This window comes from Pyrgilauda ruficollis, unplaced genomic scaffold (assembly GCF_017590135.1).
Source record: "Pyrgilauda ruficollis isolate IOZ18807 unplaced genomic scaffold, ASM1759013v1 scaffold46, whole genome shotgun sequence".
NCBI classification, from domain to species: domain Eukaryota; kingdom Metazoa; phylum Chordata; class Aves; order Passeriformes; family Passeridae; genus Pyrgilauda; species Pyrgilauda ruficollis.
This window is the reverse complement of record NW_024526155.1, coordinates 3,256,766-3,328,854: the sequence shown is the minus strand read 5'-3', so window position 1 is coordinate 3,328,854 and position 72,089 is coordinate 3,256,766.

Sequence of the window (72,089 nt, the reverse complement as noted above, 5' to 3'; positions counted from 1 at the left end):
CAAACCTACAATAGGAAATGAGATTTGGGGAAAACCCACACCCAGCAGACAGGATTAAAAGCAGTTTCCTTGAATCCCAGCCCATCTCTTGCAGACAGATTGTCAAAGTCTCAGGTGTGCCGATTCCATGCTGAAATTTCAAATTATGAAGTGGAAACAAGCAGAAACACAATACTGTCCCTTACTCAGCTGACAAGTTAAGAAAGGAATTAGAGAGATACTAACAGCCTGTAGGCTGGCACTCAGGCCTGCCCTATCTGAGTCTGTCCAGCTGAAGGACTAGTAATGCTTTCGTGCTGCTCCAGGTGACTGAGAAACTCTCTGTAAAGGCAGTTGCTGCCAGTCTCTTTTTCCACAGATAGGTTTTCAGGATGAGGGGGTTTTTTTTGGTTAGTACACAAAACTCTTTCCATAAAGCTCCCGTGGGGAAGCAGAGAGTGGATAATCCAGATCACAGAACAGGCCTGGCTCAGCTCAGTACTTTTTCCCGTGTCATAACAAACATTTGATAACAGTGCAAACCTGCATAAGCAAGTCAGCCCATGGCAAAAAGAGCAATCCACTGCAGCTGGGTGGTTTCTGTGGTGCAATCCTGTGTAACCCTGCTTCCCCTCTGGCAGTCCTTGCTCCAATCTAAGACACCTTATAAGTAAAACAAGTTTGTGAGGCCCAGACAAGAGACCACTTTGTGAAGTAACTTGTGTGTGCATGACTTGAAAGAGCAAGAAAGTGCTCTTAGGACACGTTATTACAGGAGCTGGCAGCAGGTAAAGGCTCCTTTCCTGTTTTAGCTGGTCTATTAGTAATGTGATTGCAGCACCTTAGATGTCAGCTGTGAATTAGGACACCCCTAGACCTAGAGGTGTTCCTGATCCTAAAAAGACCATGTGTGTGGGGAGTCTTCTGAGCTGTGCAGATAAAGCAGCTTGGCTCTCCGAACGCCTGGCAGCCAGTCAGAGCTCACTGGGGAGCCCAGTGTCTGTTCCTGCAGTCAGGGAGGTATCTGTGTGAGCAGCCACGCTGCTGAACAGGGCTGGGAGGCACCTGCACGTGGCTGCAGCTGAATGCAGCAGGAGCACAGCCTCTAAAACCTTGCAAGGTCCAAGTCTATTCTCTGCAAACTTCTCTGTTACACATCAATCCTAGAAGAAAAATATTTGCTGGCAGTTTTGGATTTTACAAGTGAGTCCAGGGTAGGTACCAGGCCCGAGGCATCTGCTGCAGCAACATCTCAGCCCTTTGCAGCTCTCAGCCTGGGCTGGCAGAGCTCTCACTCTGGAGCTGTGGCCATGGGCTGAGCCACTAGGAGCTGCTCTGCCCCACACCTCAGCTGCCCTCAGCAGCTCGGGCAGCTCCTCACCCTGCAGGGGCATCTGCCACCATGGGAGTGAGTGGTGCCACTGTCTTTGGAGGAGCTTGACCTACTTTGGAGCAGGGATGCCAGAGTTTGCATTCCTCCTTCCCACTCTTACCAGCCACAGTTTATGTAGGGCCTCCAACAGCACTCATTAGAGGGGTGGCAGCAGCTTGGCTGGAATATGCTTCCCTGAGATCAAAGCACCATGCAAAAATCCCATATTCAGGGTATTTAGTAGAGATCAAATAACATCTATAAAGCACATGATTTTTTTAAACTCCACTGCTCCTACATTGAGCAGCTGCTTATCTCCTATATTGCAAAGACCTGCCTTGCAACTACAGGGAGAAGAAAGAAAAGGCATATTCCACAGTTTTTGCCTTTTCCTGACTTTCTCTCCCATCCTTCTTTTAGCCCCAGCAAGCAGGAAACTAAAGGAGCACGAAGACTCTCTGCACCTGCTACTACTTCTATCCCCTCATAGCAACCAGCCAGCTTGTGCTTGTGGAAAACCTGCACATGAAATACAACAATCACCTGCTCAGGAAAAATGAACCCCAAAACTAGAGCACAGTATCTGCAAAAGAAGAGTTTTCTGGCCAGAAGATCTTTACTAAAGAAACCCACCCAAATTTCCCAAGCATCCCACTGTGAGAAGACACTTGTGTTTATATTGTTTATATTGTTACAGCAGCCACAATTTCTTGCCCTTTACTCCAGCCCTGCTCCATGGACATTGGCTGCTCTCCCTCATCAGAATGATTAAGATAAGAGACTTTATTTCCTTCCACTTCCCTGAATGTTTGCTGTAGTGTCTGCAGGCAGTAATTTGGGGTCCAGACAGGCTGGGAGGGCTCTCTGAAGGGCTTTGCAAGGCTGTGCTCAGCATATTAAGCAGTCACTGGTGGAGGTTTATGGCAGGATTTTCCAGGTAGGAAAGGATAATATCATATGCTATGGGAAATTAAAGAAGGGGAAGGATAATTTGGTAAATATTTTATACAGGCACCCACTGGGGAGAAAGAATAGTTATACAGTTAAAATACTGGCTTTGTACACAGCTCTTGGCCTTTGGCTTTTCCAGAGGCTTCCTCTATAACCTCTGACAAAAATCACTTGGAGAAAATTATTTTTGAAGCTCTTTAGGCAAGGCAAAATAATGAAGAAATTGCTTTGGAGACCTGTCTTGCATTAGTACCTAGTTTCCCATATGTAAAAACAAAAGCAATAATGTCACTTCTCCTCCATCCTTGTTGGTGTCTCCCAGATCCAAGGGGCAGGGTGGGAAGTGCTGCTGAGGACAGGCTGCACTCAGGAGGGGCCATGCCAGCCTTGGAAAGCACCAACCAGTGGATGCCTGGGAAAGGACCAAGCTGGTGGCATTTCCAACCAGTGGATGCCTGGGAAAGGACCAGCCTGGTGGCATTTCCAACCAATGGATGCCTGGGAAAGGACCAGCCTGGTGGCATTTCCAACCAATGGATGCCTGGGAAAGGACCAGCCTGGTGGCATTTCCAACCAATGGATGCCTGGGAAAGAACCAGCCTGGTGGCATTTGGCCTCTGCCAGGCACAGGTCTGAGGTGGGAGAGCACAACCTGCAGCTCTGGAAGGGCTCTACGCTGCCCAGGCCCCTGCAGCTCCAAATGCAGGGAAAGGAGCAACTCAACAGGTTTGGGAGGAGTTTGTGCATTTGTTTTCTCTTGATTCCACCTGGTCTGAAATCACTCAACAGTATTCTTTGGTGGCTGGGAGGGAATAGCTGAAGCCTTGTGAAAAATCTTTACTAAAATACTCCAGGTTGCTCATTTTAGCATATCAATTAATTGAGACATTTGGCATAAATTCTGTAGCAATTCTCCCCAAAGACTTCAGCAATTCGATCTCTTTTTTTTTTTTTTCTAAAGCACTGTATACTTTAATTAATAGTTTTTACATTTTAGAATAGCCAAAGGCAAGCTTCTTTAACCAGAAAAATGTATATATTGACACACCTTTGAGGCAGTAAACTTTTCTGCATATTAATATTGAAAAGAAACTCATTAATTAGGCAGTATCACACACACACAAATCTTCTGATAGAATAAGTGCATTGAAAGTTTTAGATCACTTGGGACAAGTTCTGCCTGGAGCAAAGCTGCAAAGTTAATGCTCTGTATTAACTGCAGCAATCAACCCCCAAAATGGCTGCATCCCTCAAGGCCAGTCATTCCATTTGATCAGGTTGCAAAGCAAATTAGCATTCTCTTTGCCCTGGCTATGATGTTTCCTATTCTTTTCATGAATGATTTATTGCTGCCCCCTGTCCAGGATATGCTTGTTCTACCATCCACCTTTCCAGGGATGTTTGTCCCAGCAAAAGGTGTTCCCTGGGGTTTTGGTGCTGCCTGGAACCTGCACTGGGTGCTCCTCCCTGTCTTGCCCTGAAAAGCAACATTTGCTGTATGGTGACAGGAGTTCGCTTCTTGACTTCTTTGCCATTCATTTCTCATTCTTGACTCCTTTCCCATTCTTCCTTCAAATTCTGAATCTTCAATTCTTCTTCATCTTCAATCCTTTCTTCACATTCTGGCTCCCTTATTTGGATGAAACCCCCATTTGCAGAAAAGCTCACAAATTCAGGGGAAGCTGTGCCTTTGCAAGGAGGTGACACCAAGGGCTGCAGAGGAGACTCAGTAGCTGATCATCTTGGATTGTGTCTTGCAAAAGCGCTTGGGAGGGAAGCAAGAGGTCCCAGCTGGGGTGTTTGTCACATCCTTTGAGCTGTCTCACAGGAGCTGCAGGGCAGAGTGGCTCCAGGAATGCCCTGTGGGGCTGCCCCATCTCCTCGTTGGCAAAGCTGAATGGGATGCAGCAGGACTCCCTCAGCCCCTCTTGGCTGTGGAAAATACAGCCAGGGGTGCTTGTGGGGGGAGTGTCCAGCCCTGGAGCCACTGGAAATTGCCCTCTGTTCTGCACTTTAGATAGAGCCAAAGAACGTCCAGCTGAGAGCTGGAACAATCCTTGTCTTGGGGCTTCTTCATCAGCTTCCATTTTTTAATTTGTTTTGAAGGTAGCTGCGAAAAAACAGTGTTGGAAGGATGCTTTCATCCTCTTCTCTCCCAAACCTCTGCACTGGCTTGAAAATGTTCTAGAAAGACAAAGTCCTCCTCACTTCTCTGTCCTCACTTTCTACTTCATGAAAATCAGTTATCAGTAAAACCCTGCCTGATTTCCAGGAAAACTCTCCTACAAGGAGTGGAGGAGACAGTCACTGGCTAAAATCTGGGTCATCTTTCCCACACATTTCTGAGCTGAATCACTCTGGTAATCTCAGCAGAGTTTATTTATTTTTCTTATTTTTTCTTCTCCCAATTATTGACAAATACATGGAGAACTGATTCCAATGAGCTCTACTAACCTACTGCACAGACCAGATGCATCATGTGTCTTAAGAGAAGTGAACTTTAGGAGGGTTCTCAGCACAAACATGAACTTCATCAGGTGAATTTTGACTGCCGTGTAAACCTACACTGATTTTCATGAGCTATTGCTTATTTTCATCTGTGCAATCAAGCTTAAAATCAAATCTGTGTCTTCTGATGTCCAGAGATTGGTGACATGAGAACTGGTCTCATTAGCACTCATGGGAGATGCTGGTACAGCCTGGGAAGAGAACGTGCAGCTTCTGACTTCTTAAAATTTAATGACACAGTTTATAGGGCTTTGATCCTCTAAGTTATCTTTACTTACAAGCAGACTCATGAAAGTCAATGGGACCTATTTAGAATATAGAAAGTTAAACAGAGGAGTCAGCCTGTGCAAGATCTATAGCAGCCAAACCAATACTGCCTTGTACAAATGCCATAAAATTTTCTAAAAATTAATGAACAGATTGTTTCTTTACCAACAAACATTGAAGGCAATTGGATTCTCTGTGGCTATTATGAGGGTCCCTCATGGGTAGGGGGGAGCTTTCAGCAATGGAGTTGAATACATTTATTTTGTATTTTGAGCTGCTCTATACATCTCTCCTGGTGGCTTAGTTTCTCTTTAAGATTCTTGAGGATGGGTCAATAATCCTATAGAATTACTATAGCTGTCAATGAAGTGCCTTTGGCCATTTTCATGGGTTTTAGGCATAGCTTAACAACACTTTATTTGAGTGAAAATGGTGCAGGAACGGAAAAAAATATTCCTTGCCAGCCGGTGTTATGCCATCTCTCCTCTCCTCTCCCCTTCTATTCCTGTGCTCATCACCAGAGTATTTGGGACTCTTTGCTCAGACTAGCAGTTAATTTATTGAATTGTCTATCCTGGATAAGCCCTGGAACCACATCCTCTGAAACCAACGGGTGGTGCAGCTCCTGTGTCCCAAAGCCCAGGGATTTCTCTCCTTCAGCTGAAGACCAGACCCTGCCCTTTCCACAAATGACAGCACCAAACCCACCATTTAAAAGGGGCGGCGTGGCAAGGTTCTCATGGCAGTTTTATTTTGTTCATTACTGAGGAGAAACACTTTCCTTGTGTCTGACAGGATAAAAAAAGATTAAAAAAATGAATCATTGTCTGACAGCTGGGTGGTTCCTCAGATTTTGTACTCAGCTGCTACAAACCCCAAGTCAATGATAAATACACCAGCTCTGCTTTTTTGGGTACCTGCCTGTCTGTGCCCCTGCTTGTTCCAAGCCTGTCCTGGTGTTGCTGAGAGGTGCAGGGCCAGCCCTTCCACACACATGAGGGTGCAAAGCCACTCTGCCTTTCCCCAGTGCACCTGCAGAAAAATAAAGAGGATTTTCCTGATCTCGGCAAGGCAGGTGGCTGACCACACTTAGATGAAAAGAAAAAAAATTAAAATTATTCCACTTCTTTGCTCGAAACTTGGCATGGAATTGCAGAGTTAGTTTTAAGCACAGGACACTGCACTGACTTGGTCTGGAGTTTCCAGAGTTGCTAAAGAGCAGTGGAGACCTGGACACAGCCAGAAAGGAGTTTCCAGTCTCTGACAATTCGATTCCAAAGTATGGTGAGCAGTGAATCACAGGGATTTCCTCACAAAATATTTTGCAAGCAAACAAACAAGCAAAAAAAAGTATTTTTTACTTTTTCTATTCTTTTTGAAGGAGCTTTCCAGTTACATAAAAACAAACAAACCCAAAGCAGAAAACATCCAGCTTCTGGCTATTTCTAGTGTTTTCCAATTTTTCTTTCAGTTTGGGGAATAATTTTTGATGTTACTGAAAACCAAACTGTTTAGCTGTTTGCTTTTTAAAAATAGTTTCAGCAAAACACATTGAAAAGATTTGGCTTCATCTGGCATGCAGGTTGATAACATTTAAAAATTTTCAAATGTTTTGAGGGAAGAGAAATCCCTTCCTACCCAGCACAGCCATCTGCCTGCTATAGTAATGCTCATTTTCTTGCTTATTTTACCCCTGTCTTCCGTCTGATATTTGCACTGATTCTAAGTATCTCTGGACAGGGACTTTACTGTCCTTTACAATCATTCAGCACTCTCTGTTTAGGGTATTGCTCTCATGTAGATGAGAAGTAATTATTATGGATCTGAAAATGTATATTTATGTCTAACGGCTATTTAAGATTCTCCATTCAATTTCATAGAATAATTAGCAAATCTATAGAGAGCTCTAATTTTCAGTCTTTTTGGAGGTTAATTTCTTCAGGGTTCAATCACAGTGCTAAGTGTATTTTCTAGAAGCTTCTAGAAACATTTTTCTTGGTCATCCCTCAGGACATAAGATTTTACTGGCCTTGATGATTTGACTTGTTGAAGCTGAATGTAAAAGCCCTTGGAAAAAATGCCTAAAATGTTCAGCAATTCCTTTTAGACACACAGGTTTTGCTTAAAGGACTCAAGCCTAGAAATATGAATTTTTCTCCCAAGGGAAAATGGAATTTTTAGCAGGACTTCCTGACTGCTGCTGGTGGGGATGTTACAGGGACAGTCACCACTGTGGCAGTTCTTTGATGCCTCTCATGGCCTTTGCTGAAAAGCAGGAAGTAGCAAAATGCCTGAAAACATCATTAATATCAGTAAAGTTTTGATCATTACTTTAAAACATTTGCAATTTTTCAACTATTCCAGGTAATAAAATCTTCCAGAGTCTTTTAATTGCCTTTGTCATGGAGTTGGAGCTGGTTGTACCATCACCAATTCCAGCAGGCTGAATATTCACGTGGCAGGTGGTGAGGATAACCCAGATCCCCAAGACCACGAGGCTGTGGAACTGGGAGCAAGCTCCATCAGCTTCAACTTGCTCATAGTAATTTACTAGATAAATGCAATTAAAAAAATCTATGGTTTAAAAAAAATAAAGTTATAGAATGTTATCTACTTGTCCCTAATATCTCTTGGACTTGTTACCCAATTTCAACTCATTTGTCAGTGCATTCAAAGATATTAAGTGCTTATAAGTCTAAGGAAAAGAGGTGCTTGGGTTCAGGAAAATGATTAAGGGAAATGATTTTGTCAGTGCTCCCACTGAACCTGCTGTATGAGCTCATCCCCTGTGAGACATCAATAAATGGAGTCAGTCAGAGCTGAGCTTTGTGTCCAAGGGCTACGCTGGTGCTGCTGCTCACGGGACTCCACTTCTGAAAATGATTCATGCCATTCCTGCACTCCTACACACACAGGCACTTTCCCTGCTCTCACCACAAACACTGCTCTGCAGAATGACTTTCTGCAGCTGCCTGGATACCCTCATGATCTCTTCTTTTTCATGATGTCTTTCTGTGGCCCCTTTATCTCTGGGTAACAGGATAAAACCCTCTTGGTTCCATCCTCCCCTGCTGTGATTTTATGCCATCCAGATCTTCCTAATTCCCAATCTCCTTCATTAAGTAGTGGTATTAAGGTGATTGACTGTGCATATACTTCCTTTTTTTGTAGTCATATTTAGGTTTTGCCAACAAATGTCCCCAAAATACTGTCACTGTTGCTTCAATGCTTTTTCAACATTATATACTATTGCTTGATCCATTTTAAATTCCATTTAGGACCATTTCTGCAACTTTGCCTCTGTGCATGTAAATTTTTTCCGAAGGCCTTTAGAGTATCTCTCTTTAGGGTCTATTGATTTGAAAATCACCTTCTTATCAACAGCAGATACAAGTGAAAAATTAAATCAGACCTCTACTTCTGCTTGGGTGACTTACAGAACATTCCTCCTACCAGTTCATATTTTTTTTTTCACACTTTTTATCCTTCAGAAGAAATGGGGCAGAGGGCAAAGATGCAAGCTGGCTCATGGTTGAACTTCCCCAAAGTGCAGAGGTGTGGGTATGCCTGTTAGGGACACAGGGATTAAATCTCTTATGGGGATCACTGGTTTATTTTTCCCTAGAGCTTCTGTAATGTTTCCTTTTATATTTCCTCTCATGTTTTCATCCTGCAGTTTGAGGTAAAATCATCCTGAAGTCTCCCACACCCTCTTGTCATCTTTTCTTGCTGTCATCTCAGCTCTTCTGAACCTTTCATTACTTGGAAATCCACTTCCAGCTTCTTTACTGTCTCTCACCTCTTTTGCACAAGCCTGTGACCTTCTGCCCCCCTGGCTTTCATTACTCACCAGGCTTTGGCTATGGCAGATGTTGAAATCTCCTCTGTGTGCAGAAGCTGTGAGTTCCCCTTTCCAGGTTGCCATGGTTCTTGTAAGAAAACAACTGATCCTGTTCCTACTGCAAATTGCTGTGGGACCATTTGGGGCAAGCCAGCCTCCTCATCTGAGATCAGATTAAGGCTAGAGCTAAAAAAACTGGGCCTCAGGCTCTGGAGATAATGAATCCATATTTGTGTATTATGGCAAGATGAGAAATCATCAGGCAGATGCAGCTTTATTTCACCTCTATCTCCAGTCTCAGTCATACCCAGCAACTTCTCAATACCCTGTACTGAGATCTTCAGCAAGAGCCATCAACATGCCACTGGAAGGGACCAGGAAAAAGTGAGAGTCCACACAGACATCTCTTGAATGGCCAACAATTTTAGGTTAGATTACTAAAACAGGCCTTCCTAGGAAGGTGGGAGCTGCCTATGCAGCAGAAGAAGGCAAAGGACTGCACATGGTACCCACATGGACCTCAAAGAAAACCTCACTCAACTCCAAAAAAGGAAACAGATTAACCTTACAAATAAAAAAGTTTGTGTGTCTGAAGTGCAACACACAGAGAGGGAAGCTGGCTTTTTTTTTTTTTTGTATTATTCTTTATTGGATAGGAAGTGCTCTCTAGGATTTTCAGAAAGGGACTCTCGAGAGGAGCTGGGGTTGTAACATCCTCAGCAACTGCGTGCAAATTCATGTTTCTCCTTGTAGCCTTCTCCAAGGACAGCCTCTGTGCTTTTTCATGAAGCTGACATTTTTTGCCTGCTCCCTCTGCTCTGGGCTCCTCAGGGCTGCCTCCCTTCCCATGCAGCCAGTTCTGCTGTCCACATTCCCAGCACACAGCTCCCCACGACCTCCTGCCAAACCAGTGATTTGCTTGCAGTGGTGTTCCCATTGCAACACCACATTGCAATCCCCTGGAGTGGTGTCTCCAGAGAGCTGTACAATTTTAATACAAATGTTTTAAGAGTGGCTGTGCATCTGAAGGAGCAGTGCTGGGCTGGGTTTGGCAGATTTGCAGGTAGCAAGCTTGGGTGGGTGCAGATTTCTGCCTGAATAATTAATCCATCCCAGAAGCACTATTTGAGGCTTGGGTGTCAGAGCAGATTTTGTTGAATTTTAATATTTCCTGTAGCTTACACATCTCATCCATGCCCAGTTATGGTTTCCTCCACTCTCTGGAACGATACCACCTTCCTCTCACTGGCAAGTCGTGGCTCTGTGAACATGTTAAATCTCTCATCCCATTCCAGAGTATTTTCAGCCCTGCAGCAAAGTGTTTGCAATCTTGTCACCCCATGTGGTTTGATCTTCCAGCACCTGGCAAGGGTGAATAAACTTGCCTTGTAACAGCTCTTCGTTAAGGGAAAATGGCACATGACACACCCAGTGAAACAAAGCCCTGAGTTACAGGCACATTTGAAGTGTAGGTCTCAAACTCCAGTGATTGTGGGTTCTGCAAAATCATTTCCATCCCAACAACCCATCCCAGAGCTTCAAGTCATTGAAGCAAGGTGGGAATTGAGAGGGAAGGGGAGACACCCTGGATAAATGAGGCAGCCCCAGAGGCTGCCCTACACTTTCAGCATTGTGTGAAGAGCTGAGAAAGAAGGAAAGAAAGAAAATAAAGCAAGCAAAGTGTGTGGGAAGCACATTTCTTGTGGCTCATGCACGTGTGGCTTCATGTGCAATTATGAGGGAACGTGGTCCTTGACTGCAACTGTGAATGCAGTTGCAATTAGCAGGGTGAAAGTGTGGGCCTGAAGTTTCCAAGTACAAAAATGCCATTTATACCTCTGTTTAGGAAAAGAAAAAAGGACATTAAACTGCAGTGGTTCCTGTTTCTTGGCAGGAATGGTAGAATTTTGTCACAGCACAAATTTGTGAATCCCCTTAAGGCGTTATTGCTCATGCACCAACAGCCGTGAGGTGATTCCGGCTGCTTTGGCAAAGTGACCACTTTCTGTAGACTCTGCTCTGTAAAAATAAACTGAATGGAGTAGTTCTTTCCCTTCAGATTTTTCTCACTCAGGAAACACCTATGCCCAAATCCTCAGCTGGTGTAAATCTGCAAAGCTCCTCCAATTTCAGTAATGCAATGCCAAGTTCTTCCATCAGAGAATGTGACCTGTTATTTTGGCTGAGCCTGTAAATCACCAATTCTTGTTTTTGGACCAATTGTTAGGTAGCTAATCCTCCAGTTTGCACATGTGGATTGTCTGAACATTCCCATGTGAGTTTTTGCCTGAGCAAAACTGTAGCCAACACAAAGTGAGTGGGCAAGACCTAGGTGTGTAATCCAAAGCGTGCAAACGTGGAGGCTGAGTTTAGCTTTTCCCCAGACACTGCCCTTCAAATCCCTGCAATCTCCTCACACACAAAACCCACACGCAGAGTCCCTCAAAACCACACTCGCAAAAACAGCTGGAAGAGAAGAAAAGACAATGAGGTGCATTGTGGAGGCACAGGCAGTCACTTCTCCCCCTCTGCTCCCCACCCTGAGCTGGCACATGCTGGGAGTCAGCTCTTAGGGGGGCACAGGGAAAACATACACCCACAGGAATGACTCAAATAATCCCACCCCCTTAAATCCCATAGGATTTTGGTGGCTTCAGTGTGGGACTTCCTTTCCATTCTGGCTTCTCCATTCCAAAACAATATTTCAGACTCAAGTTTTAAGGGAAAAAAGGGAATTTATTTTTCTGGGTACTTTTTTCAATCTGATTGCAGTCTCCCAGAGAGAGGAAAGTAATTTTTACAGAAAGAGAGACATATTAGGCCTAAGAACTGTCAAAAGTGGAGCCTAAATTGAAGGTGATGTGCAGACACCTTCAGCTGAGGTCAGTGGAGGCTCTGCTGTACCCAGCCATGAAGAGGAAAAAAGGTTTCCCACCCAAGGGCTTAAACCCTAAACCAGTATATTTTTCATTAGGAAAAAATAGTGCAGGGTTTTAACCTTAATTGTTTTACTCATTCCTGAGAATAGCTGTCCAAACTACTCAGAATAATTAGAATTATCAGCTGACTGGCTAGAGCCCAGTGTATCCAGCAAAGGCATCCCTGGCTGACTCCACCTACAAGCATGGAAGAGCTCACCTGTGTAGTTAGATGTAGAGTTTTATTTAATGATAAAATGCTTTTGTAAATGTAAAATGTAAAGAATCAGGAGCCATGGAACAAATACCTGTGGGATCAGGTGTGCCCACTGAGCACTTCTGAAGTGCTCAGGGGAGCAGAACCCCTTCCTGATTGATGCTGATTCCTGGTACCAGTCACCATGTCAGGAGTCAAGAGCAGCTCTTCTGTTATTTCTTTTTTTCTTCTTCCAGGCAGCCTGGGGTCATGGCATGTCCAGGACTCAAAGCCTCTTCATGAACACAGTGCTGGGACTATGAGATCATTGTCTTTTATGACTGGAAAAGCCAAAGGAGGAAAAAGGCAGGTTTTCCCACACCCAACATCCAGGGACACATCCCTCACGGTGCCAGTTCTGCCACAGGAAGGGCACAGGGGCAGTGAGTGAGCTCTGGGCCACCTGCATCCCCTCAGAGGAGCACTCGTGGATGGGCAGAGGAGTTGCTGAGACCAGGAAGGACAGGGTGTGACAAAGCCCTGGCTTGCTGCTGATCCCAGCAAACACAGCTGCACTGAGAAGGGAGCAAGGTGATGGCATCATGGCATGGTGCCTCCTGAAGCTGCCAGTGCCAGGCTCCCCAGAGCCCCACGTGTGGCAGGACCTGGGAAAGAAAGAGCCATTCCTTGGGCCCTGCAGCAAGCACAGCTCATTTGGGGTATCTGGAAAACACAGACCTGCAAACCATTGCTCTGCACACAAGTACATCACACAGGCATTTAATTAGTTTTGTAGTTCCTGAGGATTTATGAGCCTCCATCTTCGCTAATTTGCCTCAATGCAACATCAGATAGTGTTTGAGCACGTCCAGGAAGTATTAACATGGGCATAAGTGCTTCTAAAAATATGATGCCTGTCAGAGAGGGTTAAAGTAAAGTTTGGTTTTGATTTTTTTTTCTTTGGTTTATTTTGTTTTTGCCAGAAGCAGTACTCTTGAAGAGTGCAGTAACCTGTCTGTGTCTTCAGAAAATTACAGGTGTTTAAGCGGGCTGTGCTAAAGGCATCCTGGGAGATAATGGGCATTTTCTACACCTCCAGGTTCTGCTGCTTTCACTGGGACTGCTCCTTTCCCCATCCCTGGGGTGTGCTGGCTGATGCTCTGCAGGTGAGGGTCCCCCCACCCTACCAGGCAGGTCCAGGTGTGCTGGGATGGTTATTTGGGGCTGCCTGTGCAGCTGCAGATCAGGACCCTTCCTGAGCACTCACCATCACCACAAACCCCATCCTGTGCTGTCCTAGAGTGCTGTGGGTTCTTATCTCCCTTGCCTTGGTGGCTTCTGATTTACTCTGATTTAACTCCCAGCTGGTCTGCCACTTCTGAGCAAACCCACTGCAAATGCAATCAAGGAAACAGAAATGCTGCCTGCAATTTGTAGCCTGGTCTGTCAAAATAAAAAGAGTGAGAAGATCATACCTTTCTTAGCAAGGTTACCCACAAGTCTTCTACTCTGCTTTCTGCCTGCCAGCCAGAAAATATCTTTTGCCAGTGTTGTCCCTCCTTTTTGAAAGATCTGAAAGCACAATACATTGCTTAGAAGAAATTATCTGGTTTAGTCTTCCTCTCCATTTTCTCCCCTTCTGCATTTTAAAATGTATCCTTAAATATTCAATTCAATCTTTAAAACTGTGTCTTAATGTCAAGGATGTCAGTCAGAGCCTGTCAGGTCACCAAAGACTCAAAGTGACCTCAGCAAGCCCTGCTCAGCCAGGCACCTCCTTGTCCTGCACTGCTGCAGTGAGGATTGAGTGGAGGGACACTGGAGAGGGTTACAGGGAAAGAAAAATGCTGTAGGGAGTCTTGGAGGGAAGTTTCCTTCCGGGACACCTCAAACAGCTGCTTAGCACAAGTATTAATAACCTGCAAAAAGAATAAAAGGGATGGGCAAAGAAAAACAAGAGGACCTGCCTGAATTCCCAGTCGGGTTTTGCACACCCCAGTGATGATGATTCACTGTCTGGTTTTCACTTTGTTCCCTTCCTTCAGCACTCGGCAGTTTCCTAACTCTGGTAAAGCTCTGCCTGTCCTTTCACTTTGCGTGAACTTAAAGGTTTTTTAATCTGGCTACATTATTAGTAATGACCCAAACTCCAGAGAACTTGACCCACACTTTCTCTCTGTGTATTTAATTTAATTTCATTGACTTATGATAGAAATTATTTGAGTGCTTTAAGGGAATAAATGACAAAAGTATTATTACAGTTTTGTCAGATCTTGCTTCACCACTAATAGGGCATTAACATTGGAAAGTTGATCAAAAATATCCTCTTGGAAAGAGATATGTAGCAAAATGAAATCAACCTTCCTCATTCCTTTCCTGTTTTTACAGACATCTCCCAAATTAAAACTGTCACCAAATATGTCTGTTGAACTATGGCAGCTCTTACAGGGATGCTGCTCCCTGAGCAAACCATTCTCTGTCTCCTACAGGAGTGTGGCACCAGTGTGACACGGGGCTCCCCACAGCTTTGGGGGGGTCAGGATCTGCTCCTTTTCACTGGTGATGACAAAAGCGTGGGCCTGATAACCCTGACAGGGAAAGGAAAAGGCAGGATAAGACCTGCACACATTTCTTAGGCTATTTTTTACCCTTTGTGACTCTAAATCAAGCACAAGGCAGACAGGGGAGAGGGCAGGACGGCTGCCTGCATCTGCTGCCGCCAGCACAGGAGCAGGGAGCAGGTCACTCCTGGAGAAATCACTGCTGGGCTGGCAAAACCTACAGCTCACTTCCTGATAAGCCACATTTTTCCTGTAATGGTTTAGTTTTAGTCAGAAACAAAACATTACCTTGTGTTTGGCTACAAGGAGGGAGGGGAGTTGCTCCTCTTGTCTCGCTTGCTGGGAATTTCTTTTTTCTTTTTTATTTCTTTTTTTTTTTTTAAATTTAGAACAGCAACATCTCTTTTACAAAAATCTGCATACTTTTCACAGCAGATCACTAGTTTGATCACCCAAACTTTCAAGCTGGATATTTTAATTGCCTCTGGATGTTGTGGCCTGCAGCTGGAGGTTCTCATGCACATCTGAACAGCTTCCACCATGGGAAAACTGCCCATGGCAGGCCCTGTGTTCAGGCCCAGGTAATCTCTTTGGACTGTCCCTCCTGCACATTTCAGAGGTGATGCTGTCACCTCAGGAGGGCACCCACTGTGAGGTGTTTGCTGCCCTCTCCCCTCAACACCCAGAAAACAGCCCTGACTCACAGACAGCAATGCTCAGCCTCAAAGGGATGATTTTAATAAGACTTTCAGTTTAAAGGGGGAATAAAATTGCATTTTCTTCTCATCTAAGCCTCTGTTTCCTTCAGCTCTCAGCAGGCAATGGCTTGGGATACTTATTGCTCTCAGTAATTTCTTTCAGGACCCCCTTATTTTTATTTTATGCATCGCCTAACACAAATGTCTCCCAGTTTCAAAGGAGGAAAATTAATTTGTTTCCTCTCGATAGCAAAGTGCCATCAAACTGAGCTGCAGATAGTACACACCTGGGCAGTGGCCTGGGCCTGCAGTCCTGCAGGGCTTCTTCAGGAATAAGCCTTGGTGAATAATTTATTTTTCAGTTTGGCTGCTGGGAGTCAAGGGGAAATTCAGTTTAATTCAATCCCAGTCTCCCTCCTTCCCTGCACACATGTATGTGTTTTTGCTGCACTTAACCAGGCTGCACAATGGGTAGTTTTGCTGCTCTAAGCCATATTGTATGTCATTTTTCTTGTAAGTTTTTATATTTCTGTCCTCAGTGCTGAACTTTAAGGCATCAGCTACGCAGAAGCCATTCTCTGCATCATCCTGCCAAGATGCCACATAAATGTAGGACACTGGGGACAAAAATTTGCTTGGGTTGCTGTTCCTGCCCTGGTTGCTGCTGCAGCCATGGAGGGTGGCCAGGCAGTGGCCAGGAGGTGGCTGGTCACTCTGTGGCAGAGGGAAGTGCCCATGTGAAGGGGACAGGAAAGTTCTTCCAGTTCTGTGCAAAGAGGAATCAGGAGTCCCAGAGCCCCAGAGCGTTTCACTTCCTCCAAAATGGGAACTGGGAGGCTCTTACTGGCAGTGACCTGTGCAGCCACTGGGAGCTAAACTTGGTGTTTGACCCCGTTTTGAAAGGTGAAGAGGGATCTGTTTGACCCTGTACATGTTCTTCTGTCCTGTGCTGGAGCTCTAGAGCTCATTGAGCAAATATATTGCAAAAGGAATCTTCTTGCCATTGCTAAGGTGGCCTGATGGGGCTCCTGGAGCACTCCACAGGCACCAGCTTGCTGTTGTTCTTTATGGAAAAACTGCTGAAATTTTCAGGCAAACTTCCTCCATGACCTCTTTATTCCTTTGCAGTGCTGTGCAGTGGTTATTTTTCAGCCCACATATACTACACTGTACCATTAATGGATTTTTGTGCCTCCTTGAAGCCTGAGTTTTGCTGGGCAAGCACCAAGCCCTCTAGGTCTGCCCATGTGGAGGAGGCTCCCAGATGATGCCAGGCTCTGTGCCATGCCTCTCCTCATGGCAGAAACACAGTCTGTGCTGTAGTGTCCCACCCATGCTCTGTGCAATGGCATTTATATTCCCTCAGCAACAAGCAGTGGCTCAGGACTGATATTTTGGAGGGATGGTTATTATCTGCTGATAACAGAGGAATTCCTGGTAGAGGAAGTGCTCCTTGCACCCCAGTTCATGTCACTCTTTTCTGGGCCACGTCTCAGGGTAACCCAAGGTAAGAGGATGGAAAACCACATGCATCCTGTTTCATGGTGCTCCTCAGTCTCCACAACGTGCCCCATATTTCAGCAGAGCCTGGGAAAGTTCAGCACTCTCCTGTCCTGCAGTGCAGCACAAAGTTTCAGGGGCCTTCCCAGTTCAGCTTCTCCAGGAGGAACAGGGTTTTACCAGGGGAAAAAAATGCAGGTTTAGTCATGTACTTTGGAGGTAAAAGATACTCAAAATGAGCTGTTCAGTTTTCCCTTAACAAAATTAAACTGAACTAAAGCTTCCCCAGCTGGGTTGGCCGAGCACTGAACTTCTCTCTGGTGAAATGGGGCTACATGTGTCACTGAACCAGTAGGACCCTGTTTTGAAATGCAACCTACTAAAGCAGGCTTTGTAAGACTTTTCAAAAACAGAGGGGCTGATTTCTTGTTACATTGTGAAGTTATTTACAGCTAAAGTGCCTGTTCTGGGTTACCTAGGGTCACTGGGTGTCTGAATACCAGACAGGTGAGATATGCACGTATTATCTCCATTTTTTTAACCATGCCTCCCGTAAAAGGAATATTTTGTATATAACCTGTCCTTGCATCACACTGGGGGAATTCACCACTCTGTGAATCAAAGCCCAGGTGAGCACCAGAAGAGATCACCAAGGGAGGGTGTGGTTTTTTATCACCAAATGGTTTTGAGAACAGGTTAGACAAAAAAGGATCCCCATAAGAAGACCTGATCCTGCCTTTGGGAACTGGGGTGAACTACATTGCTCTCCAAGGGCTTCCAGACCATTTTCCACAGCTCCAAGCTAGAATCACAGCAGGAAGGAGAATTTGGCTCTCTGAGTGTTTAGTTACTCCGTGAGTTCTGAATTTAACACCTCATGTACTCAGGAAAGCACCTGAGCACATGAAATAGGCTTTTCCCTGGAACACAGAAATGCCACTTTGCAGCTCCTGTGGAGTTCTCCTGCTGAGGACAGGGCAGCACCACCAAAGCTCAGAACAGCCTGAAAAGAGGTTGGGCAGCCCCCACACCAGCTACCAACAGCCTGGAGGGGCCCTGCTGTAGCCATGGGGTCACAGCCCCAGAAAGGAGCTTTTCCTTTTTTCCCCAAACCCAGGTTTGTTCCCCTCCTGTCAGCACCTGGAAGGTGGATATCAGGCACACCCTCAGGCTAACATGAAGCTCCTTGACTCATCGGGAGTGATCAGGAGGGACTGTTGCTCACCTTGCCTGCCCCCTCGGCGAGCCTGGAGAGCCTCACCCAGGCACGTCTGCATGAAGTCATTAACTCTTGTTCCACCAAAGCCCTCACCTGACCCGCAGAGAGGAAAGGTGACAGAGCAGGACCAAGGGCATGGCCGCTCCCATGTCCTATGGCCAGGGGTGTGCAGCCTGTCTGAAGGGCGCTCACACACCTTGTCCATCCCCAGTGAATGGCACCTGACTGCCCCATAACTCCTAGAGAGTGACAAAGTCACTGAGAGCGACAAAGACTAAGCCGCCAGCAGCCCTGACTCCAGCAAAGACTTTTTTGTACATTCATATCTGCTTTGTAGTTTTACTTTTTCCAATTTTAGCCAAAAAACGTATTTGAGCAGAAAGCTACCTTCATTTATATCCCTGGTAATACTGCTTAACTTTTACCCAACACTTTTTATTGTCAAAGCTGGAAGTGATTTACCAAGAGGGTCAGTATTTCCTCCCCTTTCCTGGGAAAACTGGGACACAAAATAATTTAGCATAAGTTGTATTATTATGGGTTAACATTTCTAAAAATTAAAGGACCACAAAAGTGCTTTTCTCCTGATTGCTCATGCACTGGCAATAATGGCCTATGCAAAGTTATCTTCCTAAAAAATTATGGTTTCTTGTCATCAATAACACTGTAAAAGTGAATCTTTGGAAGACAGTGCTCCATAAATCTGAACCATTCACTCCTGCTTCTGAATTTTTTTCTTTGAAAAGTTTTGTGGTAGTGGAGAAACAAACTTACAAACTCAAATTAAACTGCTCTCCAGCTAACCCTCAATAAATGTGGCTGAATCAATAGGAAGGATACAAATAAAAAGTGGAAAGAGGCAATGAAACCTCACACCAGAGACATGAGAGAGGCAAGTGCAGACCCTCTGGAGCTGTAGAGCTGGGTGGCGAATTAGTCAGGATGAGGCACAAACTGCTAAACAGAGCAGCCCCCACTTCCCTTCAGTGTACTAATTAATCAGGCATAAAAAACTCATCAAGGAGCAGTCCAGCAACGAGAACCAGACTGAAACAAGGTTATCCTGAAGGTTAAAGATACAGGATCTTCCTTAATTCCTTAAAAAAAACCCGAAACAAAATCCCTCTTGCCTTCCTTTCCCAACACACCACTTAAGCCAACCCTCTCACCTGACATCTGTCACCAAGGCCTTAAATCTTCTCTGGAGGGGAAAGTGAACCACAAGTGCTAATACTGAGGGTGGCTCATCAGCTTTGCTTTTCATTTCCCCGTCCTTTGTTTTTCAGCCTGGAGCTGTGCTTGTGTTTACATCGGTGGCCCTTGATAGTTCCCTGGCTGCTGCCTTTTCATTTACTTCCCAAAAGCTCAGCTCTCCAGGCAGAGTCCAAAATGAGTCCCTGCATCCAGGAGTGCTCATGTGAGCATAGAGGGAACATTCAATTACAGAGGTTTGATCCACTCTTGTGATTGCTGAGGTACAGCCAAAAGCTCAGTCATCACCCGAGGTGCTCAGCACTGGGGAACAGGGCTTTGCCTTCAGTTCTGTGAAAAATGTTGATGTCTGTGTGGGTAAAATAATTGCATCAAATGGCAGAGTGGTGTTGGGGCCTCAGGAGGATGATTATGGTTGATCTTGTACCTTGATTGATTTTGTTCCTTGGGAGATGAGCATTGTCAAGCAGGACCACCTTGGTTCCATGAGCATTAGGGGTGATGTGCACTGCTGCCATCTACTGCCATGGTCACCCAGGATGAACCCTGGGTCATGCCTTGGATTCCTGCCTCAGTCTTTAGCTCACATGGAATCTGCTCTTAGAACAGGGCTGTCAGTGGTAGGTCTGGAACCTGTGTGAAGCTCCCAGTGGCCACAGCAGAGAAGCAGCCATGAGATGCCAGCTAACAAGATACAACAGCTTCTGCTAAACAATCCTAATGTACCCCAAACCAGTCATTCAAATCTATTTTTTAACTGCATAGCAGTCAGCAGTCTTCTACAACTCAATTTAAAAAGTTTTATATTGAGTCTTTAGAACTTCGTCTTGCGAAGCTGAAGTAAGGTCTCTCTTGGACTGCATTAGCCAGATCTCTGAGTTATGAATTTCCTTATTCACCTAGTAGGTGACTCTACCAACAAGGTAGAGTTATGCCTTCTAATTAGTTAGTTAGAATAATGATGCCTGTTGGTTAGTAAATTATTTAGTCAGTGCTGTCACCTAAATGCTTCAAGGAAGAGCTGCTGGTTCCAATTTTTTGGCATTACCCCAGCTCATTAGAGCTCCTGCAGTGGGCAGGCCCAGAAGTGTAGCTGTGAGCTGGGTTAGACAGAGCAGTCCCCTCACTGCCTGGGGTTTTTGGAAACACAGATATCATGTAGACTCTGCTGGGTGGGCTGGAGTCAGGCACTTCCAGCCAGCACTGCAAAGGAGCAGTGTCAGGAGGGTCACCCACAATCAGCCCCAAGGGTGCTGCCACAGGAAAGGGAAGTGTGAGGGGAGCAAACACTGCCCCAGGTGCCACGCTGAGTTTGTGTTCACAGAGCAGAGTAGCTGCAGGCAGTTGATCCTTGCTGGAGTTGGAAAATCTTGAGTTTCAACAAGTGCATCTGAGAAAGAGCATCACCTCCAATGCCTAAAGATAAAATTTACTGCTTGGATATAACTTCAGGGTTGGCTGGTGTTTTCAAAATGTGAAGACCCACCACCATGTTAGGCAGCAATGTAATCGCTCACAAAGAAGTAAAAGATTCTGTACATTGAACAGAAAGATTTTATCACCAGCAACTGGCTGTGCAAATAAGATTCAAAAAGATGTTGATGCACTTGGAGCATGCCTTAAGGTACCAAACATACATCCACATACTAAGGCATCACTGGCAAGGAGGAAGAAGAGTGTCTGAGAAAAAGAACTAGGAAGGGACAAAAACTGTTTCAGCATCACAACTGCGACAAATTAAGAAGTGCAAAGGTATGGTTTTCATCCTGTGCCTTTGTCTTGATACTAAAATGATGGTGAGTGAAGGGAGTGAAGGAATGGATGCACACCTGATAAACAACTTCATGCTGACTGACATGTAGGCTCAGACCAAAAGTTGTGAGACCCAGTTAACAAAAAGTGATCAGCTAAGGTTGGTCATCAACTGTGTTTGGAATTTGTAAAGGTGTTACTGTTATTTTTCACTATTAATAATAGCACTGGCAGATAATAGAGTTTGCTATTTCTGGTCTTCAAAGGCTAAAGTTTCTTTCCTTTTAAAGCTGTTAAATATTATCTTGCTTTAAAGACATCACAGGTCACTGGCTTTTCTGGCTCTTCTGATACTCAGCTACACAAATAGTTTTATTTCCACTGAACACAGCAGACTCTTCCCTCTGGACCCAAAGCAGAACCTTGGAAAGAAGGGAAATGTGTATTCCTTCCTTGCCAAATGACCGGGTGAATTGATTTTTTTTCCCCTCCTCGTTGCCATTGTTTCTCTGTCATTAGCTCTCTGTAAATAAGCTTAGCAAGGTCTTGTTTTGAAGCTGCCTTTGCCTGTTGGACCGCAGACCTCATGGAAAAGGCGGTGAACTAAAGGTGCACTTTCCTAATGGAGATGCTGGGAATGATGGGTGGTCTTTGAGGACACAGCCTGCCAAAGCACAGGCTGTGCTTTGTGTGTAGGAGTGACTGGCAGTGTGAGTGACATGTGGAGAGGGAGGAAGAACAGGACCAGGACAGTCACAGTATTACAAAACGGCAAAGTATCACAAATTGCCACTTTTGCACAACATCCTGCACTAAAGCATTTCCAAAGACAGGTAAAGTCAGATTCTGCAACAGAAATAAATTTATTTTAAGGAATGGAATCAGCAAACAGGGAAGAAAAATCCAGTTTTAAGCACATTTTAAATACCACAGGTACAAACTGCAGTTTGCTTGATTTAAATCCATATCACAACGATATTTAAGTGGGCTGTAGTGCTGCAGTACAAGTGTCTGGGATACATTCCTCCATATGGCATGAAGCAGCAGGTCCCTTGCAGCTGCTGCTTGGGGGGATGCAAATTTAAGTGTCTGTTCTTGTGCCCTTCCTTCCTTCCACATCCATCCATCCATCCATCCATCCATCCATCCATCCATCCATCCATCCATTTCTATCTTTGCTGTGAATATTTGAATGACCACAATGTACAGAATTGTGGTACTAAAGCCTGTACAGGAGAAGAATTCCTTAGTCCAGAATCTACCCTGGCAATGGCTGTGAAGTCAGTAAGTAGTAGGGCCAGTCAACATTGCTTTTGGGGAAATGACAGATATGGGAATGAACCATTGATGATGAACAGTTGCTCTGCAAGGGGTCTGCTTCTCTTTCTCAGTCAGGGTGACCTTAGTACTCTGAAATTTAGGGGTTTTTATCATGAGAGCAGAAACTTCATTTTGAATCAGGTTTGAAACCTGAGTTAATAGCAAAATAGCTATTGCTATTGCTAAATAGCTTTTGCTGTTGTTGACAGGGACACAACTGGTTAATTTTCTTTTTATTTTCCTGTGAAAATACAGAAAAGTGGTGAGGCTTGTAAGAGACTCGAAAGGCAATGTCAAAAGTGGACAGATCAAGAAGCACTGCAGGTTAGCAGGTAAAAGACATTAGTTTGAAATGCTGAAATGATGATAACTGCTGGTCTATGTCCTTGTATTAGTGGAGTCACAAGTTAGGTCTGAGATGAACCAAATAATTTTTGGTGTCCTTTGGCTGCAGAGAAAGCCTTGAAAAAGTGAGGTTTTATTTTGGATACATAAAGCTGGGTGGGGTGAATCCATGCCAGAGGGGCTGTTCTCTTTACTTGAGGCAAATCCATTCTGAGCTTTGATTTTTAGTTTAATCCTGGAGGTGAAAAGAAAGCTTTTTTTTTTTTTTTTTCCTAGAGTGAAATTATACTTCTTGTTATGAATTCATACTCTTCTGAGTGAGTTCTTTAAAGGACTGCAAGAGATGCAAACATCAACTTCTTGCTGATCATCAGAGAGACCCAGGATGTGCTAGTTCACATCAAGAAAGAAGGGTTGGAACAAAGAAGCCACTTTACCATGTTCCTCTCTGCTGTAACCTAATGGAACTTTTTGGAAAGGCTGCATTTAAGAGCAGCTCCTGCTTGTGTATAGGAAAGCTGTGGTCCATAAAGTCACCCAGCAGATAAAGTCCTGAGCTGCCCTTTCATACAGCTCTGATGTGATCTGCTCAGTGTAGAGAGCTCCTATGACATACACAGATTAAATACAGAGCAGACGTAGGCTAAGACATTCACAGAGGCAACAGCTCTGATTAGAAAATTGGGTGTTGTTAGGGCTGTTCTCTGGCAGTGAGGCCCACTGACCTGGAATGAGCCATGTCCATAATATCAAGCTCCTCTCGTCACCACACACGACGACTGAAGTCACGGCATCTCTTGGGAATGGTCTCTGGCTGTGCTAACTCCTAAATTCCTGGGACATGTGTGGGAGAACGCTAATTGATTCAGGTCAAAAATGTGCCAGGGCAGGTTCTAGGAATTTAACAATGTAGACTATCAAATTCCAATGCCTGGGAATATTACCTGCCACTGTTTAATTTACTAGCAGCATAGGTGTAGCCCTAAGGGCTGTGCACACACACAGACACCGAGGGTGCATTAGAGGTGTTTCGAAAGGTGCCTGGCAGATAATGTAATGATCAAGAGGCTGACTTAAGAACAGCATCACTGCTGCCTTTTTGAGCCCACAGGAGAGCTGTTTTCATTGTGCTTCCTATGTCTAGAGAGCATTCTTTTGCATATGGACAGCACCAGAAGTACTGCTGAGAATACTGGAGATATATATATATATATATATATATATATATATATATATATATATGTGTGTGTGTGTGTGTGTATATACATACATATACACACACATACATACATATATATATATATATATATATAAAAAATATATCTCCTCTGCCCTGTCCTGTATTCTACTTCAGAAGTCACAGCTTAGAGGTGCATTTCATGTGATCTGTGTTGAAAATAAAACCCCAGTAATTGCATTTTCTTTCTGACTGTGTGTGCCAGAGAGACTTTGAGCCACTGGGGAATGGAAAACATAGAAGGCTTATTTGTCCAGATTTCAAGGAAATTCACTTCTCCCTGTGGATTAATTCTGATTGTACGGCAGCAGGTTTTAAATGTTTGATTCTTGTTTGTGTCTGTTTTTTAACCCGTATCTCAAGAGGATTTAATTAGATTTGATGTTCATGATATGCTATTTACCGGATTATGATGAGATCAGCTGATAAGGCTTGACACAAACTTGGCAACCCGTTTGGTGCTTTCTCAGTCTTTAGAATTTAATTATGGCAATTTCAAAACAGGAAGCTTGGAAACAACACGGGGATTAAGGGCTTGCTGTTGCCCCACTGGGATCAGCAAGACTTATGGCATTGGTTGTCACTGTTGTCACCAGCTCTCAGCATGCTCAGCCGTCTGGGATGTGAGTGCACATGTTCCCGTTCTGCCTAAAATGGACCAAATGCCAATGCCATTTCTCCTTGGAAATTATTCTCCTGAGGAATCCCACCAACTGCAGTGGTGTTTCATGGCTGAGGTGAGAAGGGAGTTAAGTGACATGCCAAGGATTTGTATAGACACACAAAAGCCTGGGACTTCTGTATTTAAGCAATTTCCCAGGGAATCTGCATGCTCCAGTACAACATAAAATAAGTTCAAATGCTCAGGGCCAGAGCAGATGGAGTTTTTCACTGTAAAGATTATTTGCATGAAAGTGCTATTTTCCCACACTTGCACTCATTTTAAGCTTTCTTCCCTTTCCACCACAAGCAGCTACTGCTGCTCTGCTCCTTCTGTGACCAGCCTGATGCCAAGAGCTAACAGGCTGCAGTGTGCACAAGCAAGCTTCTTCCCAGACCTACCTCTGGTTAAGGATCAAAAGATAGTGGTTGAAGTGCAGAATTGTTCCTTTTTATAGCTTTCCACAAGCATAGAGATCACATCTCTCTGCTTTATCTGTATTTTAAGCACCACCTAAATAGCCTTGCCATCAAACATCTGAGCACTCACAGCTCTCGCTGAAAGGGGCTGTAAGTTACTCTGAGAAGCGAATCACTGCTCTCTTTTTTGAGTACTTTGTTATGAATGGTGCCAGGGAGGTGGAGAGCCTTTCTCTGTTTTCCAGTGTAAGGATATGAAGGAGGCACTTCTGATATTTTATCCCCCAGGTGCTTTAAAACTGATTCTTGCACTATTTTAATAACGGGAAAAAATGTAGATGCCTATGTGGGGATAATCAAGTGGATTCAGGAGCAAAAAAAGTGTTTAAAAAGCAGATATGACACTTGGGGCCATGTTTTAATGGTGGGCTTGGCAGTGCTGGGTTAACAGTTTGACTCAGTAAACTTAGAGATCTTTTCCAAGCTAAATGATTCTAGGATTCTGTAATTGCATTTGGATCTGAGGGCTTCAGACTCTTAAATGTTTTTGACAATCCTGTTTCTGACCTTCTTTGGAGTAAGAATCTGCTACAGCTGCTGGATTCAGTGCAGCAGAGAAACATCCCAAACCCAAGTATGAATCTAGTCTGTCTTAAGTTCTGACAAAAAATATTTCCAAAACACCTTTTTGAATTAATTTTCCTTCCATGAAGCAGACTCTGTGTTGTCCTTCCATTTTTAGAAGTGGTGGGAAACAAAAAAAAAACAAACAAAAAAAAACCCAAAAAAAACCAAACAAAAAAAAATTGTCTGCTATAAAAAAAAAAAAAAAAAAAAAACCCAAAAAAAAAACCAAAAAAAAATTGTCTGCTATAAAAAGTAACTATAGTTGATTAGGAAGTGTTATGAGGTTTGATTCTGTTTCTTCAGGCTTGCAGATAAACTGTAGATCTGCTCTTCTGGACAAGTCCCACTGTGCCCACCATCACCTGGCACAGTACCTGAGCTGCTCTGCTCTGGGGGGCTCTACCCACAGTCTACGTCCTTTCCTTGATGCTGATAATTGCTTGTCAAACTGATTGACATTTGTAGAACTGTCTTTTCCATGAGACATTACTCCCTCCACACACACCCACCAAAAAAAGAATAGACAATTTGATTTTGCACTGTTTTTCCCCTTTTTAAGCACAGTAACTTTTTCTGCCTAAAAGTAGTAATTATTTAATGAATAGTCCTTCATGTTTCCCTGTCAGTCACTCGCTGTAATGAACAACTCGTTTTGTCTGCTTTGTTAACATTTAAAAAAGTATTAAACTAATAATAATAAAGATTTTCCAGGACTTTAACACGCAGAGTGCCCTGCAGAATGTAGGATTGGGATAACAAGGGGGGGAGGCTGAATTTTCACTCTAGACATCAAGCAACACTTTATAGTTTTTTGTGAGATATTGGACTGTTTTCCCTTTGGTACTTCTCCTGTATCTTATCTTCAACCACCCTGAATAATTGGAGCATATTTAGGGGACCAAGTCCAGCTATTATTTGTTCCCCCTCTGTGAAAGTTCTTTTTTTTTTTTTAAGCCAGATCTGTGAACCTCTGTTGAGCTCTCGGTATTGAGGTCAAGGCTTTTTACAAGCTAGAATTTTTATCATGAACTGGAGCCCAGAGTTAATTGTACACAAAGACACATTGTTGTTTCCATTAGGATTTACAGTACCACTGAATTTTAATTATTGGGTAACATTTCTTCCATTATAGCTCTCACTCCTCCTCCCCTTTTCGTGCCAACCCATGTTTCTTTCAGTTGCAGCAGCTTGCAATGCAAAGTGCAAAATACGCCCGATAAATAAACAATTTGTGGCCTCAGCTTTGATGCAACATTTTATTTGTCCCTGCCTAAAACATAAAAACAACAACAAAAAAAGCCAAGAGGACAATTTAATGTGAGCTAAACTGTAATCTGGTGTTTCCTGTTTACCAGCACTGGTTAATTTTAAAGTTCAAAGCACAGTCCTAGACAAGAGCTATACAGGAGGTCTTTATCATTGCTGGAACAAAACACTCACTTCTTATGGACAAAGGCTCTAGTGGGCAGTAAAATGTTCTTGGATCCTTTCTATGTGATGATAAAATAGACATGCTGAAATACTTCATCAATTGCCATGAAGCGAATGTTTTACAGAGTTTTCATGCAAGAAAAACTAATAATTCACTCCTAGACTGTGAGGTTTTCACAGACTTTCAGTGACGGAGCTTCAAGTCTTTTATTAAAGGCAACAAGCATTCATTTCAAAAGGCATCTAATCAACACAAGACTGGATGTATTAATTGGTTTGGCTCTTAATTTTCCTCCTGGTCTCTGTGCTTGAGTTCTGTGCAATATGTGGAGCCTCAGTCTATGCAGCAGAGCTGACATAAGTAGCCCCAACAGGATAATGGGAAAAAATGATGTATTCAGTCAATAAAAATCCCTTTTCAGAACCAATTGTAGAAATGCTTGGCCTCAGTTTATCACTCAGTCTCCAGCCACTTCAGTCCTGTGTGGTGTTTTATGAACCATAGATATACCTCCTACATATAAAAATAATGTTTCTTGTGCTGGACCAGTCAACTTGAAATGAATTCAAGCCCCTGTGGGGGATGACATCAGAGGTGTGGTGGGTTTCCAAGCTGAAATAAACCCAGAGAGGGCCCTGGAGAGGTTTGGTGGGTGGGAGGACTACAGTGTGTGTAGAGCATGGGGTAGGTCCCTGTTGTGTGTGTCCCAGAGACTGAGCCTTGCCAAGCGCCTGTGTCCAGCCTGCAGTGCCAGCAGTCAGCAAGGAGGGAGTAAGGAGGATCTTTTAAAATGATTTTATGAACCTTTCACCTTCTCTTATTCTTCCTGCTGTGTTCTTCTCCCACTCCCCTCTGACTTTTCTTCCAGCTCCCACCCACAGCGCGGCTCTGATTCTGCCTCGGGATAAGGTGGTCTCCATGCAGTTCTCCCAAATGCCCATAAATTGTCTTTTACTCACCAGGTCAGAGTGTGGTCTCTGAGTGTGTAGGAGGAATTATTCCCTTTCTTACTTCCAGCTAACCATGGCTGCTGCCTCCCTGGACGAGCCAAGCCTTAATCAGCTGCAGGGGTGGGCAAAACCTCTTGATAATGAGAAGAATCTATAAACTGGACCCTGGGGGAACCCATCAGGTCCTGAAGAATCACAGAGGGGCTGGGTTTTTCTTCTCTGCTCCCTTATCTCTGAACTGAGGGAAAAGCTTTGATGAGTTGGGCAAAAAATATCAAAATCAAGGGGAAGTGTAAAGGGGTCTGTAGACCTGTGAAGGCTTGGATTGCCTAACGAAAACACATCCACCCACAGCCTCACTGCAGAGATGGAGATCAGTCTCCTGGGCTGTTCTCTTGAGTTTGACTGTTGTGAGACATGCTTAAATAAACTGAGTTTCAGCTCTTCTTGTGGATGCTGTTTCTTGTGCATGTTTAGGGTGAATATGTAGAAATTATACATCTTTAAGGACTTAATTTAGTTACATGCTTATAAACTAAAAGTGGTTGGGAGGAAGGGACTGAGGCATCCTGGGGGCATTTTTCTTCCTGTTGGCTTACTGACAGCAGTGTGGGTGTGCTGAGGACAAGCAATACCATAATCATTACAAGCAATATTGTCCTGTCTCTCAGCCTCTGCAAGATCTGGATCCTCATTCCTGTAGGGTGTGGGACCAGTCTTGGTATCCCCATTGCTTTAACTATTGTGTTGTGAGAATAGAGGAGTTCTAGGGACTCTAATCTGAGAGGGGAAATACCAAAAATGCCCCAGAGGAAAATCTTCAGCAAGATACCAGCAGTCCCCTGTTCCCCAGGAATGTCACAGTTCACCAGTACATTGAATCTTTTCTGTCAAATCCCCACTGCTTTCATCTCAGATACAGACACCAGCCTTTTGGTGCCTTAATCTCTACCAACCATTCTTGGAAGGCACAGATTGACTCTGGAGATGAATCAATGCCTGTCAACATCTCTGGGCATGCAAACACATGAGTTCCTCTTAAAGACACAAGGAACAACTCGGGCATTTGGTTGAGATTTCAGAAACTCCTCTGAAAGAGGATAAGCCAACTCCAGAGGTAGATGTTGTGCTGGAGGCTGCCCGCCCATGCTGTTACGAACAATCCATGAGGCAATTCTCTGTCAAGGAGGCCACGGGACTTGCCAGGGGCCCTAGTGGGGCTTAGCTACTGTAACCACAGAGACAAGCAACAAAAAAAATTGGGGAAGAGGTAGCTACTGGTCACTGTGTACCCGTGGCTGGGAGAAGTGAGATTTCCTGTGCCCCGCTATGGGTCAACAGAGAGATCACAACAGATGGCTGTTGGACGGAGTCTTAGGAAAGAAATCCCAAATGGGACTGTGCCTCTGAAAGAGCCCTCTGTGCCTCAGAACAGCAAATGCGAGAGGACGGGTCAGAGCTCTGTCCTGCTGTGGCACGTTGGGAAGTGATGAGAGAAGGGTTCCTGTTGTAAAAATGGCAAAAGATCAAGTCTTTCATCGATGACGCCAGGGCAGGACTTTAAGGGAGAGGTGACTAAGAATTCCAGCTACTCTCATGCTTGCAACAGCCCAGGAAGGGATTTGGTTCTCTGAGGGGCAGAGCACGCAGCAGCACTCACTGGTAGCTGGTGAGCAGGGGGTGACTCAGACATTTGGAGAGTGACTTTCCTTAACTGCTTTGGAGCCCTGCATTGGAACTCCCAGTCGTGCAAATATCACTTTTGTTGGTGGTGTGTGACTTGCTGTGCTTGGACAGAGAGGAAACAAGTGCAGTGAAGGCTGTTCCAGCATCCAGTGACTGCTCAGAGAGAACACCACGGGCTTTGCCACCAAGATGCCTTTTATATCTGCTTGGCAGAACTGTACATTTTGTCACATAACATGACCACTGTCAGTCTGTCTCTGGGAAGCCTCATGGCCAGGCAACTCTCCTGTGTCAAAAGAGAACCTGTTTTAGCACTTCTAGAAGAAACTTGGCTGAAAAGTTAGATCCTAATAGTGTTTTGGGAGGTGCTGTTAGCTCAACTGATAGTGGCAAAGCAAGTGATTCCCTGTGTAATAAAGATATTTTCCCCATCAGTAAATTTCTTGCCAGAGCTCGATGAAATGGGATATATTTGGGAATTGACAGTAATCCCCAAATTTACAGAGTGGAACTCAGGGGAACTCAACATTCATTTTTTCTACCACAATCTGAATTTTTTTTGATAAAAAAAGGGAAAAAAGAAAGAGGAAATTTCCTCTTTGCTTTCCCTCCTTCTAATTTTAACTAGTTTTCCTGCAATCTTTGTAACTTTGGGGATTAAACTGAGCTCTGCCTGTGCATTTTCTGTACATACAATTAACAAATGCTTGTCTTTCAAGCTCTTTTAGTAAGCAAAAGAAAACAGAACAGGATTAACTTTGCTATCCTCCATTGAAAATGAGTTCCCCTACTGAGCAGTAAGCACAACCATGGAATATACGGTACTTACTTAATACACTGGAAAAATATTCTTTGTTGGACTTAGACTCTCTTTCCTAAATTATTTTGCTGGTTGTTTTTTGGGTTTGGTTGGGGTTATTTTTTTTTTGTTAGAGCCAGAAGGGACAATCAGCATAATTTCCGTATACAAGCTGGACACATATATTTTTTCCAATAACTTTAATGAGAGTCAGGTTTGTGTGAGGAATTTAAGGGTGAGTTTTTTGCTGCTCCCTCTCACATCAAAAGAAAAGTTTTCATTGACTTCATTACTGCTGGGTCAGGATGGAGTAAGATATTGGGAAATAACACTCTGAGAAGAAAAGTGGCATCAGCAAGATGCTATGGTATCATTCTCTTATCACAGGTCACTATCAAATTTATATAAATGTAGATCACTAATTGCACTAATGCTTTGCAGAGTGCCTAATGCAGCAGCTATTTAATAAAGCAAAGGAGTAGCAACAATGAATCCTCCCAGTGTTTTTATGCAAGTTTTATCAAGTCTGAAGAACCCACCGAGTTGGAAAGACTATTGCCCTTCATTAATGCAGTCATGAATAAAGAATAAATCAGTGTGTCCTTCAAAGTCCCAGGAGTCCTCCAGGCCTACACACAACACGATTGTAAGAGGAGGGGAAGGAAGGCAGGGAAGTCCTAAAGATTAATCAGATAACAAGGGAAATTCCTTAGTCCTGAGCACAAGGTCTTTCCCCCCACCCCAGCCTCCCCAAGAAGTCATGTTGCCCCCGATTTGCGATTTGCAGCAGAGATAAGGATGCCCTGGCCAGCGTGAGGTGCACAACAAACACAACTTTATCTCCCCCACCACACGCGGCTGGGGATCAATGGGCAGCCACCACTTCAACGTCTTGCAGGAAGGATCTGTGGGATGAGACACCCCCTTGTGCCCCCTCTTCCCCAGCCTTAGAAGTCACATAAGCGTGGCCTTGGGAGAAACAGGAAAAACTCTTACCCCAGGTACAAGCCTGGGTCTCTGCAGCAGCCGAAAAAATGACAAAGGAGAAAAACGCTTGGTTTCGACTGTGTTTGTTTTTTCTTGTTTGTAGAGTTTGCACCTCAAAGCTACCATTAGAGAGTGGCTTCATTCTGTGTGTGCTTTCCTGTGGGCCTGGCAGGAAAACAGAGACCAAAAGAAAGGAAAATAAAAAAACCCCTAACCCCGATGCTGGAAACATCTGGATTTTTGTATGTGCTTAACATCTCAGGAGAGTTTGTTTTTGTTTGTCCTTCTTGCCAATTAAGTCAATGCTTTTCCCTGAAATAGATGGGAACCGGAAATATATATTAAAGAAAAGTATTCCTGGTTAAACTCAAGCTTGGGTAATTAATGACAGTGTGGTTGTGACGAGAAGCAGTGAGATGACAACCTCCATGAGCAATATTGTGCTATCTCTCAGCCTCTGCAGAGTTAGCTGTAATCATTGTGCAACCAGACCATCAAAGGAACGATAAGATCAGATAAGCAAAATACTGCTGTCATTTTGCATCAATGTTATTTAGTTATAATTATTACTTTTCCTATCTTTGGTTAAAATGAGTGTGAAACCCAATTTTTTTAAATTTACACACACTTACCTATATATATGCATATCTTTGCCCAATTAGACCCCTGAAAAGATGCATGTCCATGTATTATACTGCCTTGGGAAAACCCTGGTTACATTCTGGTGGCTCAGTCAGACAAGCAGCCAAGATCCACCTTCACTCCACAGGGGAAGCCACCTGCAGACAAAATATGAGGGAAGTCTCTTTCAAGAAATAGTCAAGAGACACAAACATGAACAACATGAGCAACTCTCTTCAGTAGATGAGCACTGACCTGGAGTTTATGGTCATGTTGGCTGTGCTATCCTCATTCCCCAAGAGAATTATGATTTCTGAGACCCAGAATAATCATGGCTTGACAAAGTGAATGGGACACATGACTGGGATTGCCTCCTCTGCTGTATCTTGAATGCCCATCTCAACCTCCACCTCCAAACAGGCAGATGGAGTCCAAGAAATTACTCACCATGACATGCACTTCTACAGGTTTCAATTATGTTTAAATTCTGTAGAAAAACGTTTGGGTGCCTACCTAAACTTTTCTGAGCTAGGGAGGAACTGTTCACTTGCCCAACCAAGGGGTGGTCCCCTTCCCAGAGAGGTAACTGAGTGCTTTATCACTGATTTTGGCTGAAAGAAACTCTCACCCTCATCCTGTAACTTCCTTTAGGTCAAGTTTGCTTCCTATATTTCCAGCACTTCTGCTTCTGGTCCTGAGTGGAACAGACTTTCTTGTGGGTATGTTTGTACTTCCCAGTCATTTGCATGTAATTTTATGCAAACATTTTTATCACAGATCAGTTCACACAACCACAAGCTGTGTTTTTATTTTCTCTGTCAGCTGAAAGCTTCATCTACATTGGGTTTTTTTCTCTCCTTGCTCCAGCATGACTACATCAAAGTAATTGCACAGGTGTAAACCTGTAATGCTCTAGATGTTCTGCATTTGTGCAGCAAAACCTTCTGTTTTCCATGTACCTTATGTTGGTCTGAGCCCAGGTATCTAACATTTTGCCAGGCAGCACTTTTGGATGTTCAGTGAAACTTATGCATTAAGGTCATTGCAGCAACCCAAAACTTGGGCAGGCAAGAAGATGTTTGAGACAATTTCTTGCCATGAGACAGAAGTAAATTCCTTACAAAACATGCAGTATTCATAATAAAATAATTTAATTAGTGAATTGGGCAAAAAATATTAAAGTGGATCATATTGGTGCATCATTTCTTTGAAAGACTTGCATCAATAGATCAAATAATGACATGAAATCCTCCATTTGTCAGTCAATGCTACACATGCACTTAAAATGCCTCTGCAAGTTCTCCAAACAGCTGGGAGGATGAGAGGCAGCACTGGTGGGAGCAGAGGCTGAAGGAGCAGGAGCAAAACCACACAGGGAGCCAGCGTGGGATGCTGGCCAGGCTGGTGCAGAGTGTGACTGAAACCCTCTCTTTGCCTCTGCAGGGAGAAGGGACACCATGATTACACAGGTACCAAGCAATGTGAGCCAGAGCACAAAGCTCAGAGCTCAGAGCAGATCAGAGTGATGAAAACCATCAGCAAGCTTCAATTTAAAATTGCTGGGTTGGAGCTGGCACCCCCACAAGAATAATGCTTATTATGTATTATGCATTTCATCTCATTCTCCTGGCTGATTAAATGATAACTCTTATCTTACAGAACATTGGAAGTTGTTGCTACATCACATTGTGGATTTATCAATAACTAATTCCCTGTTGGGGAAATAAGTATTTCATGACTGTATATGCAAGGTGCTCATTGCTCAATTTGAAACATGCCTAATCTGAAGTTAATGCTCAGATTTTTTTCACTCTTTCTTTTGGTAACTCTTACCAGTCTCAGTTGCAAGGAAATAGAAATTCACCCTGTAAAGATGACAAAATCTGGAGCAATATGAGAAAATGACTCCTTGGAGGGGTCTTCAAATGAGAGGTTTCAGCCCACTGAATATTTTTTTTTTTTCTCAGCAAAATTTTACATCCTGGAAAACAGATATTTCTGGTGGATCTGCTGAAGCAGCTTTCAGTGAACTGTAAAAGCACGGGCTGCACCACGATGCCATGAGGGGCCAGGAACTGCTCATGGAAAAGCTCCATGTTTTCACACACAAAATGAAGTGTAAGGTCTTTGTTAGTACAGCCCTGAGTATTTCACATTATGGCTCCAGGAAGAGCAGCACATTTAACACAGTGCTGTGATCATGGACAATGCAGCTACACTCGCCCAGTGGTGGATGGCCATAGGAAAAGGGATCACGATTAACTCCATCAGTGCTGAATGATACACCTACCCTGTGCCCCAGCTAGTGCTTCTTTCTCCATAAGACCAAAAAAAAAAAAAAACTCATGGCATGTTAGGAGCTTGGTTTTTTATAGTTATTAATGTAATTTTTGTTTTGCTGAAAAAGGATCAGAGCCAAGGCATGAGCAGGTGCTGCAGGATCTGAGCTGCCCTGTCAGTCTCTTTAATGTGACCTTGAACTCCCAGCCACAAGTCCAGACCAGAATACACTGGAGTGTGCTCCACAAAGGAATATTCATAGAAGACTCAGATCAGTTCTAAGATTGTATTCACCATCATTCCTTTAACTCACATTTCTGCAAGTAAAACCACACCAGAGAAAGAAAACTGCTCCACCTTAGTAAAACTAATTTCTTTTCAGTCCTTTTTTTTTTTTTTCCCTACCATCATTTCAGTAGGGGAAAGTTTCCTGAGTTGTTGGAACAAAACTGGGAAGCTCTTTGATCCAGGAGCAAATGGGTTAAAAGAGCTTCAGAGTTTAAAGCTCTGTTTTGCTCATCCTTAATGGAAACTCAGGGACTGAATTTAGAATTGTGTTTGTGGAGAACAAGGCAAAAAGCGTCAGAGAGGAGGCTGGCAAGGAGGGATGGTATGCATGGGAATTAAATGCGGTTGGTGTCACTGCGCAGGGCGAGTCTGAACTATGTATGTGCGTGTAAGAATTTGTAGTAGTCTGTGTGCTGGCAAAAGAACTGGCAACCTGCCCTAAAACATTTAATAGGCTCCTCCTGAGTTTTTGAATCTCTCCTCAATGCTCTGTGACAGAGGAGAACTTGATCCCCATTTTAAAGCATCCCTAAGTGAGGGGTATATGGGCTATACATGACATGGTATTCAGACAAAAAAAAAAAAATCCGTTTGGACCTTAATAAAACACCAGAATGTGTAGCATTCGGAACCAGATCTTCCCACATCAAAATTTGGAGATGCCTGGAGATTGGTCACACGTCTACTTCAGAGCCAGGATCCAGTTTCAGATTCCTTCTCAGCCCCCAGAACCCATCACTGTTTGCAGCCTGCACATCATGATTTGAACTTACAGTGATTTTGCTGCATAGAGGAATCAAATGAACTGGGCAAGTTCCTCTGAAATCCGCTCCCTCAATCTCTAATATGCAAGAGAGCTTGAAGCTCCTTCCTAAAAAATAAGTGAACCTGGATGATTTTCTTGCAGTAACTAACTGACTAGTCCAGAAAGAGCTTGGCTAATTTAGTTACTAGTTTCAGGGATTAAGGAGTCAACAGAAGAGCAAGTGCAGCAGCCTGATCCATTTGCTCTCTGTGTTGACCTTGGCACTGCTGAGGTGATGACTGTTGCTTGCCCAAGCTGCAAAGCTGAAAGTAATGCAAGATCTGAGGAAGACTTCAACAGAGGACACCTGTGGGCAGACCAATCGACCCATACTGGTCCACATGGATGCCCTGGGGTCTCCTTCATGCTGCAGGGCTCCAGAGCAGTCTCCATCTTCCTGTGGGTTTGCATGAGTGAACATTGTGTCTGACTGGGAAAAGGGCTCTGACCTGCTCTGAAGAGAGAGCACTCAAAACCTAAAGACAACTTGGGTAAGAGGAAGAAGGGATATCTCAAAATAGCATTTCTCATGTCATACGGACTGATGGAAAGTCCCTGATTGTCTGCACCAGGGGTTTGTGATACCAGGACAGCTTTGCACAAGTCTCTAGTGAAATCCATTGGACTTCTGCAGAATCTCTGTAAGGGGAACCAACCCACAGTCACCAAATACCAAAACAGCTGTGCTGAGAGCTCTCCATCTGCCTCTGATGGCCTCATATGGCACTCACAGAAAAGCATTCATCCTCCTATTTACTGCAACTGACTAAAAGAATCTTTATATGAAAGCTTGGAATAGCTTCAAAAGCCTCTATCTTAGGAAAACAGCATGCATTTAATAGCCTTCCAGAAAAGCATCACATATAAACTGAACAAAACCATTTAGCCAAGGAGCACTTAATTACAGTCAGCAGAGCAGCACCCAAACTCTGTGGAGCTCCTACAGGAAGGGGATCTTCCTTGGACAGAGACTATAAAATCCAGAGGGACTGTGTAAATTCAGCAGGCTCCCTCGAAAAGGTAGATGCAGTTGAAGGCTACTGTATTTTTCAGCTTTTCATCACTCCTACTCAGTTTTCCCTGCACCCAGGAGAGCTGCTCTGGTGACTGTGCAGAAGCAGTGGGCCCCAGAGGTGGTATTAACTGGCTGAGACAGTCACAGAATGCAGCTATCAAGGTGGCTCTCTCTACTAATTAAAGTCCTGAGAGGCGTCACCTGTGCTTTAATCCTTCCCTTACCCACAAGATCTTCCCAGAAGGCCTCAGTAGAAAAACAGCTGCCTTCCAGCAAGCTTCAAACTTTCTATCCATCTTCACTGGAGCAGATCAAAGCAGCTGCCACCTCCTTAAAGTAGAACATTTGAGTGGTTAAACTGAGGGCCAAAGAGTGAAAATTAGCGTTATTTTTAGACAAAGTTTGCTACCACTCAGCAGAAAACTGCCAGTGCAGCAGCATATGGCTTCATATAGAAATATTGGTGCTCTGTGGGGCAAAAGGCCAGCAGAGCAGTAAGAGTTGTACCTCCCCTGTATGTCCAGGAGGAAATGCATGGGTGGAATATGGGAGAGATCTGGAGGGAACTGCTGTCCCAGACAAATGGCAGGGCCTGTCCTCAGCCACCAGTGCAGGAAAGTGGCGCAGCAATCGCCCCTGGAGCTGGGGACAAAGTGCTCCTGACAAAGTGCTCCTCGGTGCAGCAGCTGAGGCAGCTCGGCACTGCTTGAGGGACTGACCCAGAGCAGCATCCCAGGAAAGGGCTCAGGGGTGGGAAGCACCTGAGTTAGGGCCTGAGTCACCTGGGCTGGCACCAGCTCTCACGTCTCAGAGCTGGGGAACTCCTGGCTCACCTGCTTCCCTCCTCCCCTGCTCCACCGCTGGGGCTGGCACCAGCCAAACGCTCCTGCTGATGGCTCCCATCAATTTCCCCTCGAGGCACAGGGGGACTGGGCACCCCAGGGGAGCAACTGGGATTTCTCTGCTGTTTGCAGCTCTGGCTGGTGTGAGGCCAGGATGAGAAAGCGCAGATTTAGATTTTTGTAGACATTTCTAGTGTTGATTAGTTTCGGTGATACTCAGTGTTAACGTTTGTGTCCCCTGAGTTCTTTGCCTTTCAGAACAGGACGCCTACTCGTTAATTAGTTCAGGCTTTTACCCAAAGGGTTATTTTGGGGATAGGCAGAACATTACAAAGTGCTCAGTCTGTGCTCCGACCAAGTACTTTGCTGTGAATATGGAGTTGACATCACGTCATTTAGTTCATTTATTTAAGTGTTGATTTGTGGCTGATGCACCCACGGGTAATGCTGACAGCAGCTCCAGTTTCTTCATTAAAATACAGTGAAATAAACACAGCCCTCACACCTCGTCTTTCCTTAGCTGTAACCTGCTCACACAAGGAACAGTCATTGCATCGCTGATGACAGCTGAGGCCACTCAGCAGCGGGATCACTCTTATCCCTGATGTTTCTGGATGGCACCAGACACAAGAGAATACCTGGGACCCCACCCAGCCAAAAGATGCTGTTGGTATCTCTGCAGACACAGGAAATCTCCTGCTTAATTTAGGGCATGAATGAGATCCTTGGTGTGACACAAAACCACCCAGCAGAGATCTGTGCTGAAAGGATGGCTTGGCCCTGGCAAGGCTGAGGTTCTGGTTCCTGGCCCCGCTGTTGTCCTTTGTTGTGGCTCCAGCAAGGTGGATCACCAGCCCAGGGTCTCAGCTTTCCCTCCACTCCTTTGCCCAGTTATTTTATCTCTTATAAAATAGAAGATGTCATTTTGCCCTGTGTGAGCCCCTCTGGCCATGATAAGTAGAAGATCCCAGGAAATCCCCTGCATGTGCTCCAGTAGGAACACGGAAACCATATTGTTCCCAATGGCAACGAGAAAACTGTTAATTCCTGAATATTTCAAAGATGTTATTTCAGAGAGGGGAAACTGAGGCCATGGCAAGTATTTGCGAAATACCTGTGGTAGGACAGAGAACTACCCAGAGTATCATTTTGGGTCAGACACTGACACTGGGAAAGCTAAAAGCTGGTGAAAGCAGCTCATTTCCACCAGCTTCTGGGACAGTGGGGCAGTGGGGTGAAGGTTTTGCTGAGAGGTTGGGTGTTTCCCTGGCTTATGGAAGCTCCTCTAACTTGTGCAGAAGGATAACACAGCTGCAGACATCTGTGCAGGACCTTCACACGATGAGTTTGGAGGGCATAAATGAGGTTGACATAGGTTTATGAGATGCCAGCACTGGGACTGGACTGGCCGACTGCAGGAGTGTGAGGTGCAGTCTTTTCTGCACAGAGACCTGCAGCTTGTCTCGCTGCTAGATCAACACTATTTTCACTTTTCCTCCTTATGGGCACTGTGCTGCCACACTGCTGCTCCTGGCTTATGAGAGAATTAACTCCCTGTAGTACCAGTGGAGTATAGGACAGCTTGTCACGTGTACTGGGTTCCTTCCAACATGCTACAGAGCAGATCCTCACTCTGGTAACAGCAGTAACTGTGTTTAACACCATGACTTTGTGAACATCACCCTGATTCATGCTGTTCTCTCTCACTGATTGTTACTACAATTCACACTAGAGCCCTGAATCGAGGAATTGCCCCTAAATGCTTGTGGGATGGCTGCTTCTATCCACATCACAGTTATCTGGTTTGGGTTGCTCTCACTATCAAGATGATAGATAAAATGCATGAGAAGTCTAATAATACCCACCAGTTCCTATCCTCCCTTGGAATTTCACTTGGTATCTCTTCATAGATCCTAAACTGGCCCATCTCCAACTGGAACTGATTTCTCTATCAGAAGGAACATTGGGTCCCCTTAAACCTGGAACAATTTAAAAGTTCTTTCTCATCACAACAACTTTGACCTGGACTGCCTTCCTTAAACTGCCTCCAGAGTATTCTGTTTCATAACCAAATTGCTCATTATTGTTGCTCTTTCCAAACTACCTTTGATGGGACTCCTCTTCGACTTGTGCCTTCTTTAGAAGCAGTTTTGATGTCTCTTTTTTGGCCTTTCTGTGTCTGAATGACCTTTGTATGGGAAAGCTGGTGACAGCAGAGCTGCACCTCTTGTGATAAAACTCTCCATATTCATTCTGAGTTTATAAGTGCACAGTAACATCACGCTACTTTAATTATATGTTTTCCTGCTCCTTCTCTTTCATCTTTCTGTAACTTTGTCAAGGTTTTAAACACACCTAGGCCTTAAGGCTCCTTCAGCAAGGATTGCTTTCAAATCCATCTACGCATTTTCCTTCTATGGATCTCCATGTTCTGTACTTCCCCAAATTGCAGGGCTGCAGTAAATGCCTGGGAATAATGCATGTGTACAAAGCATAGGCTGTAAAAGCAGAATGGTGTGATGGCGTTAGCAAGCACCTCTGATGAAAGATGAACACAGAGGCTGCAAGAGCCTTTCTCACATGTAGTTCGTGAGTGCTGGCAGACTTTCCATTTTTGTGATGCTGTGGATTGTTAAAACCTCACTGAAATATCAGCTTGTTTCACGATGGATTCCCATTTTCACAGACCCATTTTTTGTGTGTTTGGCTGGCAACTCCTATGAAGGTTTCCTGTCCCATACTGGATTTCTTTTGAAATTGTTGCTTTAATTTGCCTTGTATTTTTCTTTTTTCTTTTTTCTTTTTTTTTTTTTTTTTTTTTTTTTTTTTTTTTTTGGTTAAATGAATGTAGAATTGATTCTCTGGGAAGATACAGGATTTTTCTGCAATATAACTATTATCCTTTAAGAAATCCAGGCTTCTCAAAGATGCTGCCCCTTTAAAGAAGACAAAAAGAAATCAACCATCGCCTGGATAATGCCGTTCTCATCAACATGCAAGGAGCTTGCTTGTCTGTCACGTCGCCCACATCTTCTCAATCACTCCCTTTCATTTATCCTATTTTGCCCCTATTTTAACTCATGCTGTGACTGATACTCAATGACAGACAGAAGAAATCCAGCTGAGCATCATCCCTCCTTTTCTTCCCCACAGGAGATGCAGAGTAGGACCTTACCTGGCAGAGATCTGTACTCAGGCACCTGATGGAACCTGAGTGGGGAGAGACTTTTTACAGCTAGAGGAAAACACTGCCAACCCAGAAGGATCTGGGTGATGAGATCTGTTGCAGACAACTGTTCTTCTGACTTGTTCCCCCTTTTCCATGTGTGAAGAGACTGTAGGTGTTTTGCAAGCAGTTGCAGTTTGGAAGACATGATCACAAACCCTGACTAATGTTTGTGGCTGGTGGGTCCGTGGCAACAAGTCAAAGCAAGTGCTAATTACTATGGCTATTGCTGCTAATTTATTATTTAATTTCACTGTATTAGTGTGGCATTGCAGGGCCCTAACCTGGAGCCATGGCCCCATGGGCAGGACACCATCCAAACACAGAACAAAGCAACGGTCCCTGCTGCCATGAGCTTGCAGCCTAAATATCCTGGTGTCTTGACTCCTGACCTGTAACCTAGAGGTGTTTGAGCCTCCTGACTGCAGGGATCCCAGAGCTCCTACTGCCCTGTGCCAGAGTGCAGTGGAGCTCTGTGGTTGAGCAATGGTGTTACTGACCCAATTGCCCAACCAGGAGGAGGTACCAGCCTGGGCACTTGCACATGCAGGTGGGGAGATCTGTGGGAAAAGAGTGGGGCTCAGAGATAAATGTGAAGAATACATATTTCTGGTCTTCTGAACCAGAGTCCTAAAGTTGAGCCTGGAGCAGTTGGCTCCTGTTTAGAAAACACAGGCCCTTTCACATGGCTGATTCACGGCAGTCTCCTCCTCAAGCTGTCTAGCACATGTCTACAAGCTGATGCACTGATACACAGCAGCTCAGGATGCAGCTATCCCTCCCTGGCATGTGTAATTCTGAACAGCAGCCAAATGGAGCAGCCAGCTCCCAGGCTGCCCTCTGATTGATGCAGTTCATGAAGACCTGCCCAGCAATTTCCATGCATATCCTGGGAAGATTAACACACCATCCTGTGTGTCCCACAGCACTGCAGGAGAAAGCCTTCAGTTAACCCTGTGTGCTGCCAACAGCTGCAACCAGCTCTTTAATGAATCTGCTGGGTTTTGTGTTATAAATGATCCAACTGCATTCTGCTAATTGTGTTTCCTGGGTATTTCTTCAAGGCATAAAACAATGCTGAGATCCCGTGGGTCTTTCTTTTATTTATATCAACTTAAGGTATGCTGAGCTTCCCATTCTAGTGGAACCTTGCAACTGTCAGTGATAATAAAAATACTTAGTGTTACAATTTCTGTCTCTCCCTTAATTCAACAGCAGTATAATTACCTAGAATAATTTCTAATATATGAAATAATGTATGCCAAGATTCTGGAGGGCCTGGATGGGAACTTGGCTGTTGTCTTTCAAAGGAAAAGAGATTCCACTCCTTCTGTACAAGAAGACTCATGCCTATTACCAACAGTTTGGAGTTTGCTGTTGAAACAAACTTAATCTCTCTTTAATTCTATGTTTTATCTTGGATTAGGCTGCCCTTGCTGGGAATTCAGAGTCTCAGGGTGGGAGGAGGCAGTGACCGATAGGAGGCACGGATCAGGTTCTGTTCAGACTTGCAGGAGCTGGGGTAGTCCAGCCTCACAGCTGGCTCTGAGACTCTATCCACAGGATTTGCTTCCCTTCTTTGGCCATTGCTGTGTCAAAGTCAGTGGGAATTGAGTCCATGGGGATGACAAGGAGAGAAAGAGGACAGGGGAAATCAGTGTAAGTGTGCTCCAAAGCAGCCCCTGCCTCTGAACAGCCTCACAGCCTGGAAAACCTCTGCTTGGCATCTTCCAGAATTGGTGCAGATAATGTGGCACCGGGCACTTGGCTGGGTTATCTGAGGTCAGCAGAGTCCAACCTCTGGAAGGGAGGAAGAGGGAAAGCAAGCACAAGGCCGTGCCAGGCAATGCACTGTCACAGCTTGTTCCTCAAGCCCCAGAAAACTCCACACCCATTTTATTCTTCAGTTTCCTCATCAGCCTTGCGTGAGATGCTCCTGGGCAACGGATTTAGGAAAACCCTGTCATTTACACCTTATGGGGAAGCAGCAGCAATCTCCATGGCAACGGGGCTCCCCCAGCCCGGCTCCACCCAGCAGGTGAGGATGGATGACCTGCCAGCTCACGGCACAGGAGCACAGGCATGGAGGAGGATGGACAGACGGGTGGAAGGCACACCTGTGGGGAGCTTGCTGCTGCCGGCTCCTCTTTGCTCTCTGTGGAGAGGGTTTCTCTCTGGCTGACTTACAAGACAACATCTGGCACATGCATAAAGAGAACGTGATGGCTGATCACTCCAAGGGCATTTATCTTCATGAATGAGGAGGAGAGGGTTATAGTGGTGGAGCCCCAAGGAGCTGGCCTGTCTCTCCTCACCGGTGAAGATTAATGTGTTGTGGGATGTTGGCTAACATGTATCGTGCACACACAGTGTACCTTTCCCTCCACCCCCCTCTCCTTCCCCCAGCTCTCCTCTCATGGACTAATGGACTAATACAGCTTTGAATGATGACAGGTTATGTGGAATATACTCCCTCTCCCCACAAAACGCATGGGAAATCTGTAGCAAACAAAGTGCTTAAAATGGTTAAGAACTGAAGGGAAGAACAGCGTGTGGAATTTCACATCTTTATTTCTCTAGTATAAACTGACTTGGAGTACCTTCTCTTTTCAAATATATGGCCCATAAATTAAATTCTTGAATTTTTTTTTTTCTTTTTTGTCACCCAGTTAAAAGGCAGCACCATGGCTCACATTTGTATTTAAAAGACTGCTTTCTTTTAGTAGTTCAAGAATAGAGGAGACTTTTCACTACAAACCAAAGATTTTTGAAGACAGGTGGGTACATACAGGCTAACAAGAAACTGCATTAAGTATTTGTCTTGCACATATTTTTGCATTGTTGCAATAACCATTCAGGTGCGGGTTTACTGCAAAGTCACTGCATGAGAAGGACAGAAATTAACAAGGAGGGAAAATTTATGAGAAAAGACAATGAAATGGCAAATCTAATCAAAGTGCTACCTAATTTGTACCTGTTGTATATTTTACCTCAAAACCACAAGTTCCATTTTTGCAGAGGCTGATCTGTGCAAAGTCTCTCCACTTGGAAGCATTTGTCTTTCAGGGTAAGTTAATGCTCCTTGTAGTCAGTGCAGCTCAAGCTTTTGGACAGCTGTGGTTTTGGGTTCAGAAGAAGCCAAGGAGTGTGTCTCTCTCTCTGATCCTGGCCACTGTGGGCAATGGCAGGACTCCCTCCTGCACTGGTGGTGAAACATCTTGCTGGTCCTCACAGGTCTAGAAAGGAAAAATTAAAATAGCTGTGGAGATATGGAACAAGGAAAAATGCCTTTATGGGGGGATGAATACCATGAACATGATAGCAGGCATAAGATGGGAAATTAGAGGGATTGGAATGACAGGAGTTTGTGGCTGATTTGGGAAGAGAAGTACTTGCATTTTAAAGTGTCTCGAGGCAGAGGGAGCTGACAAGGACAGGCAGAAGTATTTGTAAGCATTAAGTTGAAAGATGACTGGCCTTCCTCCAGAGGGAAAGACATCCTTACAGGAGCACACCCTGTCCTGCTGCAATCTGCTACCTCAAAAGTACCAGATTTACAGACCCTCCTGAGCATTTACAGGAGACAATTATTCTGCAAAAGGGCTACTCCTCATCAAATCCATTTTCTCAGCTAGTCTATCACTTACAAAGTCTCATGTAGGAAACTGGTAATCTACATAAAAGTGAAAGAAATGTCATGCAGAATAGCTTAAAATATGGATCCTCCATCACAGAGCCTGTCATGTCTTCCTACTGTATTTCCATCACTGCAGACAACATAATGCCACTGCACCAGTCATGTTTCAACTAACACCTCAAGTCAGGTAGACACATAACAGGTTAATTAGGGGCTTTGGCAAATTGAGTCCACGGGCTGTAATTACCAGCACTCAAGACCTACAATTTCTGCTTTAATTAAAATAAACAGTGTGGAGAAGCTGACATCACACCAGAGTAACCAGCATGTAAGTCACAGTTAATTATATTAAGCTGTGGCCTCCATCATAAAAAATACTCAGTTTGGATGTGGATTTATAGAGCCTGACTTTACCATTCCAGCAAAGTTTAATTGCTGTACAGAGGCCACCGACTGGTCTGGACAAGTCAGTGCTGGGGTGACGGGTTATGCCGTGTGTGGAAGAGCTCCTTCTCCTCTTGGGGTGGAAGCAGGCAGCGCCAGCCCTTGAATCCTTCCTTCATTGACTCCTGCCAACCTCTCACACCCTGACAGGTCCCAGTTGTGCCCCATCCACACTCGGGCTGCCTCCGTCACGTCAGAAAGGATGGAGAGCTGCTGCCTTTCCCAAAGAGCATGGCCAGGGAAATTGGGGAACAAAGCTGGAAAATGAGTTTTGGGGAGAGTCTGGGAGATGGGAGGTGTAGGGCTCTGATGTGCTTTGGGCACCTCTAAGCTCAGGGAATGCCCCAGAGATGGAGAGCCAAGCTCTGGGTGCCTGAGCACACCCAGGGCACAGGAGGCACACTCATCCTCTGCACCCAGGGAACGCTCCTGCCCTGGCACAGCTCCTGCCCTTCTCTCCTCCCAGGTAATTCCCTCGGCGGTGTTGCAGCGTAACCACGGCCCACACTCCAGCCTCTCATCCGCCACCTCTCCCGCTTCTCCTCCTCCACCCAAGCTTCCCTCCCAGCCCTGCCTTTTGTCTCCTTCACCCACTTTCAACCCTGGGCCTCCTTTGATGCCACCCGACGTGCGAGGTGCAGCCGGACCCACCCTGCCCAGCCAAAAACACACCTGTTTTGCAAACCAGCCCAGGTGTACGGGACACACGCTGTTCTGGGATGGCTTTTACTGCCTTACACAACCCTGCTGCCTGCAGCCCGAGCAGCCGTGGAGGAGCACAGGTCTCACAGGCTTGCCAGGACTCCCAGCAGGGCCCTGCAATACCTGGGCAGATAATTAGACACTCAGCAGGGTAGAGGTGACAGGTCTGAGGTCTGTACTTTTCCAGTCTGGTTATGAGGAGCTGCCAGGTGTCCCCCAGAAGCGTTCACTCAACCCACAGATGATGAAGCCCTTGACAGGCTCCTTGCAGGAGCTGGGGGAGACTCACCTGAGCTCCTTGTTGCTACTTGGAACTGCCAAGGATCAGCAATAAAATACTGGAAAAATTGTCTGAGCATTTCCGGGGGGATGTGATGGGAACTCCAGCAGAAACTGCAGGGCAATGCCAAGAGTCCCAGCAGTGCCACTGGGGGTACAGTGAGACCCCCTGCAAGTGACAGATTCAGCTTCTGCAGTGAAGCCTGGGGAGTGAAATGCTCTGAATTTCCTTATGTCCCTGTCACTGCACTTTACCTCTAGGACAAGCTTGCCTGTGGAATCCCTGGAAAACAACATTTCAGTGGAGCTTTGATGATATGATCTTCCTGGGGAGGGAGAAAGGGAGCGTAGGGCAGGGAATGCTGCTGTTTTTTGTTGTGAAAGGTGTGGACCTGGTTAATCATCCCAGGATGCTGGATGGACAGCTCAGACACAGCATTTTCTTTTGCTTTTTCTGAACAAGAAAACATTTATTTCAGTCCATTTTCAAGCATGTAAAAGCTATGTAAATTGCCTTTTTTTTAGGTTTTGCATTAACCTAACCCCTTTTTTTCCTGAAAACAAATAACATGTTCAGGCATTAGTGGAAACAGTTGCTCTTTATTCATTCAGTCACTTCAGGAGTTGTTTCTGACTTCCACTAACAGTGGTTGATCTTTATTTAGTTAAGTATGGTTTCCCTGCTACCTCTCCATATGAAATTTTGACTCTCTGTGATGTTTTGATTAGCATGTGATTAACCAGTAATTTTTTTCGATGCCATAGGCCTCATACAGAAATTCTTCTTTTCAACATATCTTTCATTGTCCTGCCACTATTTCCTAACAGCTGCTGCAACCTGCAGCCCAATTATTTTCATTCCCACAATATTTTGAGTAAAACCTAATAGACGCAGCATGGTGAGCTTCAAATTCAGCAGTTAATACTTAAAACAAAACTCTTTAACACTGCTGTCCAGCTGGCCACGGCTATTGCTGTTGGCTTGTAGCTCGCCTACAAAGCCCCACAGAAAGGTGGTGTTTGTTTGTTTGGGGTGTTTAAATGCAGGACTGCTCTCTGCTTTTGGTAACCAGGTGAGACACCCTGTGCAAGCTCAGACACCGGTGTTTGGTGTAGACCTGTGTGTTGCCCAAGCAAGAAGATTGCCCTGTGCTCCCTGCCGTGGGTTGCTAATGCTTTTGGCTTCTGCAGGTGAAAGCCAAGTGACAAAGCAAAGTCACCGGTGCCCAGCCCTGAGCAGGGTGAGCTGTGGCACTGCAGGCACTGGAGAGCTGGTGTGATGTGGGCACTTTCCAGAGTGACCTGAAAAGCCAAGGGTGCTCCTTCCCCTCAGCTGAGGAGGAGGAGGAGGAGGCAGGGTGGTGACTCAGAGGAGCAGCAGAGCCTTCGGGGCTCTCCTGCACACCCCGGCTGTGCCCACAGGCTCTGCCAGCCCCTCGCTGCCTTCAAAGCACCCAGAGCAGAGGCAGTGACCTCCCTGCAGGAATGGAATTGTCCCCCAGTGCCCTGCTCCTCCAGAGCCCCACACACCAATTCTGGGACACGTCTGAGCCCTCCTGCTCCCAGCCCAGGGCTGCTCAGCCACCACTCCAGCTCTGCTGAGCGGCAGTGACAGGGCACAGCGTGGCTGCCCAGTGACAGGGCACAGCCACTTTCTCTCCTGGAAACCAGCAGGCAGGACAGAGGCTTCCAACAGCCAGGACACCCAAATTACTATTGTTTGTGCTGCCAGGATACCACAGTGTCATTCAGGGTTTTATCCCACCGGAGGGATGGGCCATTCCACAGCACTTGGGCTTTCACTGGCTCTGAGGATGTGTGGTTTTAAATTCTTTTACCTAATTGTAATGAGCCATTTGGGTTCTTTCCTCCTCTTTTTAGAACTGTTGCCAGGCAGTTTGTCCTGAAAATGCTAGTTATGGTGTTTTGTTTTTTTATTTTCCTCCTCTTATCAAAGCAGGATGCCAAGAGACAAATTTATTGTCCTGTGTAATATCCTCTTTCATATCCTCCCTTGCACACTCCAGGAAAAGCAAAGTGCCTGCACACCAAGGCCTTGACAGGTCGGATCAGGGAGCAGGCCCCAGTCTGTGCTCATGCAAAATGGGCTTTTGCAAACACCATTGGAGGGATGGGATGGGTTTTCCCTCACTCCATCCAGCTTGGGAAAGGGGCCAACACCCTTCTTGAACCCTCTGTCCCTACATAAACAATACACCTTTCATGTCGTGTCCATGGGTGGTGATGTGAGGAGTCTGGGGGACTCTGAGAAGTGTCTGAGATTTAATAAGGAGGCCCATCACATGGAGGGAGACTGGGGAGGCTGGAGGGAACAAGAGAAGAAGTGAAGAGAAGCCCAGAAGCAACAAAATCCAACCATGTCCTGCTGCTGGGACAGGGGCAGAAAATCCTTTTCATGTTACTGGGGTTTTGTTGTCCCTGAATCATTATCCATTTTAATTCAGGTTATTATATGGTGACACCTAAATATTCCTCAGTGAGTGAAGACACACCATGTGTGTTCTCTTGTGTCTTCTCACAGGCCAAGCTGTGTGACGGGACCACAGAAGCTACAGAGCTCATTGTTTTCTGGTTTGTGTTTACCACATCCTTGGTCTCAAGGGACTTTATTAATCCTGATCAGAACAGCACACTTTTGAGGAAAAATGAAGTACATTTAAATCTACTGAAACTTTTAAAAAAAAACTCCCTCTCCTGTTTTTTTTCCTTCTGATAATTTTACTCTGGATGCACCCTCAAGCCTTGAGCTTGTAGGACCAAAACCAGCTCCCAAGAACTGGAGGGCTGAACCCTCCCTTCCCTCAAATGCTGCCATAAACATTTCCAACAGAGTAATATAACAAGGAGGCATTTCTAGAGTCCAGCACTGCAGAGAAATTTCACCTCTGCCCTGCAATCCTGCTTTTGAAGTGACCTGGCTGTGGGCATGATAATGGGTGAGGTGCTCCAACCTCGTTAAAGCCTCGTAAAAGCACCTCCCATGGCTTTTGGGGGCACAGGCTCCAGGCTGCCGGTGTACTGAGGCTGGAGCAGACCATTGGAAATGTCTAAACAAAAGGAAAAAAAATGAAAACCAAATACACTTGCTAAAAATTAGCAAGGGGTGGCATCTCTGTGGTTACGGAATGCTGCAGGCTGTGGGTGCTCATACACAGCCAGGATGTGCCCCATGCAGCTGCCCTGGGGTGTTCCCATGCTGGCAACGTTTTGGGGACTGTCCTGGCTTTTTCTGAGCTGTCTCAGCAGGTGCCCTGTGTGGCATTGCTCCTGCAATCATTATGTCATCATCTGGATTGCCTTTGGAATTAAAAATAGCTTCAAACTGGTGTGGTTGGGCCATGATGGGTCAGCTGGTGGGGAAGGAAAAGCCCCTGTTCTCCACCCACTGGATATTTTGGAGACCTTGTGCAGGCAAACAGCCAAGGTATGTGAGTGAGGAGCTTTATTTTGGCAGCACTTGGGTGAAGCCAGCTGGGAAAAACAACTACTTTTTCATAAAACTTTCTTCTATCCCCGTACCAACATATTTCAGCACACTCTGGAGAACTCACCGCAATGAGTGACGTAGATGCTGCTGAGAGACCTCCTAATAAAACTGCATTTTCCACATTTACCCCAATTAAGAGAACAGGAGTCAAAGTAGATTGTAGATTTCAGTTCAGTGAGGTGTTTTAGTGTGGGGCAAAGGAGGGTTTGAGAGACATCTGTCTTTTCTGTGAAATAAAATGGATGTGAAATGAATTAGATGAATAGCTACAGATTTTTTTATTGTTATTGATTTCTACAGATGTTGAAAGTTTTGATTTTAAGTGAAACTTTTCTTTTTTACCATTTGTATTCTTCTAGTGCTGTTTAGCCACAATTCCAGCCCACGCCAGCTGCAGTGGTGGGGGTGACAGTCGAGGTGTCACACCACACTGAAGATTTTCCCTCCTTTTTAGTTAATCCCATCACTTTTGCTCTGCTGGGGAGGGGCAGGACATGACCTGCTAAAGCCACCCTGAAGTAAAAAATTACTTTAATTCCTGAATGAGCAAAATACTGGATATTCACACAATTTCAACATCAGGACCTCTGGAAAGCCTCAGGAAAGGGCAGTGGAGGACTCCAGAGCTGTGTGTGCCCCAGGCAGTGTGCCAGCCCCACAGAGATGCTGCTTCCCCTCCGAGCCCACCGGGGCGTCAGTGTGCATCCCCTGTGCTGGAAGGCCAGTGCTGCCTTTGCCCTGGGCAAGCAGCTTCTCCTGGAGTGACCATGGTGCTGCCAGCTCAGCCTTTGTGGCTGGTCTTTCCAGCTCTTCCCCCCACATTGAGAAAAGAGGAGCTAAAGGAAACACCTTTGGCTGCAGTGAATATGTAGTGGCTTTTGTGTTTCCCTCTGCTGCCCTTCCCAGCCTGGTGACGTGGGGATTTCTGATATTTCCTGAGCAGCTGCTGGATGCTACACCTTTAGGAGCTCCAGCTCTGAAACCTCCACACCCTTTCCCCTTCAGCAGAATTCACACAAAAGCTGGTGATTAAAAAATCCAAAAACAGCTGTAAAAGCCAGCCTGGTGCTCACTTGGATGTAGGGGCTTTGCTCTCAGTTGCCTTTGAAAAGATGCTGCAACCCCAGTGTCCTGGAGGCACTTTAGGGGTGAGATGGGCAATTGGAGTATTCAGACAACACATCCCAGCCCCTCCTGAGTTTACTGGAATGTTTTCTTAAATGCAGTGTGGATGATTTGATTAATTTGAGGCCTCTTCTAAAAAGAACTTTTTTTTTTTTTTTTTTTAATAGCTTTTTTCTAAACAAATGTTAGGATCCAGGTGCTTTCTGCCATCTGCGTAAGGAGCCAGGCTGAATCAGCCCTGGCTTGTTCTGCTCTTGGTAGCTGCTGCTCCTCTGACACCTCTCAGATCACACTGACAAGGAAAACTTTTATTCCTCAGCCTGTAATTCCTGTCTCTGTGTGTGGGACAAGCTCACACACCTTGTAACTATTTCACTTCGGCTCAGAACTCATCTCCTCATTACCCAGATATAATTACATCTGACAAAAGTATTGAATGCACCAAAGCACAGAGAAAAAAGACAGAGGGATTAAACCGATTCAGGTCTCTCACCCCTGAACATTATGCCCCCAAAAGAAGCTCAAGGAGGAAGAGGATGAATAATTGTTGAAAGATGAGCACCATGATTACAGGGTATGGTCTTTCATACGGCACCTGAAGACTCAAAAAATTATGGAAACTATAAAGAAAAATCAACCTCAGTACTAAGATGGGAGCACAGGGATATTTGTTTGTTTGTTTGTTTTTCTAACATGAAAGCAGAGAGCCTGATCTTGACTTTACATTTAGCTTTGCATTACAGGAGGGTTTTCACAGGCACTTAGGGACAGCCTGGCAGCTGCCATGGAGCCTATTGCTAAAAAAAAAGAAATAAGCAGGAAATCATCAGAGAAGCATTGATAACAACAACAGCTGCACTTCTGGAAGCAGGGTCAGGTGAGAGGGTGCCCTTGCTGGGGAGTGATGAGCTGCTGTGGTCAGGGGTGCAGGTGGGGCTGGTGGCGGGCAGCCACAGCGGCTGTGAGGTCACCCAGGTGCTGCTGGTCCCTGGGGATGCTGCTCGTCCCCCTCTGGAGCCCCTGCCTGCCCTGCCTGCCCCTGCTCCTGGGCAGCAGCCTGCCTGCAACAGGCTTTCCATACACTTCGCAGCAGGTTTATGTGCTGCTGAAAACTTGCGAAAAGGTCGTGGCGAGACGACGGCGCAATTTTCTCTTAAAAGCGTTGCTGACGCCTGCCAGGGAAAACGTCAGGAGAGAAGGAGAAGCTGTGGATCACTGGCTGAAAGTTGCTTTCCTTGTTACCTCTCCTGTTCTCTTTTAATTACAAAAAGGGGAGAAAAAAACAACTGAGGTATCTCCTTGTAACAAACGGAGGAAAAGAGAAAGTAAACGCATAGAGGAGTGCCAAAAAAAATTACCTGGGAAATTCCAAAATGAAAGTATTTTGTTTAAAAATTTCAATTAAGGTTACTAAGTAACAGCAGTGTATCTACTTATCAGCTCATTTACAAAATCCAAGCACTGAAAAGCGAAGACATTAATAGTGGTGGAGATCATAAATCTTATGCTGCCGACATAATAAGCGTACATGCATTATTCTTATCAAGTACAAAGAAAGTAAATACATATTTCATCACAACAAGCTTAATGCTGACCTCTAAATAAATAGCTGTCTTTCATTAGCAATCTCAAAATAAAACATAAAGCAAACCCTATTAAAAAGAGCCATAAAAATTATGTATGTAGACACTAATGACACATATTGATCAGCTTCACGTGCAAAGCCATACGCATGCATAATTCTGCCACAAATCAACGTGGTTATGTGTTTTTTTTTCCTCAAACCAGACATTCCATAATATTCTCAAGGAAACATAATTATCAAGGATTAACTAAAAGTCAGCTATCATTTTGATAGATATATGTTTTATATAAGCACTCTTGTAAGCCTCAGTACTCACTGTGTCTCTTTAAGAGCACTTTACCATTGCAACTGAGCTTACCAAAGGAATATGGTTTTAAAGGTCAGAGTTGTAAAGGCTGCTGAGTTCTGCTGGGACGTTCTGCTGCGCTGTGTTTTGTGCTTCAGAAAGCTCTGTCTCTCTGCTTAGTGCTAATTAGGAGAGTCCCTTGTAATCAGTGGCGCCATTCCAATTTCCATTAGCTAAGTTTTGGACTCCAAGGGCTGTTCCTCCCATGGTTGCCCCATTTCAGTCGAGCAATTCGCCATATGCCAGCCCTTCTGCAGGTGCTTAGGCTTGGAGAAGCGCTCGTGTTTGGGTGTTGGGATGGATCACACGGGCAACGCGGGAATATGGAGGAATGTGCTTGCCATACCCCAAAACCTCAACTCCAAGGTTCTTTGTCAAACACTCTTCGTATTTTTGAGGAATTTTGGCTGTTTCCAGGGGACAGACACTGAACCTCCAGACAGGCCCATGTCAGCAGGTGTTGGATCTCTGTGGAGCCGTGGCAAAACCGAGCTGAAGCTGCGCAGATGGAATGGTGAGGGCAAGGGCTGAAGGGGAACAGCCCGGCAGCCTCGACGGACCAGGGTGGTCCCAAGGGCAGTTTGTTGTTCGAGCAGACATAAATTTGTTACAGGATTTAATCAGCATTGTCAAGGCTCCAGGTCCCAGCCTGCCATGAGCCAACATTCCTGGCTGTGGGGAGGTCTCCCAGCCGAACCTTCCCACTGACATCCATGGGCTGAGACTTTCTGCTGGGTGAACAACTGATTTTGACTCCTTGTAGGCAGCATTTGCTCTGCAGTTATTGCCACAATATACCAAATCCTTTTTCAAAAAAAAAAATCACACTAAGTGCACTGAGGTTCATATTGTCACTGAAAGAAACTTCTGAAAACTCGTGGATAATAGTTAAATCCATTTGGCTTTGAACACTTTAAAAACTGATCAGACCTCTTTCTTAAAGCCCTGAAGTGCTTTTAACTCCCACTGAAGCCAATCAGGGCTCTTTGAAAGCAGTGAATGGCAGAACTAGCCCCTGAAACATGTGAGCCCAGCTACTGAGAGTGGAAGCAGAAAATAGGTTACCCCTCCCAGCAGAAAAATGCAGATGTGAATTAACGCCATGTATGTAATGACATTTAAAAGCTACATTCAGTAAATCTTATTCAGAGTGAGGAAGAAATATGAAAGAAATCCATCAACATTAATTTAACTCAGACAAATAACTATTACTCAATGTAAGCCAAATTGCAAACTGCAAGGACTCATGTATCAGTATATTTTAATTATCACTCCACCCCCAAAAATGTTTAGACAAAAAATGGATAAAGTAGTCCTTTCATTCAATGGCTCATTTACAAAAAGGAAAAAAAAAAAAAAGCAAAACTGTGCTGAAATTTGAATTAAAGTGTTCATTTTGAAGTAATGAAGAACTATAAAAAAGCTCTCAGGTTCTTAACTCCCCTCCTCCTGGGAGAAAGAGAAGGGAAGAGAAAGAAGAGAAAGAAGTTTGTGTAGCTGTTCTTGTTGTGCAGCAAGCAAGGTTTTTTCAAAGCCTTTCAGCTCTGCTGATGAGGAAAAAAAGTTTTTCTTTGAAACTAGTTACATTGCTCCCCTTCCTTGTTTTCTCCTCCCATATTTCTTGGATGGAGCACCATGGAGCAAGAGGTAGTGAGAGGAAAAATATGTATGTGTGAGCAGAGAACCACCAGGAAGGGACTTCCCTTCAAAATTCCTCTTCTTGTACCTTATGAGTAAGCTTAGAAGGGATAGAAAATTGGGAGAAAGTGGGGAAACCCCCCAGGCTTCTTGCCCAGTAGCACTGACTCGCATTTTGGCTGCCCCCTCTTCCCAGTAATCCACTTCATTTTCCCCACTGCAAAAAAGGAAAGCCTGGGCTCAAACCTAGAACAATGCTGCTGCTGATGAGAGCAACATTGGTTTCAGATTAATGCTGAGCAAAGAATTAGCAATTAAAATGCTGATTGCCACCATGGCCAGTCCTTTTCCTTCACCAGCGCTGAGAGCACATGGCTGTTGGACAGGGATGTGCAGTGATGGGAGAAAAAAGTATTTGAAGGCAGAGGTAGGGGAAAAAGTGTGTGTTTAAGATTTCTGCATTAAAAGTGGAGGGAATATCCTGTGTAGGCAAAGGATAACATGCACTGAGTGCGATGCATATGTCAAAGATATTTTTTAAATAAAAAAATAAGCAAAATAAAGGTATTTCAAACTTAATAATTTTATAGACTATAATCAGTTTGTGTTAATCTGTCTAAACATGTCAGTGATGACAGCACTTCCCTGTAGCCAGATAATAAATCAGGGTCTTAGAAGCAAAGAAATGCAGAGGCTTATTTGGTATGCTTTGTATGCTGGAAGAAGTAATTTATATCCATTTAGATTCACTTGGATATATTTAGTCTTGAGTCTGAATTTATCTTAAAAATCTATATGTATGGGATACTGAGAAAGAAAATGCTTTACACCTGCTGATACCTGCCTGAGTGTCTGTGCCACTTGCACTGTTTATTTTAGGAAAACAAGTGGGGGTTTTCTGGTGGTTTTTTTTTTTTTTTTTTTTTTGATCCCTTCAAGAGGGTGCAGAACTAATTTTTAGCTCATTATGGAGGTAATCTTGCCTTGCTTATTTGACTTGGGCTGTTTCCATAACATCTGCTTTCGTGCAGAGACGCTGGGCGCTCGGTGGATGGAAGCAGCTCTGTATGTGGTTACATTCACATGTTGTTCACTTAATGAAACCCTGGCAATTGGCCCGTGTTTGAAACACATCTGAACCACAGAGAGCTGCTCCACGCTGCTGCTATCCAGGAATCTCAAGAGGAGGGACAGGGCATTGTCTGTGCTTTCTTGAGGGAGCTCAGCTAAAAATATTAGGGAAAAAAGAGTGTACATGCTTTCCTAAAACAACTAGGAATGCAAAACGAAATTCTGGATCGGGTGCTAAGGGGTGTTCTTAAACAGAGATGGAGGAAATGTTCTTGCCAATGCTTTGAAATTGCTTTATACTGAGTGTTCTCACCTGTTGGCCGTCAGTGCTGTGCACTGAGAAATCCAACTTTTGCCAGGTTCACGGGCAGAAGTGGAAGGGCTTGTTTTAGTCCTTTGAGTCTAAACCTGAATCTCCAACTCACCTGTGTGGTTCCCTCCTTCTCTCAGAGACCAGCACTGGCACCCACTGGGCAGCACAGGATCTTCCCCTCCCACAGAACAGGTCACCTGGAAATGCTCTGGTGCTTTTCTCTCTATTTATATACATTTTCAAATGTATATGATTTTGGCTGGAGATAAAAAATAAACTTGCAAACATAACTTTTTTTTTGTGTGAAAACCATAGAAAAATTCAAATTTTAAATATTGTCGCCCAAAAGCAAAGATGTCATTTTGTTCACTGTATTTTTCAAAATTATTTCCATAATTTCAATTAATCCATTTAGTCAGTGAAGTGGGGAAGGAGGCAAGAAGGTTCTGATGTGGAACAAGAGCTATCAAAGGTGAACTTAAACTCTTACAATAGTTTTCTGGTGAGTGTGACCATGAAGGACTGTTCTTCCCCCATGCGCAGTCCCATGGTAGGAGCTGGCCTTTCCCAAATTCACACATATTCCTTGCTGGGATACAAACCCCATCGTGTGCTGTTTGCTAATGTAAAGATATTTGTACTCCCCAAATCACAGCAGAAATAAACTGATCTATTCTGAAGCCAACCCAGACCCAAAGGCTTCTTTATGCATTTATTCACAAGCTGCTGTTTTATCACAGGGCATGTGTCAGCCAGCAATTCATTCCTTTCTGTTCCAGGGATTTCATGCTATGGGAAGTGCTGGGGATTTTTGAATAAGGCAGCAGTGAAAGCCAAATGCTTGGGGCTCTCAGGAGAGGCAAAGGGACATGGCAGGGACAGGAGCATGCCAAGGGGGATGGAGAGGCAGAAAGCATCTCAGGCTCATGCTGTTTGCATCACTGCTTGGAGTGCCACCTCATCAGCAGGTAATGCAATCCACTGCGGATTGCTTCACGGGGCTGCATCACCACCAGGAACTGCTGAGGTCAGTGGGTGTTCAGGTGGAGATGCCCTGAGTCAGAGAAGACATCAGCTGATGGAGCAGATCAAGGGGCTAGTTGTGATTTTATTTCTTTTTTTTCTCAAGATAATAGACATTAATCTCCTGAACTCCAGCTTGGCAAGATGAAAGTGCTCTTCTGCTCCCAGCCCATGAATCGAAACTAGACACACACACACACACACACACAAAGTGCTGTCATCTAAGATGTTAGAATTTTTTTTTTTGGTTACTTTGAGCCCAGCTCTGCTAGCACCTAGAAGGATTTGAATGCACAGAGTTGTTTTGGTCTTGAGCAGGGTCCTGGTTGTGGCAGCTGGAGCTCTTTCCTTGCGAGCCCCCATCGGGGCTGTGCCAGGGCTCTGGCCAGCGGTGTCAGCACTCACATAACCGACCTTGAGATCTTCCAACATCTAAACCAGGAGAGACTGTGGCTGCACAAGACTGTGTGTGGGTAGGTGTGTTTGAGAGAGATAATTATTGGGTAAGGCAAGAAAACATTTACCTACTGCTGTAAAGTGTTCTCTGAAGACAAGAAGAATCCCTATCCTTTAGCCTTTTAATTGATTTTAATTATTCAAAGCTCTTTCTCTCCGTGCTCAAATAGCAGTGTGATACAATATTGTTGCAAGTGTCTTCGTGCCTTTTGAGATACTTAAATATGAATAGCTGGGAAGCTGATGCCTGCTCTCCCTCTCAAGCACACAGCCAAATCTTGCTGTGCAAGGCAGAGCCCACCACACAAGAGCCAGATTATTCTAACAGCACTCTTCATTTCATGGGGATTCATTTAAGTGGATTCCACACAATACTCTAAAAATGTTATGAGAGATGATTCTAATAAGGCAGAAGCCACTACGGCATTTAAGGGGAATTTAATCTTATTCTCCTACCACATAAAAAGGAGAGAAGTGCTGACATTTCAGCCCACTACTGGCCTGCTTCACAAACATTTCAAACTGTGCTTTTCCATTGTACAGCTGTGTATTCCACTTACACACACATGTAGATCGCATCCAACCCCCTTTTCTCCCTTGTGATCCCCTGTTCACCTTCCTGCTCTTTGGAAAAGACAGACACAGAGAACGGTCTGGTTACAGTCTTCAGAAGCTGAAATGACTTTGGTTTGAGGAGCTGGGGTGTGCTGGGGTGTGCTGTGGTGTCACAGCATGGAGGGGCAGCACACTGCACTGCTCTCATGCAATCCCAGCAGTCAGGGACATTTGAAGTGTGTGCTGGCACATGGGGAGCAATGCTCCAGCGTGCAGTGGGTCATTGCTGTGATTCACTGCTGCATAGGCATGGCTGGCCAGTCCACCAGAGTGGGAGAAGCACACTGAGTCCTTGCTGTTGCTCCTCTCAGCTGTTCTGGGTTGGGCTATCCTGTCAGAGCCCTCTGTGGGAACCTGCCCCAGTGCTGCAGGGATCTGGGGCTCTCGTGTGTCTCACAGACTGGTTTGTGGTACCATGAGCACAGAGGTGAAAGGGGGAGAATGGGCAAGCCTTTGGCAGCTGAGGGATGCTGCTGAAATGTTTAGGCGTGCTCACACACAAGTTCACTTGAGGGAGGTCCTATTCACCCCAAGCAACAGTGGAAGTAGGCTGGTTGGAGGTTCAGGGCTGCCCAGGTGCATGAGGTGTGGCTGTGCTGAGCCTTCTCCCTCTCCTAAGGCTGAACAATCCCTCTACACAGGCTGGTTTTCTACAGAGCACTTCCCAGCCCAGCCTTCCACGCCGTGCTTGGACCTCCTGTTCCTGCGTCACACCACTGCTCTGAGCCACATAGCCCCAGGGCAAGGCTCGGGCTGCCTGAAGCATCAGAGGGCTCCACTGGCTTTGCTCTTCCCACTGCCTCTCCCACTCCCTGTTGCACAAACCAGCCCTCCTCCTTCCTGAGGCATATTCCTGCCATTATGCTTCCCGGGAGTTGGCTTCCTGGGGTAGCCTTCATCCCTGTGATTGAGCTGATTTACCCAACTCTGTTCCTACTCCTCCCTCTGATAATATTAGCCTATCTATTGCATATGCCAGGTATAAAGTCACAAAGGTAATTATCCTTCCAGCCATCCTCTGGAATGGCTGTTTTTCCAATTCTGTCTCTGGTTTAATTGTGGGTTAATGCCTGGACTCGATGACCTTAGAGGGCTTTTCAATCCTAAATGATTCTACAGTAGATCTCTATCTGGTGGTGGGCTCCTAATCAGACAGAAGGTGAATATACAGAGGAGTTTGTGGGCTGTTGAATATAGGGACCATTTTTCATAGAGGTTTGCATAGTATCCACCAGAAAATGCCCTGTATCTTTAGGCACTACCGATGGTGCCAAAGAGATCAGCCATACAAGGGTTAGCTTTTGCTCTTTGTGTGGTGATGATGCTGTGGGGTGGGATGGGAACACTCTGTGTTTGGCTTGAGGATGCCCCAAATGCCTGTACCGAGTGACAAGGAGCTCAGGGAAGGGAGCACGACCCCTTCGTTTGCCATTCCTGCTTAATCTGATCCAACAACCAGCTGGAAAATAGTCCCAGTATAAAAGGAAAGGGAAAAGCTAGGAGCCCCAGATTTGAGTCTTGGCTCAGACAACTTTCTTTTCATCCTTATGCAAATCAGACAACTCCTGCTTATTTCATCATGAAGTGGGAGGCAGGGTAAGGCTGACGTAGTCTGCAGTACCTCCCAGGAGTATTAGGAAGGTTAATTAGTTAATGTTTCCAAAGTGTGATTATACAAGTGCCAAACAAAACCAAAAACAAGAGGAAAAAATGACATGACAAAGAAAATAAACAAACATAAAGCCAAATTAAACATAGTTAAGGGAGGTAACTCTATGATATTAAATATGAAATTGTAGAATAAAAAGAGATTGATGTAACTACAGAATACTGAGTGCAAAACTTTTTGCTGGCTGCACTGTATGACCAGACCGACTGATTCTTAAAACAGAGATCTTAGTTAAGTTTTAGGCTGCTGTGACAGTGATTTATTTTAATGATACACAATACTTCACTTCACATTTGTGATTTCAAGACCTCTCTAAGTTTATGTAAATTCTAGCTGCTAGGGCACAAGATAAAATCATGGCTCTTACTTACTTTTATAGTGTCACATAAATGTGAAAAATTGAAGAGTTGCTCCAGGCCAGCATGCTACATTTTGAGACAGTGAGAATCTCTGTATCCTGCATACCCCGCTCTGATTAGGGAATATCTGTGTGAGTGTGTACAGAGGAAGAAACAGAAACCAAAGGACAAAGCAGCTCACATTGTCGGGGATCCAGAAGCAGAGCTCCCTCATTCCCAAGCTATTTCACTATGTGGAGCAGCAGGTAAACAGGAGGAAAAAAAACGTAGCAGGCCTTTAAACGTATGAAATATTCTCAGTGGGATCCAAACAAGATCAGAATATTTCTCATGAGTCTATCAGCTGGCAAACTCAGAATCGATCCTCTCTCCATGCAATCCTCAGGCTGAGATGGGGCTAGCTTGGAGTGAAATTGCATGGTGGAAACATGCCTTGCTCTGCGATTTTGCCTGGTTCTGTAATCAAATTTCGCAATAATGAAAACTGTAAGTCAAGAAATTGAGGAAATGTCATGAAAAAGACACCCACGAAATAAATATGCACTGAATAAATCCATCCCCATTAACTTGGGAGAAACAGGAATAGTGGCTAGCACAGCACGTCTGCCCTCACAGCTGATCACTGAATCATGGTCTGACTTTGAGCACATGGCTGAAATCTTGCTTAGCTCTGGTGTTCTCCTCCAGGAAAGAGAGAGAACAAAGGATGTTGTGCCAGGCTTGCTCCCTGGCTGCCCACGGATCCGCAGCCCCCGGGCTGAGGGCGAGGGAGGTGCATGCCCGAGGAGGCTCCTTCAGCACATCCAAGGCATCTCCACATTCCAGCTGGCTGGTCCTCGCTGGTGACAAAGAATGGCAGCGAGGACAACCCCGGTGTGCACCCTGGGGTGCCTCTGGGCCCTGTTGGCCCCTGGCTGCTGCCGTGCTGTGCTGCTCCTGCTGAGGAGCCCCAGGCCAGCTGTGCCCTGCAGAGGAGCTGGGAGGGCTCTGCACGGCAGGAACTCGGCGTTTCTGCTCTCACAGTCACTGCAAGGCTCTGCACACGTGGCTTTAAACACACGTTGTTGGCTGTGTGGCACTGTGTGTGTCAGGGCTCAGCTGCACGCTGTGGTCTGCACTGGGACCAGTGCCACCGCAGAGCTGAAACCACTGAGGCTCCTGTGGGTTTTGTCCAAAAATCCTTGCAGCTGTGGCTGCAAACTCCAAGGAACGTGTCACGCTGTGTCAGTCACACCAAGCATTGCCCATGCAAACTGGTCGAGGAGGCTGGTGCACTTTTCGTGCCTGCAAGAGTGTCACCCTGAAATGGGGATGTGGCAGCCCCTGTGTGAGTCTCCCTGCCTTTCTCAGGGTCAGGGGACAGGTATCACTGCTCATCTGTGACAAGTGTGTGCTACACAAACTAAAAATCAGTATGACATAAAATGAAAACTCTGGACCCCGATGAGGCCAGTCTTTCTGCTACCACAGGGAATCCTTCAGACAGACCTGCTCAGATTTATTCCGCATGCACTGAAACCTAGTGCCCCACCTCTATGATGTCCATGGAAATTTCCTCCAGTTGTTTTTTATTGCCTGGAAGTGACATTTATTCCAACACACATTTAACCCTTTTCATGCTGCATTTAACCCTTTTCCTCCTCCAATCCATGAACTTTCAATGCATCAAGATGAAGGCATTTAGTTCATTCTACATCCCATGAAAGCTGTTCTTAATGTTGCTTTTTTTTAACCTGAACAGTTCTGTAGATGCTATTCCAAGGGTCTCTATGTGACAGAAGCCAAAGAAATTGTAGCACAGGCCAGGCTAAAGTAGGTTCTACTGAGTTAATTTTGATTAAGAACACTTCTGAATTTGACCCACCTCTTTTCTCTAACATATGTGTCTTCTACACCTGGTAGCAACACTCAAAGCACCCTGCAAAGGAGGAGAGAGGAAGGGGAAAGAAAATGTGATTATGAAACATCACAGTAGATCTGATCATGTCAAATTCCTCAGGAGAAAAAGACAGAGAAAAAAATTAAGCACGCAGTGCTTGAAGTCAATAAATGGAATTTACCCAATTCAGCAGAGGCATCAGGGAAATCACTCTTGATTTGTCTTTGATAGGTTGACAAAATCTCTGTTAAAGTTGTTTTAATGCGTTTGTAACTAGGCTTCCAAGTACATTGAACCCAGGCCAGATCTCAGCTTAATAGGACCAGCCCTCCACGTCAATCAAATTTGTAGCTGGTGAGAAAAATGAACCTTTTTTTGTGCCCCTTGTTCTCAAGTTGGGCAAAGAGCCCAAAAGTGTCTGAGGTTTTACTTTGCCAAGCTTCTGAAGGAAAATTTACTTACAGGAATGAAAATGCCTCATGGCTGTCTGCAGCACAATGAAACAAGTCAGGCCAAAAACTGCCCCCAGACATTTCCTTGTGGCATCTGTTGGAGTCAGCAGTGCCATGGTGTAGGTGAGCTGAGGGCAGAATTTAGCTTGTTGATAATGGAATTAGACATTATGAAATGAAGGTATGCTCTGCTCTCCGTGTCGGCAACATTAATGAATTAATTCGCTGCTTAATTAATATACAAAGCCACAGAGTGCTGTTGGCAAATTAACTGTCAGCAAGACACATTGCTCCAAGGGTGACTGGGTATTTCTTTTTTCTTTACCCTGCTTGTGTCAGGGGCAGAGATCACGTTAGGTGCTGAGTCATGGGGTTATAATGGGAACTACTGGGACCTGAGCTCTCTGGAAAAAGCTGCTCGTGTCCTCTCCATCTCTGGATGCAGGAGACAAAGGTCAGAACTCCATCCAATGTGAGGCACTGCAGAAGAATTTCTGCCTCTTTTTAATCCTGCAGTGACAGTCACCACCCCCTCACTCTCACCCGCACTTCCTTTGTAGTTGAGAAACAAGATTATTTATATTAAAAAAGGCTAAATATATTAGAACTCAGTGCCATAGCTGTAAAGAAGAGCTGAAAAATCTATCTGCAGTGGTATTACGTGAACCTGTGTCTGACTTTCCCCCAAATCTGGTCAGAATTTTTAAAAGGGGTCTAGATTTACAGCAAAGCAGAACCCTGACTGCTCGCTGTTTTAACATAGCTGATATTTCTCAAGTGAAATGCATGCTTGGACTTTCTTGAAGTGCCTGAACTTCTGAACAGACTGACAATGAGTAGAAAATATCAGAAAATCAAGGAGCTGTGCCATTCCCATTCACCTCAGGAATGAGCTGAGGACTCAGCTTCCCCTCTGATCACACTTTTTGTTGTGAGCTCACAGCTTCAAGACCTCAGCTTTTCAGGATACTTCCACAGAAATCACATGGAAACAGTGAAAACTTTGGTCAAAAATGAGCTCTGGTGCACTTGAAAGGCTTTGTGAATCATCTCTGCAAAGGGTTGACGTTCATTAATCAAAGCTGAAACGTGGCAGGGTGCAGTGGGTTGGTTACTCACTGCCCCAGAGATCAGCACCCAGCCCAAGCCTCACTGGGAGCTCTGGGAGCCCTTCTGTGCATTCCTCCAGGCTTTGGGCAGATGTTGGATTGACAGCTAGCCCAGGATTTCTTTTTCCATGCATGATGCAGGTGAGGGTACTAAGGAGAGGAGACACTTGTTTGCAAGGAATGCTGCATCTCAGAGCAAGTGGAAGATATGATTACAGAAAAAAAGATGCACCAAATGTTCTGCAAATCTGATTCTCTATCAGAAAAGTAATTTCACAATTATGTAAATACACATTTATTCTGTGAAAAAAAACTAAAAAAAAAATTGGAAGCTTTGTCTTGCTACTTGCACAAGAGGCTCCTTTGCAGTGATGAAGAACATCTGCCACCATTCAGAGCAGACTCCAGTGTGCATTTGCACTGTGCTCTCTCTCAAATGCATGGGGACACGGAGTGGAGGAACTTGGTTTGTTGACAGGGGGAGGGATTTCTACCGGATAAATTGTGTGGTGGGAGCTCAGGGAGAGCTTTGATCCATTGTCCACTCTGCCTAAGGCCTGATGCCTCTGTTAGAGCCACAAGTGATCAGTGACAGAGCCTCCCCACCTTTACAAAGTTATCTCCGTGGACTTTCTCCATTCCACATGCAAAAGAAAGATCATTCTCTTTCACAGTAAATCTTCAGATAAAGCAGAGTCTACTATTCATTAAGACAGATCCTGTATTTCACAGAACAAGAAAGCTGAATTTGATTAGAAGCTTAACAGGAAAAACAAAGTCACAAACAAGTGGACCTTAAACTAACTAGTATCTTTGTATTGACTTCAGAGAGCTCTGGGTAGCACCTAAGGTATAAATATATGAATTTTGATACCTCTTTGGCAGTAAAACATGGGATGAGTGACTGACTACAAGAGAAATGAATGAACTGAAAAAAAACTCTACAAACCAAAAATAATTGACAGCTAATGAAGTATTTCCAGTGACTGAAAATACAAATTATAGGAGAGCTATCCAAGCTGGTACAACTGAGATGCCTTTCTGCCCTCATTACTTGTCTCTCCACTTTGATAGCAGTTATCACTAAAAAAGAAATGCTTCAGGTCACAGCTGCTATCAGCAGGACATTTTTTAGCCATACCTGCTTGACAGACCTCCAAAACTGCAAGGGATTTGCTATAGGGTTGGTGATCTGAGTTTTTTAAATTTAATCATAATCGTTTTTCTGTATCAGTGTCTTAGTTATGCAGAACTGTAGCTTTTGCATTTCAAATCACAGCAAAAGTTTATTCCTAGCATGCAAAAATAAAAATAATCTTGGTAATCAGAAGCTTATCAAAAGGCAGATACTGACTGTGCATTTGATTCGTGTGCCCAGACAATAGACATTGTGTTTTAGAGCTGCACTGCTCTAAATGTAACATCTGCTGGTGTGCCTGGCTGAACTGTGCTCCTGCACCACATCCCTGCTGCTTCCCTCCTGCCCTGGGCTGGCAGCAGGGACCTGTGGACTCCTCTAACCCTGCAAAAGGGAGGATGGAACCTCTCCTGTCATTCCACAGTCAGGGTTAAGAGCCCACCTTAGGCAGGATCCCACCTTTTGTTTGAAGTGGTTGGAGCTGTTTTAGCTCAAAGCTTCTCACCGAGGGGAAAGAAGCAGAGAAGAGAGAGGTAGTATGAAGCATTTGGGTGGTTGAGAAGTGTAGAAGATGACTCTCTACAAGTGAGGTCTGTTTTGACAAGCTCAGTGTAGGCATCTCTAGAATCCCCATGAAGAAGAGAGAGGAGATGTAGATAGAAGAAATGGGCAGCAACAAACAAGTTTTAAAATCTTAACAAAGGGTTCCCTATGAAAAGGCAGAAGCTTTTAATTTTTTTTTAATAGTTTATTTAAAAATAGACAGTTAGGAATCAAGAAAAAAAAAAAATCTGTTCTGGATCAGTCAGCCACAAGGTACCATCGATTCCTACCTTCAATGCACACTGGTGTCAAAGCCAGTTTGTCAATCCACCACTATTGACTCACTCACTTTGAGAGACAAATAAAAAATGCCCAGTGAAACCTCCCAATCTTCTGCTTGTCTGGGCTATTAGCAGCTCCAGAGCTAATGATGGGTGAACCTCCTAAGGTCTGAGATGTCAGTGGGAGTTAAATGTTTGGATCAAAGACATGATATGACCCAGATAAACTTAAGACAGAAAGGTAGATCAAAATATGGGTCAGGGAGTCGTCAGTGTTTCTTTAAAGATGATAGAGGAATGGTTTTTAACACTTCCGAGGAGTTTTGTTGATGTTCTTATGTGCGCTCTTTGTTTAAAAAAATAAATACATTTTTCATGCCTTCAAAATTCCAAGCTGCAGAAAATTTCCTCTTGTGATGAGAAGCATTCAAAACAAAAACATGTGGCCTGATTTGTCTTTTATAGAAATCAAAGGCTGTATTCTAAAGAGACTTCCTTTACCACACAAATGTAGCAGATGTTCTTTAAGATTATAGCTGCACAAGCAATCTACAGTTTGAATCTCAGAAGCATTTAAAGTTTTTTTTTAGAGAAAGAGTTTTTGTGTTACACTGTGATAAACCGCAAGTGAGTGTGAAAGGGATTGTTTAAGACAGGTAATTAAGGTGACAGTGTACAGTAAATTTGGCCAGCATTGTTTTCATTCAGGAAAATAAAGTTAAAAATGATCAGACCATCCCAGCCTAGTGTTTCACTAGTGGATTAATTAAAACACATTTTCAATGCCAAAGGTGAAGAGATTAGATCTATGGTAAAAGCAGCCCAACAAAACAATACAGCCAAAGTGTGTATTTGCATTGTTAATATTGTTAATTGTTGTTAGTAGGATGAGATGCTGTTTCCACTGTTGTTCCCCCAGTGAAGCCCTCGTGTGTGCACTGGAGCCAAGGGCTGGGCTGGAGACCTGGCTGATCCTGTGGAGGTGCACCAAGAGGATTTGTCTGTGTGTTCCAAGTTGCTTGGTCAAGCTTCAAGCAGAAATGTCAGGGTTTAATCCTGCATTCTTATCCATAATGTTCTTTTCCCTGACTGTGAAACTTCCTGCAACTCCTGAACAACTGAGTGACCATCTCAGGGGGCTTTGAACCCTCAGGGTCCAAGGGGTCACCAGGGGGACACTGCTCTGACAGTCTTAAAAAATTGGCTCCTGAAGTAGTCTGAAATGGGAAATGAGGACATAAACCATTTTGTCTGCAGCCTTTTTATTAGATCCAAGGAGCACTGGTCACTGTATATTCTAGTGAGATAACTGAAAATAAATAAATAAATAAATAAAAATAATAATAAATAAATAAACAGGCAGGAAAAGATGGAGCCTGAAAAGACAGTCCATGCAAAGGGGAAGCCCTAAGAGGCTGTGAGTGTTTCAACACCCCAAACATTCTGCATCAACCAGCTGCATGGGCTGCTGCTGGCTGGTAGCACTGAGCAAATTCAGCCAGGGAGCATGAACCCTGCTGTGCTCACTGTTTTGTGTGCCTGGGGCACAGGGACAGTCCTGGCTGTTTGTTTTAACATCACCATCAACTCCAGCCTTGACAAAAATCCTGCTTGGTCACTAGCAGGGGAGGTGGAGAACACCAGGCTTTGAGACACTTTAAGCCAGAATTAGGTATAACAGCTTTGGCTCTCTCAGTAAATGTGAGAGTATTGCTGGCAGGGAAAAACCACTCTGTCATTCCAGGATGGCTCTCCCATCACAGCAGACTTTTATCGATTTTTGTGAGCCATTAACCCACTCTTTTCAGGAATTCAGTAACTGATGCTGATGTGGGTTAGTCCTGATGAGGAAGGTACTGGGCAATACCTTGCTCAGGGCTCAGTGCAGTGTGAGCCAACACTTCCAGGAGTGATCCATCCCACCTCATGTGGTGGGCTATGAGCTGTGATCACCTCTGTGTGCCTTGGGAAACTCTTCCTTATCCCTCTGTAAAGCCACCCTCATTTTTGATCTGACATATCTTTACTTTTTAGAAGAAACTTATAGATGTAATGTTACTTTCCTATTTAGGAAGAGTTAACCACAACCTATGTACTGGACAAGAGGAATGCAATAAGGAGAAGAGGGAGGAGTGCATGAGGGAAGGCAAATGTAGCCTTTAAACCTGTTTTTTTGGTGACAAGCCACTCATGTTGTCTGGCGGAAGTGTAACTTTTGTGTTTTGTTTCCCTCAGTGTTGGGCAATCCACCCTGAACACACTGCAAACATGTTCTTGGCTGTGTTTGCACTCTCACCGGTTTTTCTGATCCTCGTGGTTATATATTAATGGTATCTTCTCTGCACAGATGAGTCTGTTTATTTGTTTGTTTGTTTTTGGGCAGGATAACAGCAGATTAATCTGCAAACCAGGGGCAGGTTTCCCTGTGCAGGGTGTCAGGCCCCGGGAGGAAGGGAGAAGTGGAGGGCAGGGGCAGGGAAGCAAAGGACATTGTCACTTCCCCATTAGTGCCAGCACTTCTGACATTTGCTCTGGGAGCAGCTGTGTGACTGCCCTGTGTCCTCTCCTCAGCAGCAGAGTTTTAACCCAACTCTAAAAATATAGGGAACACATTTTGTCAAAATGAGGAAACTTCTCGTGTTGGAAGCATATGTGAAAACACAAGATGGTTTTCTGCACCAAAAAAAGCACTAGTAGCACAACTTTCTGTGTGTGCTGATGCTCTGGGAGGGTGTGCTTCAGAAAAGAAAGCTTGGGGTTAATTAACCTTTTTTTCTTTATTTTTCCCCCAGCAAGGATGGAAGTTTTGTCATTTCTGAAATGACCACATTTATGAAACTGTCAAATGGTGGCAGATACCACCCAGGAGAAATTGTTAATTTCCCTAATGATTGCTCCAGAGTCCAAGGTGGCACCATTTTGGGAGTGTCAAGAGCAGGGCTAATTTTTACGAGCTCCAGCATTCTAGTTGCAATGCATCACTACTGGTACATGATCCCCTATTAGATGCTTTTTCTCTGAAGATTGGAGAGGGCCACCATTACGATCAAGAAACTTCCAGCTACTGGGTAATATTGTCCCAAATTCTGCCTTCAGTGATACCAATTAGAATATTTCACCTTCCAGACTTGTCAGGTTCTCTTCTGTAGCGGTCATGTAGACACATCCATATTTTCCACTTGGTGCAGGACAGTCCGTAATGAATTTATCAAGACTGGGCCGAGATGATGTGGTTTCTTGTCTGCCTTTGAGCCAATGACAGCTGCTCCTTGCTCCAGGACTTGGTTTTCTCTCTGTTCTCATTCACTTATATGAGGCCATAAGCTGTGTCCCTGAATTACAAGAAAATACCTAAAAATGAGCCATGGCCCCATCCAAATGCTACCAGACACCTTCCTAGTGGATCATTGTTCACACACTGTTAAATGTTGGAGGAAGGTTTGTCACGACGCTGGCAGAGCTGAACTGTCTGGAGCTGACACTCACTAAAAGACATCTCCATTAACTCAGGCCAGCAAGAGTCCCTGCCCTATTTAATTCAGGCTTCCTCACGCTTTAAATGAGATATTTACTGCAAGGCTGTACAGCACTGCTTGCAGGATGCTGAGTGCAGAGAAACAGGGGAAGAGAGAAAATGGAAATGTGAAAGGAGACAGAAAGACTGTTGGTAGTGATCAGGGGGTGGTTAAGAGTAAAAAAGCAAAATCCTTTGTATCATCTGCACTTTCCCCACAAATCTCTATAGACACGATATCAGAATGTGTCCAAAATAAATAGAAATTATCTAGTCGAGTAAATCCTGAGAGAAAGTAGGATTTAGAAAGTTAATATTGTGCATGTTAAAGATCTGACCTATTGCTTTTCCCCTGGTGAGCAAAAAAAGCCTCAGGATGCTGAAGATAAGGCTGAGAAATAGAGTTATAATTTCAGAGAGTGGAAACAATTTTGACCCTGGTGGATTCTTTAAAATAAATCTCAGTGGAACCAGAAAAGACCAGTAAGGATTGCTGGAGATGGGTGATAGATTTCCTTGGGTTTTTCCAGTTTTGTGCTCCATTCTTTCACTCCAAGAAACAGCCTTAAGGATGAGCAAGCAGAGCCAGGGCCTTTCCCACCTAAATTTAAATATCTTGCTGAGGTGCTTAAGGTCTGCTGGTTTTTCCAGCCTCCTATTTTAGTCAGTAGAGAGACCAGCCTTGGGAAATGCAATCCACCTGGGAAAGTTTATTTTTCTTCACTGACCAGAGAAAGGATCCAGACTGCTGATGTCACTAAACCAGGTATAATGAGTCTGGATAAAAAGGAGCAGCAACAGCCCAAAACCTGGAATTTTTTGCTAGGAAAATATTAAAAAAGTGTGTGAAAATTCATTACAAATTCTGCTTGTATTCTCAACTACTTCTATTAGTTTCCCAGGAATACTGTAGCAAATTATTTTAATGAGGGAGAAGTCATGGGAACATCTGGAGTTTTTATTGAAAGCAGGAGAATTCTATATGGCTTGAAAGAAAGACTGAGTAATTTTCTAGTAGATAAAGCTTTGTCAAATGTACTCATACATCAAAGTATGGGGGGAAAGAACTGCCTGAAACCTCTGGTTTGTGCTGCTCAAGGACATGGAATGAGTGAACTATTATCTGTTCTGTATTGAAAGCCTATTAACTGAAATAAAATTCTGACCTTCAAATCTAATAATTCAGAATCTAAAACTCCTCTAATCAATGGACTGAAAAAAAATATCATGGTATCATCAACAAGGTCTTGTCAAAATAACATAGATGACAAATAATTGTTATGAAGTGTTGAAGAAATTTCTTTTTTCACAAAACATCAGCATGTAGCAAGTGATTTGAATGTCATCATAATCTGAGGACAATTTATGAAACAGATAAAGCAGTAAAATTCATTGATCACTGTACTTTGCATTGTCAGAGGTTGGCAAGAAGCTCCAAAAGCTCCTGCTCACAGCTCTGAGCAGGGGTCAGCAATGGTTTTTGACCACTCCTGGCTGGAGAGGGTTAACAGGAGCTTTGCTGCTGGTGGCAGCCTGACCTTTCCTGAAGGACAGATTGCCTTGGAAAGAGGAGGATGACAAAGCCTTGCACCATGGCTCTCCTGGGGCCGTGTTTGGGTCAGGCCTTGAGCAAGGGAAGGGCAGCAGCTCTGTCCTGGCTGTGCAGCCCACCCTGCTGTGCCCCAGAGACCCTGGAGCTGCAAACCCCCTAAGAGGAATCAGTTATCAGGCACTGCTCAGAAAACCCCTGTGCCAGCAGCCCAGCTTTGTGTTCCATGTGTGGAAGGGCTTTTGAGGGGCAGCAAGTCAGTGGCAGGTTTCTGTTTGAGTATTCTTGCTGAGGACATGGTATAGCACAAGCCTACACGTTGCTCTTCAATTAATTTTCCATTTACTTCCCCCCGTACATGACACATTCTGTTTGCATTGGGAATTAATATTTGCAAGACTAATGGAACCATCTTGGGCATCAAGGAAGAGAAAAAAAAGAGGAAAAAGGGGGGAGAGAGACCCCAGGGGAGGTAGAAAAAGAGACTGAGAGTATGTAGTCCTTGAAGAACTTCTTGCATTCTCAGTGAAAGCAAGTGTTTTGTTCAGCAGCCATTTCAATTAATTTATGTTGGGCTGGTGACTATACATGGCTTATCTATAGAATTAGATGATCCCTTCAGAGTTACTTAAAAAGAATAAAACACTCAGGCAAATTAAAAAAAATATATCATATTTTACTAAAGTCCCATTAAACCGTCACACCCTCTTCTTTCTGCAATTCCTCTGGCACTATTTCTTTGGCAGAGTATTTGAGCCTGATGCTGCAACAAGAGACATTAGTTTTCTGCTGAGGACCCTGTCTTTATTATGCTCAGCTTTTGCACCATTCAGATCCAACTGATACTTATCCAGATTGTGACTGGGAGCCTAATTTTGCATATGCATCAACTTTTACTGTGCGTGATAGTAGCTAATTTTGGTCCCTGCCATGTGCAGCATTTGTCTCAGATCAATGTGATTCTCCAAAGAAAATTGTTTGCCTGGGTACCAAGTTCAAGGTGCTTTGGTTCTACCTCACCAGGTAAATAAAATTCACCCAGGAGTAAGCACCAAGGCCAGCAGGTGGACAGCACACATACAAGTAAACTCATTTATCCTCTCAAAAAGTGAGAGTTTCATGTGCACTGCTCCTTGGCCATGCTGTGATCACAATCCATTCAGGGAAAAAAGGAGCTGGAATGGGCCAAATTCATGCCAGAGAACAGCTTAGCAGTTGACTGTATAAACAGTTTTGTTCTAGTCCTGGGAATGTTTCCAGACACATTTGAATTTACTAATTTAAATGTAGCCTTGAAGTCCCAATGCTTGCAATACCACTCCAGCATTTCCCTTGTGAGCACAGGGAGGGGTCACGTGGACAAGATCATAACCACGTCACTTTAATAAAACAGACAGTAGAAAGCAAGCAATTATAGAAAGCAAAACTTACTTAACAGGATGGGAACTGGAACCCTTTTACAGAATTGGTTTACATTTTCTGCATAGCAATGCAGTGTCTTCTTACTGGAGGGGTTACAGTCTCTGCTAGCTAGGAGTGGTAGTGAGAAGCACACATTCACCTCTGAAGTGTTTCCTGAAATCATGTTGTTAGACTTTATTTTAATAAACATTCCTAGATGCATGACGAGTAATAAAAAACCATTATTAATATCAGGAAGTAATTCAGAATAAAATAAGCCCTCTGGACCAGTATATATTTGTAGGGTGGAGGCAAATGTTTAATCAACTCCAGAGGAAGAAGCAAGGGAGAAGGGTGAAAAGGAAGAAGAATCTCAATGTGAGAGAAATCAAGCAAGCCTGGAATTTAACTTAGGACCTGATTTTCATGATTCCCTCAGTTTCAGCTTCTAATTTCCTAATTTTTCACACTTTCTGATGCAGCAAATATTTGCATTTTCTGTGTCAGTCTGAAGAGTCCAGATGAAAATCCCAGCATTGGACATTGGGGTGTAACTTTTCACATCTTCCATTTTTGCAGACAAGTCTAGATGCAAATATTTGTAGGCTGTAGAAGTAGTTTGGCAACCTAATTTATAAGCATTAATGGATAATTGTTAGTAATTAAATGTTTGATTACCCAACTGGGCCCACAGATCAGGTTGCTAGATTTCCATCTGCTAATAGCTGTGTGCACTGGGGATCCCAGGACTGGAAATGGGAGTGAAGGCTGGGGTTTGCAAGATGCAAAACTGAAAGTGCAAACATGAAGCTCAGTCTGTTGATGAGCTAGAAAATATGAAGCTTTATATCTCTATTCTGATTGTACTTCTCTGCATTCAAGACTGCAGTGTAAATGTCTGCAGGTTTAAATATAATCCAGTGTACCAATGAATCCAGA